General features: G+C 39.9%; 1 protein-coding gene and 1 non-coding gene across 2 annotated transcripts; both read right to left on the bottom strand.

The window, feature by feature from the left end:
- Positions 1–15922: 15922 nt before the first annotated feature.
- On the bottom strand, positions 15923–71594 carry STMN2 (stathmin 2). The gene is made up of 5 exons (XM_040261990.1): positions 71282–71594; positions 42403–42498; positions 37461–37633; positions 25991–26182; positions 15923–17281 (listed from the first exon to the last, which is right to left on the bottom strand). The coding sequence occupies exons 1-5, from the start codon at positions 71298–71300 to the stop codon at positions 17222–17224; spliced, it is 540 nt and encodes a 179-aa protein (XP_040117924.1). The 5' UTR covers positions 71301–71594; the 3' UTR covers positions 15923–17221.
- On the bottom strand, positions 56816–56887 carry TRNAY-GUA. Its single transcript has one exon. It is a non-coding gene; the product is annotated as a tRNA-Tyr (tRNA).
- Positions 71595–72089: the final 495 nt, after the last annotated feature.

Here is a 72089-nt window from a genome sequence, read left to right as displayed (position 1 = left end):
ACTCCATTGTCAAAATTAGCTGACCATATGTACATGGGGTTGTTTCTGGACTCTTTTTCTGTTCCACTGATTTGTTTTTATGCCAGTAGCATATTGTTTTGATTATTATAGCTTTGTGATATAACTTGAAATCAGGAAATTTGATGCCTCCAGCTTTGTTACTTTTTCTATGATTACTTTGTCTATTCAGGGTCTTTTGTGGTTCCATACAAATTTTAGGGGTATTTGTTCTGTTTCTGGGAAAATGTCATTGGAATATTGTCATTAGAATATTGAAAATGTCATTGGAACTGTATTGAATTGGTAGATTGCTTTAGATAGTAAGATGAGTGTGTTTTTTCCTCTTTAATTTTTTCTGGGGGAGAGCTTGAGTAGAATTCTTATTAATTCTGCTTTAGATGTTTGGTAGAATTTGCCAGTGAAGCCATCTGGTCCCAGGCTTTTCTTTGTTGGAAGGTTTTGATTACTGAGTCTATCCTTACTTGTTATTGATCTGCTCAGATTTTCTTTTTCTTCATGATTCAGACTTGGTAGATGGTATGTTTCTCAAAATTTATCCATTTTTTCTAGGTTGTCCAATTTGTTAGGATATAAATTATTCATAGTAGTCTCTTAGAATCTGTCATGTATATTGTGTATCAGTTGTAATGGTTTCTCTTTTGTTTATAATTTTATTTAGTTGAATCCTCCCCCCTTTTTTCTTGGTAAGTCTAGGTAAAGTTTTGTCAATTTTGTAAATTTCTTAGAAATACTTTTGCTTCATTTGATAAGTTTTGGTATGCTGTATTTCCACTGTCACCTATATAAAATTTTTTTTGCCTCTATGTCCTTAGGGCTTACACTCATTGCTTTCATTTGAATACACAGATGACTTGCTGCCTAAAGCTTATTAAAGCCTGGAAAGGGGAAAGAAATCAGCTGGTCTAGATGAAAGGGAAAGTGAAAGTGTTAGTCACTCAGTCATGTCCAACTCTTTGCAACTGTAGCCTGCCAGGCTCCTCTGTCCATGGAATTCTCCAGGCAAGAATACTGAATGGGTAGTCCTTCATTCTCCACAGGATCTTCCCAGCCCAGATATTGAGCCTGGGTCTTCCGCATTGCAGGCAGATTCTTTACCATCTGAGCCACTTGGGAAGCTCTTCCATACACTCTGAATTAAACACCATGATGCCTGGTTGCCTGGCACCTGTTACCTCTTGACTCTGGACTTAGTGCTCCCCTCAGCTGCACCTTTCTTTAAAATACATGCCTTCCTCTAGCTGGATCTCTGTACAGATCTGAGTCCAACTAGCCACTGTTTTTCAAAGGTTGCTCAAAATTTCTGATCCATTTATAACACTTCTATTTTCCATATTGCAATGGAATTATTTTATCTTAATTATCTTTTATGTCATTTCACAAATTTTGGGCAAAAACAATGAGAAATGAGTGCATCCAAGCCTCCATCTTTCTCTAACTGGAGACTTCTTAATTATGTTTTCTTAAAAAAAATTATTCCTTAAACCATTTATGCAGTTGCTCAAATTAGAGGAAGCCACCTTTTGCTTTTAGAATTTTAATTAAGAGATAATGTTTGAAATATGTCTATTGAAAATTATTGCCCTCGATTTACAACACGACAATCTGTTTCTACACATTATGAGCAGATCTGCTCAATGTCTGAAAAACCAGTTTGTCAATCCTTTGAGATTACTTTTGCTTCTGAGTTTTGTTTTGTCTTTTTACCCTCCAGAATTTAAGATGTCATTAGTCAGGCTTCTGCACTGAACTGTGAAAGGAAGAAATGAATCAAATCATTCCCTTTGTTTCATTCATTTTCTTTCATTTTTTTCTCACTCCACAAATGTTCTTTGGGCTTCTGCTATAAACCAGGCACTCTATTAAATGTTGGGAGAGAGTGTCATGGTATTTTCCAGAAACTAAAGAAAGTAAGGTTGTCACATAGATTATAGGGCTGTAATGATAAGAGATGAAAGCAGTGAGACCAAAGGTTTGTAAATTATATTAGGCCATTTAGAATAACTTAAAGGCAATGAGAAGCCACCAAAATATTTTAAGTGGAGAAGTGACCCAATCAGATATCAGTTTTATGAATTTCCACCTTGGCTATCACACGTAGAACAGATTAGAGGTGGGTAAGATTTTTTTCTTTGCAAAGACTGTCTTATTCTTACACTTTTTTCTTGCTCTTCTCCTGCATTTGCTCTGAGACCATTTTATAAAGGTCTTCCTAGGTGACTCCCTAATAAAGAATCCACCTGGCAGTGCCGGAGATGCAGGTTTGATCCCTGGGTAGGGAAGATCCCCTGGAAGAGGAAATGGCAACCTATTCTAGAAAACTCCATGGACAGAGGAGCCTGGCGAGCTACAATCCATAAGGTCATAAAGAGTTGGACATGACTGAGCGACTGAGCACCTGCACACAGCATTTTACAAAATTGAAACCCTAGAAAGAAGAATAAAAGCTAGCTTAACAAGAAGGTTGTATGTGATTTTGTAATAGACTTTCTATAACAGGCATTCTATAATTGCTCATGTTCTCAATGCAGGAGACACAGTTTCTCCCCCTGGGTTGGGAAGATTCCCTGAGGAAGAAAATGGCAGCTTGCTCCACTGTTCTTGCCTGGATGATCCCATGGACAGAGGAGCCTGGCAGGCTATAGTCCATGGAGATGACATTGACTAAAAAACAACAATACTAAACTTTCCACTCCTTTTGTGATAATATATAACTAGGATTGATTTATAGCTCTGGACTAGAAATTATTTTTTTCTTTTGTAACCATGAATTTCATATTGAATGCAGCAACATTAAAAGTTTCCCAGAGAGGTATTATTTAAAGGTTATTTAAAGGTAAAACTCCAGGGGAAATCTTTGAGGAGTTTTGTTGCTCCTCATTATTTTTAATAGTGTATAATTTAGTAAGTAACTGTTCACCTCACCAAAAAAGGTATATAGGCAAAATATTGTGGTGACATGAGTGCTTATTAATGAATAAACAAATAAGTTACAGACAGAAAATTGTTGACAACTGCTTAAATTTATAAGTGGTTCTTATTGTTGAGTTAAATGTTGTATTCCTTCAGCAGAATATCTATTTTGCTAACATGTTTGGGCTTTGTGGCCACAATAATCGTGAGTGGAAACATATTTATTTATACCCTGTTCTATACAATGGACTTGTTCAAAATTGGGAAAGGAGTACGTCAAGGCTGTATATTGTCATTCTGCTTATGTAACTTATATGCAGAGTACATCATGAGAAATGCTGGGCTGGATGAACACAAGCTGGAATCAAAATTGCCAGGAGAAATATTGATAACCTCAGATATGCAGATGACATCACCCTTTCTGTGGCAGAAATCGAAGAGAAACTAAAGAGGCTTTTTGATGAAGGTGAAAGAGGAGAGTGAAAAAGCTGGTTTGAAACTCAACATTCAAAAAACTAAGATCACGGCATCTGGTTTCATCATTTCATGGCAAATAGATGGGGAAACAGTAGAAACAGTGGCTGACTTTGTTTTTCTGGGCTCCAAAATCACTGCAGATGGTGATTGCAGCCATGAAATTAAAAGACGCTTACTCCTTGGAAGGGAAGTTATGACCAACCTAGATGACATGTTAAAAAGCAGAGACATTACTTTGTCAATGAAGGTCTGTCTAGTCAAGGCTATGGTTTTTCCAGTAGTCATGTATGGATGTGAGAGTTAGACTGTGAAGAAAGCTGAGCGCCGAAGAATTGATGCTTTTGAACTGTGATGTTGGAGAAGACTCTTGAGAGTCCTTTGGACTGCAAGGAGATCCAACCAGCCCATCCTAAAGGAGATCAGTCCTGGATGTTCATTGGAAGGACTGATGTTGAAGCTGAAACTCCAATACTTTGGCTACCTGATGCGACTCATTAGAAAAGACCTTGATGCTGGAAAAGATTGAGGGCAGGAGGAGAAGGGGACGACAGAGGATGAGATGGTTGGATGGCATCACTGACTCAATGGGGATGGGTTTGAGTGAACTGTGGGAGCTGGTGATGGACGGGGAGTCCTGGCGTGCTGCGGTTCATGGGGTTGCAAAGAATCAGACACAGCTGAGTGACTGAACTGAACTGATACTTTAATGAGGTTGGTACTATTATCATTCTCCAAATTTATCTGAATAAACAGAGAGAGAGAGAGGGGTTAAGCTCCTTGCTGTAGGTTGTAGGTTTTGAGACTGGTACAGAACACCAAGGGAGTAAGAGTGAGAGTAGATCGGTCCAGGGACTGATCCCTGAGGGGCTCCAACACCTAGAGGTTGGGTAGAAGCAGAGGATTCTGCAAAGGAGATGGAGAAGCAGCAACACTGAGATGAAAGGAAAGCCGAAATAACTTAGGGTAGTGAATGCCAAGTGAAGAAAGATGTCATGGAGGAGAGAGTTATCAGTTATGTCAAGTAATAGGTCAGATAAGATGAGGGTTGAGTATTTCTCATTTTGCATCTGGCACCTGGAAATCACTGATAACCTGACCAGAACAGTGTAGATATAGCAGAATGGTAGTGAAAGCCTTACTGGAAAGGGTTCATGAGAGAAGAGGAGACACAGGGTAGTGAGGGGACCCTTAGGAATTTGCTGCAAGAGGGAAATGTCAATAGCTAGCGGGAAAAATCAATAAAAACTGTTTTATAGTGGGAGAAATTATAGGCCATTTGAATGTTGAAACTGTAGAAAGAAAAACACGATGAACTGGAAGGGAGAGGAGAGAATACCTGGAGCGATCTCTCAGAGCTGGTGAGGAAGTGGGATCTAGGGCACAGATGGAAGGGCTGCCTTTGAAGAGCCCACCTGTAGTAACAGACAGGACGGCCGAGCGGAAGTGTGGAAGGTGGGCGAGGTGTTAATGGGAGTGTGTGGAAATGATTGCACAATTATTTCATCTGCTCAATGAAGGAGACTCATAAGCTAAGTGTGAGGACAGGTGAGAGGAGGTATTTGAATTTTCAGGTGGTTTGAGAGAGTATAAGAATAATAAACTATTGTGCTTAAAACAGATAGCTAGTAGAAACTTGGTGTATAGCACAGGTTGCTCATCTTGGTGCTCTGTGTTGACCTAGATGGGTGGGATGGTGGGGGAATGGGTAGGAGGGTGGTCCAAGAGGGAAGGGATATATATATATATATATATATATATGTGTGTGTGTGTGTGTGTGTGTGTGCATGCGAAGTAGTTTCAAGTCATATTTGGCTCTTCGTGACCCTATCAACTGCAGCCTGGAAGGTTCCTCTGTCCATGGAATTCCCCAAGCAAGAATAGTAGAGTGGGTTGCCATGTCCTTTTCCAGGGGATCTTCCCAACCCAGGGATTGAACCTGACTTTCCTGTGTCTCCTGTATTGGCGGGCAGATTCTTTCCCACTAGGGCCACCTGGAAAGCCCAGATATATGTATAGCTGATTCAGTTTGTTATAAGGCAGAAACTAACACAACATTGTAAAGCAATTATATTCCAATTAAAAAAAAAGAATAAAGCAGGAGAAATAAAGTGTGATTTCTGGGGAAAATTAAGGGCTCACTTGGGGTTCTTGTTCATGAAGTTAAAGAAAGACCAGTGAGAATAGCTGTGTGGTATCTACAGCTGTGTTCATCTGCGTTGGTCCAAGCATGGACTAGATAGAATTAATTTAGCTGGCACGCGAGTCTGGCCAACTGAGAACAACATTTTAAGGGAGGGAGTTGTAGGGAGGTATAAGGTAGAGATTGCAATAATTGTCCATGGAAAATAAGCTGGTAAGGAGGGAAGGGATGACTGAGGAAAGTAAGGAACATGGAAAGGTTCTATCAAGGAGCTGGAGTCTCAGAGTGAGTGAAAGATAGGAGTTCAGGTACCAAAGGGATTCGACTGGAAAGACAGGAGGTGGTGATCAAAGAGTAGGATGGTAGAATGGAGATAATGGGGGATTATGATTATTGATAATAACTGATAATATGATTATTGATGAGGTCTAGGAAATAACCAGTAGACTGAGTGATTGAAGAGCAAGATCAATAGAGGAGGGGAGGTCAAGGAACTCAGCAGAATGTGGGAACTTCATCTGGAAGGATATTACCAGTAACGCAGAAGTAGAGTTGAAGAGAGCAACAGTGATCCAGGAAATGAGGGAAACGCCACCTGGGGGTTAGTGGTGAACCCTAGCAATGAAGATAAGAGGTTGAATAGTCTGGTGACATGAGATGCAAGGGGGCTTCCCAGGTGGTGTTAGTGGTAAGGAACCCGCCTGCCAGTGCAGGAGACATAAGAGACCGGGGTTTGATCCCTGGGTAGAGGGCATGGAAACCTTCTCCAGTACTCTTGCCTGGAGAATCCAATGGACAAAGGAGTCTGGCCGGCTAGAGTCCGTGGGGTCGCACACGACTGAAGTGACTTAGCACGCGTGCACACGAGATGCAAGTGCGGGTGTTTTAGGGAGGAGCTAGAATGATCCGAAAGTGGAAAATAAGAGTGCAGTCCTTGAGAAGCCTACAGGGGAAGCGGAATCCTCAGGGGAGAGAGGGAAAGACATTGTTTCCACTGGGACTTTCCACTGGGAAAGACATTGTTTACATGGTTAATTTGAGGCTTAAAAGAGACAATGCTTATACAGTATTCAGCACAGAAATGCCAGGGTTTTTTTTTTTTCTTTTTCTTTTTGTTGCCAAACCCTGAGAACTGTGCCGGTGCTGGACTTTCCCATTTTGGAAGAGAGTTCAGTTCAGTTAGACTCCATTTCCTCAGGAACAAATGGTAGCTTCAGGCTTCAGAGCCCTGGAGGAGCTGCTCACTGAAGTGGCATGACTAGCAAACAGAATCAAGAGCCTGCGTGGTGTGATCTGTTGGGACCAGTGTTGGTTTCACTGGTGCCAGTTGCTCAAAGTGTTACCATTAAACTCCTATCAAGGAGTTGCCTCTGAGTGATTGTATTGTTTTTCCTCTATGTGCGTGCTAAGTCCCTTCAGTCGAGTCCGACTCTTTGCGACCCTATGGACTGTAGTCCACCAGGCTCCTCTGTCTATGGGGGTTCTCCAGGCAAGAATATTGGAGTGGGTTGCCATGCCCTCCTCCAGGGGAGCTTCCAGACCTGGGGATCAAACCCAAGTCTCTTATGTCTCCTGCACTGGCAGGCGGGTTCTTTACCACTAGCGCCACCTGGTGTTAAAAAGGTTTCCCTTTTCTGCAAAGGTTTATTTTTCTGATCATCTAAAATGGTCTTTTGTATACCTAAAGCTTAATTTCATGCTCAGATAATTTGAAATCAAAAAGAAACTGTCAGACCATGGAGGAAGGAAAGAAGATGGGAACTCATATTAAGTGCTGACATATGCCAAGCATTGTGGTAAGGATTTTCCTCGTTTGAATTCTTTGATTCATTTGTTCATTCTTTCATTAACTCACCAAAAGTGTGTGTGTGTGTGTGTGTGTATGTATGTGTATCGAATCCTTGCTAAATACTAGGGGTTCAGCAATAAAACAGACATTCTCCTCCTTGGAGGAGCTTAAGGTTAAATGAGAGAAACAGCTAAGCAAAGAGAAATTATAATATAATGGGTCATATGTTAATAATTAAAAAATATTTAGTAAGTACTAGGTACTCTGTAACCCACTCCAGTGTTCTTGCCTGGAGAATCCCAGGGACAGGGGAGCCTGGTGGGCTGCCATCTATGGGGTCGCACAGAGTTGGACACGACTGAAGCGACTTAGCAGCAGCAGCAGCAGCAGCAGCAGCAGCAGCAGCAGCAGCAGCAGCAGGTACTCTGTAAAGATCCTTTACATTTCATTGGTTCATTTAATCTTGTCTGCCGTCTTCTCAGACACTATGTTAATGATCTCATGATAAAGCTGTGTTACAAACCATTTCAAACCTCGGTGGCTCATGACCACAAATATTTACTTCTCTTGCATTCTTTTTTCTGCTTTAGACTATTGGTCAGCTGGACTTGGCTCCAGGCTTCTGACTGGATTCAGGTCTGCTCATGTGTCTCTGTGTTCTCCCTTTTATAGCAGTTCCTCCAGGACATATTAAAGTCCTCACTCATGGCAAATCCATGACATGACATGGTCAAGGTCTGATGCATGGTCAAGCCCAACACCAGTGGGTGGGGGATGTCCTCTGCCTCCTCAAGTAAGAGTTCCTGCAGTCACAAGGTGAGAGTGAAGAGTTGAGAACACTGATTCAATCAAGCGTAGGTGCTGACTATTGTGTCCTCTTCAGCTTAGCAGTGAGGACATTTAGAGTAAAGAAGGTAAGCAACTTGCCCAGGGTGAGAGAGCTAGGAACCTTAATCCCTGGATCCCATGCCTTTGACCACTACACTATTTTGCACAGGCTGCTTAGGAAGGACATAGGGGAGGTGGCTTACCAGCCTATAGGGGTATAAAGGGTTTAAGCAGGATCTGTAATAAAGGAAGGGCCTGGAGCTGATCCTGAGTAAGATTTGGCCAGACTGGGAATTTCTATCTGGTTTAGCAGCAAGGGGGGCATAGGTAGTGGTAAAAGCAGTTTCACTGGAGAGGTGAGAGCAGAAGGTAGGTGGGTGGGTTAAATGGTACATGGGAGGTGTGGAAAGAGAAACGGGCTCTGGAAGCTTGACTAAGGTGGGTAGGAAAAAATAAAAGAACAGTATGGGAATAAGATAGAAGATTAGCATTGGGGATTTTTTCTTCAGAGACCTGAAAGTTGGTAGAGAGGTCATGTTGCATTAAGGTTTGATCTCTAGAATATCCATCACATCCTTGCCCTTCTGTACAAGATGGTCCTGCTGGATGGTGGGAGGTGAGGAGAGAGGAGTTGAATGTGACTCAAAAAAAGAGGGAGAGGGAATGATTTCAATGATTGTGTGTGCGCTTTTGCATATAACGTGTAGTCTCCCTCAGTGTCTGTCTTGTAGCCTACAGAACTGAATTGATACATTTACTTAATTGGCATTAAATACAATAAATATGAGGTAACATGTATCGCAAGCAGGTTTGAAAAGACTTTCTTGATGTCCCCATTGCTTGAAATGGAATCCTACACAATATTCCAAGCTCATGGTAGGTTAGTAAAACTTACTCCATTCTTTCACATACAAAAGGGTCTGCTGAAGCCTCAGTCATGGAACTATGCGGGTTCATTTCAGTTCAGTTCCGTCGCTCAGTTGTGTTCGACTCCTTGTGACCCCATGGACTGCAGCATGCCAAGCCTCCCTGTCCATCACCAACTCCTGGAGTTTACTCAAACTCATGTCCATTGCATCGGTGATGCCATCCAACCATCTCATCTCCTGTTGTCCCCTTCTCCTCTTGCCTTCAATCTTGTCCAGCATCAGGGTCTTTTCAAATGAGTCAGTTCTTCACAATCAAGTGGCAAAGTATTGAAGTTTCACCTTCAGCATCAATCCTTCCAATGAATATTCAGGACTGATTTCCTTTAGGATTGACTGGTTGAATCTCCATGCAGTCCAAGGGACTCTCAAGAGTCTTCTCCAACACCACCTCAAAAGCATCAATTCTTTGGTGCTCAGCTTTCTTTATAGTCCAAGTCTCACATCCACACATGACTACTGGAAAAATCACAGCTTTGACTAAATGGACCTTTGTTGGCAAAGTAATGTCTCTGCTTTTTAATAAACTAGGTTGGTCAAGTTTGGTCTAGGTTGGTCATAACTTTTCTTCTAAGAAACAAGCGTCTTTTGATTTCATGGCTGCAGTCACCATCTGCAATGATTTTGGAGCCCCCACAAATAAAGTCTGCCACTGTTTCCACTGTTTCCCCATCTATTTGCCATGAAATGATGGGACCAGATGCCATGATCTTAGTTTTCTGAATATTGAGTTTTAAGCCAACTTTTTCACTCTCCTCTTTCACTTTCATCAAGAGGCTTTTTAGTTCCTCTTCACTTTCTGCCATAAGGGTAGTGTCATCTACATATCTGAGGTTACTGATATTTCTCCTGGCAATCTTGATTCCAGCTTATGCTTCTTACAGCCCAGCGTTTCTCATGATGTACTTTGCATATAAGTTAAATAAGCGGAGTGACAACATACAGCCTTGACGTACTCCTTTCCCGATTTGGGAAAGTACAACAACAACAAAGTCTGTTGTTCCATGTGGATTAGGAAAGTATAACTTTTAGAAGTAGTTGGTATAAGCATGCATGTGAAGCTTTTTGCATGCCAGAATTCATACAAGGATTTTTTTTATTGGAGTATAATTGCTTTACAATGTTGTGTATCATCCAAGGTTTTGAACTTTTACTTTGTTATCTTTTAAAACAATACAGGTGACTACAGCTCAAAATAAACCAATGAAGAAATTCAATTTGCCTTTCAGTATTTGAGATAAATAGTTTACTTGGTTAGGTCAGGTTTGCTTTCCAATATCACAGCTTTAATTCGTTTCTTTGACATTTAGGATTCAAATGAATTGAAAATATGTGAGCGACTTGAAAGTGGTTGAAACATTCAATTCTGGACCAGGGATGATGTGGCTGGCTAGGAGATGCATTATGTGATTGTGAAAAGAATTTAAATTCATTAATATTTATTAGTGAATAACCAGGAATCTCAAAGTTAAAGGGTCATAAAATAAAAAGAGCTCATCCTGTTCCTGATATGCGTCTGTCACAGATGGGAGCTGTGCTCTGTTTTATCTTCTTCCAGGTCACGGTAGGAGGGGGACACCAGGCATGGTGAATCGGGATTTGACTTTTAAGGTTTCTGCCTGGAAAAGGCACCAGGTGCTCCAGCACATATTACACTGAGCAGAGCACGTCACACAAACACACCTCACCAGAAGTGTCAGGGAAGTGGAATCAATCCCAGAAGGAAAGAAGCCAAACATATTCAGTGGACAGCACTAATGATGAACAAATGGAAGGTATCCTAGTTGTCATCAGGATTCTATTCTCTGATTCTGACTGTGGTCTGGACTGCAGGTGGCCATGGGCTCTGCTCACCCCTCCTGATTCTCTTTCCATCTTTCTGCACTCTGCTCAGCTCCAGTGGCTGACGTCTATGCAATGCATCTCCTAGGCTCCCTTGCCCTCTGGTTTCTCATTGGATTTGACTACTGCTAGAAGAGTTAGGGAAGAAAGATGCCAGCATATCTATTCTATGGATCCTTCCTTGCTGGGCTGCATTTGTTAGAGGCTGAATTCTTCTCTTCAAGGTCAAAGGCCCTAATCAGACAGGCTTCTTCTATAGCTACAACTGTCTGTAGTCCTCAGATGGAAATGGCTTCTCTCTGGTGGTACACCCAGCATCCTTCACCACCCTTTGCTTATTTCTTTTAATCTGTCCACATCCTCATAAAAAAAGAATCTTCACTAAATATATGTCATTTACCCTTTATAGTATGCTATCTGTTTCTTGCCAGGGGGTATGATCAGTAAAAGTGTAATGACTCTTGGATCTATAGTTTTGGTGGGCAGCAGGCTGGGCTAAGAGTTGCTCAGATTCCACGGAAGGGGTTTCCTCCAATGCCCCAAGGAGAATGAAGGAACAGGAAGATCTGCTTAGGTCACAGAGCAGAGCCATGGACTGGGAAGCTCCTCTCTGGGAGCAAGATAGAAGTAAAGTGTTCCCTATCCTCAAGGACAGAGGAGCCTCTCAATGCCTGGTCAATAACACACCAGAATTGCTATCATCAGTGAATGCTGTGTGTTCCCTATTGCTTCCCCTTTGAACAAGCTTGTTTGTTGTTGATTATCTGTCCCCATTTCACCATCATGTATTGACTGTGTTAGGGAAGAAAGCTGTCTTTTTAATTTATTAGTCTCTGGTCGAGAGGACTCATGTCCACATCTGTGCATCACAATGGACATTGAGCCTGATGTCATGGCCAAATGTGACTTAGGGATTTTACATCTTAGGGACAGAGTGAATGTGTCTACATCAGGGGAGGAGAGTGAACCTACTACTTGGTGACCAGTAGGGTGATAGTCGCTTCCCTGGTGGCTCAGACGAGAAAGCGTCTGCCTGCAATGAGGGAGACCCGGGTTCGATTCCTGGGTTGGGAAGATCCCCTGGAGAAGGAAATGGCAATCCACTCCAGCACTCTTGCCTGGAAAATCCCATGGATGGAGGAGCCTGATAGGCTACAGTCCATCGGGTCACAAAGAGTCGGACACGACTGAGCAACTTCACTTTCACTTTCAGGGTGATAGTCATTGGCGCTGGCTTTCCTTCTGAGCTTATGATGGAATGACACTTTCCTACTCATTTGGCATTAAATGTGGTTGTATCACTTACTTGGTAGAGCAAGTGGTAAAGAGTCTACCTGCCAATGCAGGAGACACAAGAGATGAGGGCTTGATCTCTGGGTTGGGAAGATCCTCAGAGAAGGCAATGGCAGCCCATTTCAGTATTTCTTGCCAGGAAAATTCAATGAACAGAGGAGCCTGGTGGGCTACAGTCCACGGGGTCACAGAGTCAAACATGACTGAGCACACAAATGCCACGCCATCACTTACTTTGATCAATAGCTTGTTCTACTTCTGGGTGCAAGCTTTAAGAGAACCAGTGTGTGAGTTGACATGTTTAGGTAACATTCCACATATGGGTCATCCCACAGGTCTTTGGCCCCAGAGTGAGGAATACAGCAGAGAAGCATCCACCATGACCCACGTTGAACTTGTACAGCTGGAGTAGGAAATAAATCTTTGTGGTTTTATTTCACTGAGATTCGAAGGATTTTTTTTTAATCACAGCTCAGTCTAGCCTCTGTAGACTGATGTTGTAGGGAAGATGATTCTAGACAGAGTACAGTCTATGCATGGAGGCCAGAAATTGCATGTCATTGGTATGCCAGGATGAATAATTTGGTGTCTTAGGAGAGTAATGCTCTTGAGAAAAGAAAGGAATGGTGAGAACACTTTAATGACACTCACAGAAGTGCAGATTTTGTCCTGCTGATAAAGGGGAGGAGGTAGTGGATTATGGGAGAGATTTGATCAGAGGGTAGAGGAGGCTATAGATTGGAGCAAAAGAGACTTATTAGTTGGTTGCTTTAAGAGTCTAATAGTATCCAGGTTAGGGTAGTGGTCATGGAAGTGGGAGAGCAAGGAAAGAGGGGCAACTTGGAGGTCAGTCGGTGCTACTTGGTGATCATTGGGAGGTGTGTGGTGGGGACAGTGAGAAATCCAAGATGATCTGAGATAATTTGGGGGAGCTTGGGGATGTTAGTTTTGCTTTAGGATCCATGTTTGCCTTAGTAGTTTTCAGCAAATTGCCTGATTAGAAACCAAGGACGATTGTTTCGTCTTATCCTGAGAATGCTCCTTTAATTGCTAAAGTCAAGGGTGTCACGTCTCCCCCTTCTTATTCTCTCCTTCAGTGGTAGTGGTGGCAGGGGTGGAGTATGGTGATCAGTACACGTTTACTTTGCCTTCCTCCTTTGAAGTGTTGTAAAGTCTGATGCCTGATCCAAGGAGGAGAATCACATTTATCAGTCCTCTACTGTTTCACACGTTATTGAGACTAGAAGAGATGCAAGGAGGGTGAACCTTCAAATCAATGGGATTATGTGAGTTTTCTTTAAAGAACATTTCAAAGTCATATGCACAATTTAAATGTAGTCTTAAGGAAATCAAGACTCCATGAAAAAAAAATCTGTTTAAGTGTAACCAGGCTAATAAACTGCATATTTCACAAAATGGCACCATCTCTACAAAGAGCGCCTAGTTCATCTCTTAAAGGGACAGGAGCATCTTCAGGTGTTTCAGTGTGTTAGTCGCTCAGTCATGTCCAACTCTTAGTGACTTCATGGACTGTAGCCTTCTAGGCTCTTCTGTCCATGGGGATTCTCCAGGCAAGATGGAGTGGGTTGCCATGCCCTCCTTCAGGGGATCTTCCCAACCCAGGGATTGAACTTGGGTGTCTTTCATTACAGGCATATTGTTTACTGTCTGAGCCATCAGGGAACCCTACAGAAACCATATGTTGTACGAGAGACACAAGACCATTGGTTCCCTGACCTCACTTGTCTCTTAACCCTACTCCAGCCCCTAGGTGCTTTCTTTCTCATTTTATTATTTTGCAAGTGTAGTTGTTCATTTTTTCTTCTTCTTGGATTCCTTTGTGTTCCACTCCCACTTTTTTGAATGGGATCGAATGTTTCACTTCATGGCCACCCCACTCCCCAGTGGAACATGCCCTGACCGAAATAGATGCTCTCGGTGTGGCTGCCACCAAGAAGCTCCACTACCTAGGTCCATTTCATTGTGAATCTTGGGCTTCTCAGGTGGGTGTGCAGACAGGCAGCACTAGTGTCCCCTGGGACCGTGAGAGAGTGCACATCCTCAGGCTTCTACACAGATTCCAGGAATCAGAAGCTCACCTGTATTTTTTTTTTTTTATGCTCCAGTTAGGACTCTGAAGCATAAATGAAGCTCAAATAAGGACCATTGGCCTAGGGAAGTACACAGAAATAACCTGTCTGCTCCGCCGTGGTGAGATTTGGGGATGGTCTGCTGATGAGCTACTTACTAGTAAGGAGATTGTGAGAAGCGGGTGCTGGGACCTGGAGCAAAATCACTTATCCCTCTCAGGGCCTTAGTTTCTTCATCTTTCAGACTAGGCAGCAGGCTGGTTGGCAGCTGCAATTTAGGCGCCACAGAGCAGCACCAGGAGTTTGTTGGTCATTTCTAATATTTCAGAAAGCATCAGAGAACTGCTGGGATTATGCTTTCCCTCAATATGTTTTGAGGACTGAGCACTTCTGGGCTAAAACAAGCTATGAGACTATGAGCTCCTCACAGTGATTTGTTTTCATAGCCCCAGAGCTTAATCACAGGCTCTGGCCCAGTGGAAGCCCTTCAAGTAATGTTTTCCAAACTGAAATAAAAATCACTGTGAGAACTCGTAGATACAGAGAACAAATGAGTGGTTGCTGGAGGGGAGGAAGTTGGGAGTGTGTGAAATAGGTAAACAAGATTAAGAGGTACAAACCTCCAGTTATAAAATAAATAAACCACAAGGATGTAACAAATAGCACAAAGAAAACAATCAATAATACTGTAATAACCTTGTATGGGGACAGATGGTTACTAGACTTTCTGTGGTGATCATTTTATAATGCATGCAAATGCCAAGTCTTTATGTAGTACACCTGAAACTAACATACTATTGTAGATCAATCTGGATTTTAATGAAAAAAGGTAAATAAATAAGGAAAAAGTATCACTGTGAAAATACAGCTTATTTTCTGCTCATCAGAAGCTCTGATTGATTTCCCAAAGGAAGATCATGGAATTCATGTTTTCAAGGATGTGTTTCAATGGTTGCAATATTACATTCCCACAAATAAAGGATATTCAAGATAGGGGCCAGGTGGCCTCCAACTTAAGCTTGGCTTGTTAGCACACCTATGGATGACAGCCCAGTTTGCTTATTCGTAAGTCTGTGTGGTTTCACTTCTTTATGATTTTCTGCTAAGACTGGACGTGGTTCCTTTGGTCCTGCAGGATCCATCTGGGTCACTGACAGGCCCCCTGCTGTGTCCATGTGTGCAGCATGTTTATTGGCAGTGCAAAACTCAGCAGTATGGCAGGGAAACTGCATTCTAACAGGCTGCGGAAGGTGTCCAGTGGCCGTGTGGGAGAACGTGAGGCTGTGCCAGGAACCTTCCAAGCGCTTTGAGAGGGGGTCTCTTCTGTAGACTTACTGGTCTGAAACTGTGGTGTCTCCTTCAATCTTGACTGGTTTCAAGGGAAACAGATTGAAGACTTCTCCTGCTGTGTTGGGCTGTCAGAGGGAGAGAGAAAAATGATGCTTCCTGCTGCTCTAGAAGGGAAGTGAATCAGCAGGGGCCCTGGTTTCCTTCAAACTCTAATTTTTGTCTGTTTCTGAGACTGTCTAATCCAACAGCCACACTAGTAAAATCTGAACTCCAGGGTCAGACACACAGAAGGGCAAGAGAACAGACCAAACCTGTATTAGTTCACAGAACTCCAATTCTTTATTAATCACAGCTTGCTCACAATGACATACAGGAAAATAGCACTAATGAAGAGTAAGTATGCAGGCAGCAACCTTCAGGAGTTGGGAGTTGGGGGAGAAACGACTTCAAAACTGCGATAGGTACTCATGGTGGGTATTTGGTGATTCTCTTAGTTGGCACAAACGCCCTGCCTAGCCCCCTCGACTGCATCAGCCCTCACAGATGGAGTAATTTTTAAAAAAATTTTTAATAGGCAGGATTGCCTCACACTGGGGAAGAAAGACCAGCTTAAGTGAAAATCCGCAGTGTTTTTTGATTGTGTTTGCATGTGTGTTTGAATGCAACGACCAGCTCACAGTTTCCAAGTGGAAAAATATTCAGTAGCATCATGTACTTGTACTATAGGTAAGAGCTTAAAAGGAACATCATCAATCATGGCATCCACAAATAGGCGACCTGACACATTAATTCATTCCATCAAAAGAACTTAAACTAGAGAATTAAGCCCACTTCGTGAAAAGCGATTTCACGGCTGCTTGAACCATTTGGGTTGGGATCTGTGTTCAGCACTTTAAAAGGTTCAGCTTTTTGCTTCTACCCAGATTGATCTCAGATCTGTCTTTTTCATCCATCCCTTTCTAAAGCCAAAGCACATTTGTAGCACATAATCCAGTAGAAGCAGAAGTAATTGCTACGAGTGGTGGTGTTACTTAGCCTGGGTTTGTAGTTTCTAGGCAGTTAGTAGATTATGAGCAAACAAATGTGGTGGTTTGTGTGGAGTTATAATACCAGTGATCTAAGTATGGCCTCAGTCAAGTCCAAAGATTACCAAGCTGTCTAGGTCATTAGGCAATGGTGGGTTTCTAGCACCAAAGACTGTCTACTGACCTCGTTTTTCTGTTGGAATGTAAAGGGCAGGGAATGGAGTCAGACGTGGGGAGCTTCTAAAAGAACAGACCTAGCAAATTCATTTGAGTGGAAAGACACAACATCGAAAGCCTGTTACAGGGCGTGTACGATTATGAAATAACTTGCATAATGCAATACTTGTATTTTTTAACAAAAATGTAAGTATTTACAAAATAAGATCCAAGGTATTTTTTAAACATCAAGCAAAACATTCTGCAAAGAGACCGCATTGATTTTTTTTTTATTTTTGATTCTGTTTTTTGTTTTTTATAATGAGTTCTTTTTTAAACCATGTCATACATTTCCCATACTGATATCGCATGATCCATTATAATATAGGCAGGGGGATTTACTAATGGTGGGGCGTGCCATACCCTCCGTCGCTTCAGCCAGACAGTTCGACCTGCAGCTCCTTGTTCCTGCGCACCTCCGCCGCATGCCTCTCCTGAAAAACACCAGATTGAGAATAGACATCACGGGCCTCGCTGGGTCCACAGAGAAGCAGGAGAGCCCGCCTACTAATTTACATTCTACGCGCTTGACAGAAAGTAGCTCCTCCGCCCCCACCTCCATCTCCTTCCCATTTAGTGTCTACCTTTAGGAGACAACGTTCTCATGTCCCAAGAGAGTAAAACATGGCAACCAATAAGCGTCATGTCACAGAAGACCATGGAAGACTAATAGTGTCTATAAAAAAAACTATCCCTGTATTTGATTAAAATAGTGACCAAAAGATCACATAAGACAATTTTCTTTTTCATTTTTTTTCTTTTTTGATTGAGAGAATTTTGACTCTCAGGACTACTGTCTAAATCTAGAGAACAGTAATAAAATACCATACAGTCTCGTCTGTCTTAAAAAATTTGCCACTGTATTTGATTAAAATGACGACAAAACCATCATATGGTTAACAGAATTCTGACAATTAGGACTACTGTATAAATCATCAGAATAGCAATAAAATAGCACACTGTTTTCTCTATGATTTTTGATGGTCTTTTTCCTTTTCTCTAACACTTTAAGGGATTTATAATTGCCAATGAACACTTTGGGAGGATGAGTTGTAGGAAGAAGACCCTATGTATGCTTCCCAAATTCTTAACTCCTTAATCAAAGTCCTTCAAAACTTGAGCCGTCCAAATGACCTCTCCAATCTTACCCTTTACCCTTTTCCTACACCTACTTGATTTCTTGATTTAATGGAATTGTAATGAGATATTCAATTGGTGAGATTCCTAGTCTTTCATCTCCATCAGTCAGGAGAAGACTCTTTAAATCCCTGTAGTGGTTGTCTCTTTCTTCATGAAGATTTTCATGAGACTGAAAACTGTCTCACTTTCCACTTGTAGATGTGCATAAGTCTCTTTCACGGGGCAGCCATTTTATTCTAACCTGTACTTTGGGCATTGCTGCTCTTGTTTCATCTGCTCTCTTTGACAGGTGCTTATTTAGAAGTTCCCTGTGGGCCAGGGCTGTATTTTTTCACCTTTGTTCCATCTGCAGGGCCCAGAAGAGCATTTTGCATATAGTATATAATCAATGAATGTTTGTTTACATGAGAAACTGAGGTACTAAATTTGACTTGGGAAGTAATCTTTCGGAGGAGGGAGTTGATAGACAATGCGGAATGCTATTTTTAGTACATTGTTCTTCTGAGCATATGGTTTTGCCTATTATTGTTTATTTTCTAAGTTATGTCTGACTCCTTTGGGACCCTGTGGAATGTAGCCCACCAGGCTCCTCTGTCCATGAGATTTTCCAGGCAAGAATACTGGAGTGGGCTGCCATTTCCTTCTCCAGGGAATCTTCTTGAAACAGGGATTGAACCCACATCTCCTGCATTGGCAGGGGGATTCTTTACCACTGAGCCACTGGGGAAGCCCCTTGTTCATTATAGGGGCTAAGTAAGTGTTGGTAAGTATAACTAATATTCTAAATAGAAAAATAAATGTTGATAATAATAATTAGTATTTTTCAATTTTAATTTATCCCCTTGCTTATTATAGGAGCTAAACATTTATTAAATAAAAATTGAAATGATAATTATTATTATTTATTTTCTACTTAGAATATTTTTATATTGCTATTTCCCTCCTGTAGCTCCAGAAATTTCTTGTAGCTCCACAAATTCCTTTAGTTTAGAGGCAATGACCTTGACCAGCCATAAAGTAAATCTTATCATTAAGCTCTATTGATCTCAAGAAATCTTTGCTTATAGGCTCTTTATAATACTAAGCATTACTAGTCACTTAACATGTACCAGTTCTGCATAAGTACAGATTTTACCTGTATTAATTCCCTTGATCATCACAACAATCCTGTGATGGAGACTCTATTATGGTTCCCATTTTACAGATGAAGAAATTGAAGCACAAAAAGACTAAGTCATTTGCCCAAGATCACATAACCAACAAGTAGCAGAGCTGAGACTTAAACTCAGAGAGCCTGGCTTTGCAGCCAAATCCATCCCTCAACCACTGCTATGGAGTCTTAGTGTGAGCGAGCAGAGAAAAGTTTACGGTTGTGTGGAAAAAAATGTGTCTTTACAGATGTAGGTTCTTGGAGAAATAGGCATATATATAGCCATACACTTTCTTAAAAAATACAGAATTACACAAAGCAGCAAGTTGATTCTAGAGAAAGAGTTTAAAAGCAATTTTATGTAATTGGTTTAAATGAGCTTTTTGTCTGCATTCAAAAGCCATGAAGAGAAGGGGAAAAAAAGCATGTATAGAGAAATCATGTCCTGTTTGGAAATGTCACGGGGGAATTAGCATGGATGCAGCTGACTCTTCCTTCTTTTTGTTCTGCTCTGATGAGGAAAACGATGCTGTAAAATCTTTTTCTCATGCAGGAAGAAACTAATTAGTAAGAGCTCAGTTCTGACAAAAATTGAGAAAAAGCCCAGACCATCACTATGCTAGGGAAAAAACCAGCCTCAAGTCTAAAGATTCATATAAATCCAAATTTACAGTATAACAGGAAAGATTATAATTAGTATTATTAGGCTACTTTGGGGCACACTTCTTACTCAACTTAAAAAATTAGTTGTAAAGAAATAGATTTTGCCATAGGAGAGAACAAATATAATCTGTGAACTGAAGAAAAAAGAAAAACAGGAAATTTAAATGCTGTGCTCCTAGGAAAAATATTGTTTATTTTCAGGTATTTTAGTAAATCTGTTATTTGAAAATTTTATATTAAAATCATCAAATATATACTTAAAATTATAATGCAATTCCATATAAAAATGTGGGAGAATCAAATGGAGATATTGAGTGGGCTTGTCATTTTCGGCATAGTCTGTTTTTCCAATCAGCAAAATGTCTTTGTTTTGTAATTGTCTGCAAGACCTTCTATCCCCAAGGGGACTGGAATGCAAAAGTAGGAAGTCAAGAGATACCTGGAGTAACAGGCAAGTTTGGTCTTGGAGTATAAAATGAAGTAGGGCAAAGGCCAACAGAGTTTTGCCAAGAGAATGCACTGGTCATAGCAAACACCCTCTTCCAACAGCACAAGAGAGAACTCTACACATGAACATCACCAGATGTTCAATACTGAAATCAGACTGATTATATTCTTTGTAGCCAAAGATGGAGAAGCTCTATACTGTCAGCAAAAACAAGACCAGGAGCTGACTGTGGCTCAGATCATGAACTCCTTGTGCCAAATTCAATCCAGTCTGCTTACTGTGCAGAGTTGGCACAAGCTACAGTTTTAACATAGTGTAAACATTCGGAGTCAGAGAGACTTGTTCAGACTCCGATGTCCTTAGCTTTGTGATCTTGACCAAATGGCTTGATTTCTCTAAGTACTGGGCTCCTTAGATGTGAAATGGGGATGATTACAGTATTTCCTTCTGGAATTAAATTCCATAGTATGTGCCAAATACCTGGCTTACAATGAGAAATCAATGACGGTTAGTTTTAATCCTCTTTTTCCTTTTATGATTCATTTATCAGACATATTCCGTAGGAAATAGTTACAGATGTCACTCATGAGTCAGAATGACAAAAAACGCCCCCAAAACCCAAATATCAGATGAGAAGGATGAAAGGTTACAATAAATGGAAATTGATAATGGTTGAAATCTCTACCTAAACAGTTATATGTTATCAAAATTATCTCTGAGATAAAGAATCACAGAATCTTACTCTCTTAAAAAACTTTTTATATTTTTAAATTAAGTCACATTAGTAATACCATTATCACTAAAATAGTAACTATAATGCTTTCACTTGACCTTTCATCCATTGTTAGAGGTGAAAGTATCAATTACATTGAAACAGTGTCTCATTTCTATACTTTGTGGTTGAATAAGGTATAGGAGTTGTCAAGGAAGTCTGTTTTCTTTTCTTTTTTTTCTTTCACTCCTGAACACCTAAAACTCCTTCAGTATTTGTTACAAAGTTTCAGGCTGGGAGGTCTTGGCATTGGCTAGTGAATGACAGTAAAATTTTGAAACCATGAAGATGTCTTACAAATTGGATTAAGAGAAGAATTCAACAAGATTCAGTAGAAATCCTCTTAAATGACCTGTTAGGTTAGTTAGTAGTCCCCATTCCCTCCATGATCCTTATCCTATCTCCTAAGTCTAAAGATTCATATAAACCCAAATTTACAGTGTAACAGGAAAGATTATAATTAGTATTATTAGGCTACTTTGGAGCACACTTCTTACTCAACTTAAAAAATTAGTTGTAAAGAAATAGATTTTGCCATAGGAGAGAACAAATAGAATCTGTGAACTGAAGAAAAAAGAAAACCAGGAAATTTAAATGCTGTGCTCCTAAATCCTATCTCCTAAATCTAGCTATCATCTACGTTGTGTTGTTTAGTTGCTAAGTCATGCCCAACTCTTTTGCAACCTCATGAACTGTAGCCTGCCAGCCTCCTCTGTCCATGGGATTTCCCAGGCAAGAATACTGGAGTGGATTGCTATTTCCTTTCCAGGGGGTCTTCCAGACCCATGGATTGAACCCACATCTCCTGCATTGCAGGCAGATTCTTTACCTCTGAGCCATCGGGGAAGTCTTAATGAATATATGTATTGGTAAAATGATTAGATCTGCCTTAACTGATTTTTCATGATTAACTATTCACTCCAGTTCCTGGTTGGGTTTGATAACAAAGCTGCTACTACTCATGGTGCCTAATGTGTCAAACGGGGAGCTTTCTGAGGGATATAGTCTAGTGCATGAGGGGAAGAAAGTGTTGGGTGAGAGAGAAAGAGTCTCTTATCCTTTCTGCATGGTGTTCTTCCTCCCCCTCTTTTTTTAGAAATAGAAATTCAAAGAATAAGAACATTTTCAATATCACCTCAGTGTTTATCATAATCCCCAGGTTACATTATTGCGTCCTGGGCATGACTGTTTATATCAATTTGAGCGACAAAAACGTATCAGCCTACTGTAGGTCTTTGCGGCACAGGTATCTTTTTGTCCACACCCTCGTCACTTGATTCTTTTCTGTATAAGTGGGAGCGTTAAGATGTAGTTAAGGAAAGAGAAATGGAAATTTTAGAAAGAGAATAACATTCAAAACTGTACTGAGCACGAAGCTAATATGTGTCATAATATGTGTTTGGTAAATGTAGCATCATTACAACTACATTTATTATCATTAATAATTCTTTTTTTTCATTAATAATTCTTAAGCTAATGATTAATAATCATGAGGGTAAGTTCTCATACAGGAGCTAGTAGAAATTGTGGGAGGCAAGAGGAATCCTCGGAAAAGAACAGAGAGAGAAGAAGGACCATGAGCTAAATTATGTATGTATGTATTCACTGATGTGTATGTATGTATTCAAAAAAATTTGTGGAGTTCTTCCTCTGTGTCAAGCAACATTCTAGGTGCTGTGTGTTCAGTGGTGAACCATATAGACACAATATTTCCCTACATATTATTTACATGTTGGTGCTTTTATATTTTTATAGTTGCTCATTTATTTAATAAACAAATAGTAATATATGTAAAAAAGAGTGTAACATTATTCTTTGGAGGAAGAAAGAATACTTTCATGGAACAAAGATGAAAATATTTCAAGATAACTTATGACAACAAAATAAAACATTTAAGAAGCCTTTAACTCAGAGTTTCTTAATTCGGGCTAAATACAAGTGTCTACTTTGTTGTTGTTTCTTGTTCAGATGCCAAATCATGTCTGACTCTTTGCAGCATGCCAGGCTTCCCTGTCTTTCACTATCTCCTGGAGTTTGCTCATGTCCATTGAGTTGCTCATGTCCAACCAGTGTCTCCTGGTAAGCTTTGAAAATAATGCTGATCTCTGGTTCTGCCCCAGATGGTTATATCAGAAGCTCTCTTTTAAAAGAGCTTGTCAGGAGGTTCTAAAGTGCAACTGGAATTGCTTTTGTTTTAGGCTTTCAGCTAAAGGCTTTGAGGGGCTTCCCTAGTGGTAAAGAATCCTCCTGCCAATGCAGGAGATGCAAGAGATGTGAGTTGGATCCCTGGCTCAGGAAGATCACCTGGAGAAGGAAATGGAAACCCACTCCAGCATTCTTGCCTGGAAAATTCCATGGACAGAGGAGCCTGGCGGGCTACAGTCCATGGAGTTGCAAAGAGTCGGACACGACTGAGCAACTGAACATGAGCATAAAGGCTTTGAGCTAACATGGCTGGGACTCCGAGAGGTTTGTGGGAATTCATGAGCGAATGACACGGAGGACACCACTGTAGCCACCATTGAGGGATGGGCTCTGTTCAAATAGTTCACTTTGCTAAGGAGGAAGGGGGCTGAGAGCTGGGTGGTAGGCTGCTGCTGTTAAGTCACTTCAGTCGTGTCCGACTCTGTGCGACCCCATAGACAGCAGCCCACTAGGCTCCTCAGTCCCTGGGATTCTCCAAGCAAGAATACTAGAGTGGTGGGTGGTAGGCAGATTGTTGCAAAACCTCATGTGGAATTTTATCACATCTCTTGGCTAATTGGTAGGGCCAGGGAAGACTGGGCAATTAAAATGTATAAAAGCTACTTAGTGTGGTCACCTCATGACAACTTACTAAGAGGTACCATTTCAGTAATGATCATCTTTTGATGTGGGAGATTCCAGAAGAGCTTATGTTATATTGGCAGTTTCATACACTTTCTGTATTATTATTGACCCCCCCTTTTTTTTTTAAGTTCTAACTTCACTGTAGTAATTTCATTCAAACAAAAGGCTAGATATTGGCCATAATAAAAAAATTTACTTTTTCTTATTTTAGGAAAAAGGAAAGTAGTTTTAGTATAAACAAACACATATACCATATGCAAACAAAAAACAGTGTATTTAAAATACATCAAATGGAAGTAAAGTTGGTATTCTCTAAGGAGTATCTCCACTTTACTGAAAAGATAACAGATCTTGGTTGTCACTGGTCAGAGGTTCTATTAGATTTGAAAAGTGTCACTAGCTGTGGAATAAGGGAAAATGTGGTCTTACATATGATGTGAGCTGCATAATTCAGCACAAGATAGAATGCCGTCAGCTGAGATTTATATCAGAATAGACTACAAACCACTAGTTCTCAGACCTGGCTGCGTACTGGAATCATCTGAAGAGTTAAAAAAAATATGGTTGCCTGAGTCCCACCCATGGAGATTCTGCAGCTTGATGTGAAGAATATTAAGAATTCCATCGGCTGAATATTTATAGGACAAACTATATGTTTTCATGCATATACATATGAATGTATGTTTGTCTGTATGGAGGAGCCTGATTTTGGATGAGAGTGGTAAGACAGAAAAAGGAGCTGGTGGAAGGGGGTGGGTGGGTGAAGATAAATATGCAGAGAAAAATTAATTGCCCATTAAAAACCAACACTTCTGGAAATGCTAGTTAAATATGCAAATTTTATGACCTCTTTTACAATTGAAATCAAGAAGGATGTGCTGTGTGTTCGAGTGTGTGTAATTTAAAAAAACAGTAATGCTCTTGGATTACCGTGGAGTGATATAATCTTGCACTTGAGATTAGAGGTCTAATTGCCAATCCTGGATAAGGTCAGCATGCCCCATTCCTAGCAATGCCATTTTATTTTACTTTTTTAGGGCCTAGGATGAGAGATGAAGGTTGATTCACAATTATCCTAAATAAAAGATATCATAATTCTGAGAGAACAATTTCCAGAGGATCTCCAGTACTGCTCATCCTGACTGATGGGAATGGCCATTGTATATTCAGACTGATGAGAAGAAAAATACCAGGGTGCCAGATCTGGAGGTAATGAACTTCCTCTACTAGTTTTCCATGTTTTTTTTTTTTTAAAGTTGCTCAGTTGTGTCTGACTCTTTGTGACACCATGGACTATATATTTCATGGAATTCTCCAGGCCAGAATACTGGAGTGGGTAGCCTTTCCCTTCTCTAAGGGATCTTCCCAACCCAGGGATTGAATCCAGGTCTCCACATTGCAAGCAGATTCTTTACCAACTGAGCCACAAGGAAAGCCCAGTTTTCCATGTAGATTTTCCTGCAAGGGCTTTCCACTGTTCATAAATATTCTGTCCTCTTTTGACAAATATATTTTTCCAAACCTATGGAAACATGTCCAAATATATTTCAACAATAAGTAACATATTTAATATTATATATTAATTAAACATTAGACCAAATATTAAATATATTATTTTATATTGTTGTTTTATAATAATAATATTATTTTTAAAATGTTCATTATATTATTGATGAAGTGAAGTCGCTCAGTCGTATCCGACTCTTTGCGACCCCATAGACTGCAGCCTGCCAGGCTCCTCTGTCCATGGGATTTTCCAGGCAATAGTACTGGAGTGGATTGCATTTCCTTCTCCAATATTATTGATATGTATTATTATTTATATAAAATAGTTAACATTTCCAATTTAATATTTTTCCAGTAGGTGAGCTTCTAAGATTTTTACTGAAGCCTCACAGACATTTGAAAAGCAGGAATCTGCCTCCCTCAGTCTATTCAGTACTGGAAAACCTGAGAGAATTCCAGCTGTAAGTCACACTTATATTCCTCAACCACCTTGCAGAGCGAGAGGCACTGCCCATGGGGTTAGGTGGCTTCCGCACCTGCAGCAGAGTTTAAGTCTCTGATGCCGGGTATTTGAGAATTCACTCGCTGTGTGTTGCATCTGAATATGCATCTGCTCGGTTCTCTGTTACGATTACCTTTTCCTGCAGACGTTCAATAATAGCAGCTAGATTCGCCTCACGGTTTTCCTTGATTTGTTCCATCTTCAGGATCAGCTTCTCCTCTGCCATCTTGCTGAAGTTGTTGTTCTCCTCCAAAGCCTTCTGGAGGACCTCTCGCTCGTGTTCCCGCTTCTCTGCCAGCTGTTTCAGCACCTGAGCCTCCTGAGACTGGGGGAGAGAGACATAGCCATCTCAGAATCACCCAGACACAAACCTGGCTGAACAACGGTCCACTGATTCAAAAGAGCATTCTTTTCAAATGAATAGTGCTTCTAGCCTTGAGCATCATTGTGAATTCCCTTCTCATCTTCACAACTTTGAGTTTTCTATAGAATCAGTGAGTTTGGGAATAGTGGTGAGCTGAATTTTCAGCTGTGAGTCTTTTGGACAGACTTTTAAAGAAGCATTTAACCCTGCTGGAAGAGTTCTTCTTCTTGTTTTAATGAGTTGCTGCTAAGCGTTTATGCAACAGGGAATGCTATAATCAATCAGTGGATGACAACATCCATGGAAGCCTGTGGAAACTACCTGAGGATTGGGGCAAGTTCCCGTCTTTTCCCTGCCTCATTGTTTTGATCAGCTGTAGGCTCTGCCCTGCAAGGAGCCTTTCAACTTTCCCCGGTAAAATTGTCAAATTCACTTTCTTGTTTTATTCCATGCCTGCCTCCACCCTTTCTTCCCTTGCACCAAACTGTCTTTGGAGACCTGTGAATACTGCAAACTTTATGGCCATGTGGCCACAGACAACAGAAAGTCCTTTTATGGGCCCATCTTGAACACGCCAAAGCCACGTGGGTCACCTTTGAAACCCTGAGATTGCTCAGGGATTACAGAAGAATCATCAGAGCCCTGTGTACCCCATTCCCGCACAGCCCCCACATTCTGTGCACTGTAATTCTCCCGCAGCATCAGGAAGCTGAATGGTTCTGTATGTTAATAATCACAGAGGTGCTTGGTAAATACGCAGAGGCCTAGTAGCGATTCTAACTCTACGGTTCCTTGGTGAGACCCAAGAATCTGTACTTTTGATAAGCATCCCCTGTGACTGTAATGCAGGCAGTTCAGACTACTTTCTGAAAAACACACTGGTGTGGGCTTTGGTGTCAGGCCTGGGTTTCAGTCCTGCGTTGGTTACCCTGGATACCTTAACATCTTTCCACATTCATCTTTTCCTCCACAATCAAGCAGCTAAGAGAAGCCTTACCCAAGACTGAACTATTCAGGTTTAAGACTAAATTATCACACATCCATCATTCTGGGATAATTCCTTGGGATCAGTTGGTCCTCTGAAGTGAACCTTCATAGGAGTAATTGTAAATGTGAATATCTAAACAATAGTAGATCAAAAAATATTCCATGGGCTAAGTATTGATTACCATTAAAAACATTAATAGACATTTCAGTTGATGGGAGTGGTTGTGGGACCTTACTGGAGAGCTCTTGATGTATTACAGATATGAAGTCTGAGAGGGGAAGAAACTTCTCTTCAGATAAAATTCTACAGGAATAGTAAAATCATATAACCTTAAGAGTCTTTGCAGATGTGTTTATTTTTACATTTACCAGGAATATGTCTAGTGACTCACTGGACATTAAACAGACAGTTTTGGAGACTAGCCCCACTTTTTGTTTTAACCCCATAGTAGTTTCACTTGACATCTTCAGTAGACCCAATTTCATTCTTGCTTTGTTACAGCTTATAAAAATCTAACATGAAAAATGATAAAAATATTAATAGAAATTCAAGATCTAATGGAATCCTTCTGGAAGAAACAAAAAATATTTTCTAGTTTATTCATCCTCCTGACTCTAGGTGGGACTATTGGTAAAACATCCTGCATTGATTTTGCTTATCTCTTGCTACCAGGATTACGGAATTGTGACACAGGGCAAGGGAAACTGGCTAAATGTGTGTGTGTGTTTCAAGTTTCTCTCTGAGAAAAGTCTTCATGGGATTATTATTTTATTAATTTTATACTATTTTATTTATTATATTATTATATTATATATTATTTTATTATATTATTATTTTTTGCATATTGGTAAAGATAGTACCTATTTCATAGGACTCTTTGCCAGCATCAAATGAAATAATGTTTGCAAAGTATTCAGCACAGTGTCTCATATTGAGTAAGTGAGTGCTGAGCAAATGGCAGCCATTATTATTGAATAAAACTCAAAACACACTTGTAACTGGAGCTGATGGCAACTGAACTTCCTGCTACAACTAAACTCAAATGTAGAATCTTGGTTATCTCACATGTTCAGGGTATTAGTTCAAATTTGTTTAGTTATCACCAGTTAGTGGAGTCAGGTATCCTCATGGTTCCAGTCAGCGCTTCCCTAACTCCTTTGTCTGCAGTACACTAAATGGGGCTGTGTTGATAGGAATTGTCACAGTTAAGGAAGCACCACAAAAAAGTAAGAGGAAATGACTTGGATTTTTCATTTCAGAAAGTTCATTCAATCTATATGACCTCCAGTCCAGAAAACCTTGTAGTCTGGGTTATCACAAAACTCGGATGCAATGTATTCAAGAATTAGAGATAAGTTTAGGGCCTTACATTTCTCTTGTATTGGGCAGAAAAACATGTGGCAGCCTCAGGAAATCAAAGAAAACCAAATCAATCAAAGTAAAGCAAAACAAAGCTTAACTCTTCAAAATCCACTACAGCAGTGCTTTTAGATTGTATTCCTCTGACAACAAAGTCCATCAGCTAAGGCTGCTGAAGGCAGTAGATACGTGAACCTTCTGCTCAGTGGGTTAGTAAGTCCCTTTCCCCTCCACCTCCTCCCATAGATCAGAGCTTCCAGCGCTGCCCAGAGAGGATCTACCTGGACTTTTTTGTGTCCATTTCTCATGGAGAGAGTTACCATGGACAGTTATCAAGAGGCAATTGTGTAATTTCTGGTTTTAATAGTTTTCAAGAGGCAATTGCATTGTTTTTAAATTTCAGATGCTTAAATTTGGAACTTTGTGAAGTTGCATTGTAGGCTGAGGTTTACAATTGCACTTTTAATTTTATTTTATGAAAGAGTAGAAAGCAGCCAGGAGACAGCAGGGGAATAGGATGGAGAAGAGAAGGCTTTGGCATTAAAAGGGTAATAGAGCAACACATTCCTTTTCAACTCTCTTGCCAGAATGGGACACATTTGGTCTGTGCGAACACACTTTCCCACGGGGCCCATGAACGGTAATGGAGGGAGGCTTATTGCCCTGAGCGGAGTGTGGCATTTGGCTTAGTTTGAAATGCCTCAATAAACAGCATTAGTACTTTTGCAGTCTTGGGGCTAAATGAGATTACCCAGCCTAGATGTCAAGTGCATTTCTCTAGTTCAATTAATGGGGTGAAACAGAAACAAAGGTAGAATAGAGCATTCTCATGTGAGGCCGCTGCTAAATGAAGTAGGCCTGCCAAGCTGGGCCAGGCGGCCCTTCAGGCCTGCTCACTTGTTATAGCCATCACTGCCTCCACTGAGGTGTTCGTAGGACCTCATAATTATATATGTTTCAAATATAGGACGAGATGATTCTGGAGAGAATTCCTCACTGAGGAAATGTCTTCCTCCCCATTTTGATCCTTCCTCATAAATACTCAACTCTTAAATTCTTCCATGGAGCTAACAGACCTGAGGGCCGCAAGCTGTTTCTAAGATTTCTGGAACTGCATTGCTGCAGAAAGTCATAATTCTTCCTTCTTACAAAGCCCGGCATTCGGAATAACTTCCCTAACTTTACTCCTGGGGATAAATTGCTTCTCTTATGAATATAGCTTAATCTCTCAGTCACAGCCTTGCTGGTTCTGATTCTAATATTTCTATCAAGGAGCAAATAAGCATTTGGTTCAGAGAACTGCCCTAAAACATGACATCAATGAGTGTGAGGATCGAGTACCCAAAAGTGGAAGCACTTTCCTTAATTTTAGTAGAAGTGAAGAGTTTGCTACACGGTTGAGTGTGTGTGTGTGTGTGTGTGTGTGTGTGCTCAGTTGCTTCAGTCATGTCTGACTCTTTGCAACCCTGTGGACTAGAGCCTACCAGGCTCCTCTGTCCATGGGGATTCACTAGGCAAGAATACTGGAATGGGTTGCCATTCCCTCCTCCATGGGGAATGGCAGCCCATCTTCCCAACCCAGGGATCGAACCCACATCTCATGTCTCCTGCATTGGCAGGTGGGCTCTTTACCACTGGTGCCCCTGGGAAGCCCTGGTTGAGTGGGTATTCTTGTTTTATTTCTCACTTGAGCACATTAGCAGAAAGGAATCTTGATTGCCTGATGGGGAAGCTGGAGAAGCGGGATTTGTTGAAAGTTGTTAAAAATAAATTGCTTGAGGGAAAAAGATCTGACCCTGGAGAAACATTTCTGAATAGCACGTACCTAATGTTGAAGGTCACAAAAATTTTGAAATAGAAAATGAGGGCATGATAATGATCAGCTGGTATAACGCAAATGTCAAGGCAAAGGATTTATAGAACTAAGACATCTAGCATGATGTTTCGGGAGATGAAGGGATGGATGGTCTCCATATTGCTATTGTAATAGTGGAGGCTCGTTAATGATGAACAGCTTATTCAAGGCATAAACTTCCTCACACTGAACTCGATACCACTGGAATAATTACAAGAGAGGTATGGGAAGGGAAAAATAATGAGATAGTGAGCAGAGTTATTGTACATTTAGGAACACTTTAACTATATAATTTTCCAAAGAGGTTCATTACCATTTCTTATATTACTGAGTATAAGCATTTAATTACTATATAAATGAAACGGAAGATAAATTTGAGTTAAGTGGTGTAATAAAACTCATTTTACTTTGTGTACACAGAGGAGATTTAAGACTATAGAGAGTGCTAGTGTCTCTCTACATGCTCTGAAGTAAACATATTTCTAACTCGTTATGTTCCTGTCCCCTTGCATCATTTGGCTATATTACTATTCCTTGCCTTCTAGAACCATTTATCAGATATTAGATCTCCTAGTTCTTAAGTGCTTTTGTGGTAGTATGTTAGAGGATGTGTCTCTAATTATTTGCTTTCCTATTAACAATGAAAAAACAGTATTAACCCAGCTAAAGTCACAGATAAAGCCTCGTTAAATATGATGATTGAATAGAATTATGTAAAACAAGAGGGTTTACTATTCACTTTGTGTAGAAGAATCAGATGTATAAGACGAAATTTAAAATGATTAAAATCCAAAGACCTTTAGAATGAGCCCTTTGCCAGACTCTGTAAGGCACTCACTGTGGTTAACTCCCAGGAAAAGAATCACAGAGGTGGGGAGGGGAGGGGCACTCTACACGGAGGGGATAACATGCATGAAAAGTCTATAGGGCACGTGTTATGCTCTCTAAGGAGCAGAATGCTTCCTGAATGTTGAATTGTGAATAAGCTAACACTTTGAGTCACAATCCATTGTGAGTCACAATCCATTGTTATACAAAGCACCCCTCTTTTTCTGACTTTGACTTGAATTGCTGTCTGCAATATGAGATACCCACAGACAGAAGAGGCAAGATTAGGTGACAAATGACCCGCTTTGAGGCCATATTATTAAGCATAAGCAACACGACTTTCTTTCAGAGGTTCAGTCACTTTGGAGTTGATAGTGCCGATATGGTCAGTGTGCCAGTTATAGTTTACTGGAGTGGTTGAGTAGCATTCTTTGTAAGTTAATCTATGTTGTCATGGGATTTTATCAATGCCATCCAATTCCTTAAATTTTCATCATTTTTTCATAATATCAATCTTTTTCAAGCTACTTTTAGTTAGGCTGAACTATTTATAATCTTCCCTATCAAACTGTTCTTATAGTTTGATAACTGGTATTTTATAATGTTTAAAAATAGTCACAAAATGTATGTAACATTTCAATATCTGTGTTAATGAGAAAATTTATAAAATCATGAGTTTACTAGATTATCATCTTTGTGAGGCTGGGAATGAGATATGTTTTTACACAAAAGTAGCTCACACTTTCACAGTGCTTGTGATATGCCTTTATGTGGAGTAACTCTTCTAAATCACACAGTAACTCCAGGATGTAGATCCTATTGTTAGTCTCATTTTACAGATGGACAAAATAAAACAGAGATTAGTGACTTGCCCAAGGTCACACAACCATTAGGTGGTGAAACCAGGCTTTGATCAAAGGCATTCTCTTAACCATGTGTTCTTAACCATGATGTTTTAAAAGATATTCTTAAACACTATGCTTGGCTTACAATAATCATATAATTTATTGTCTAAACTGAGATCCTGATACTCAGCTGAGACAATACTGATATCTACTCAGCAGGAATAAGCTGGAGTTGTCCTGGGCCAATTGGGACATAGGGTTGACTTAGCTCTGCTGCCTCTCACTAAATAAATGTTTGCTGTGTAAATAAATAAATGGATGGACGGATAGATGACTGAAGCGTCATATCATTTCATCCATGTGGGTAGACTGCTGGATGGACTATTTAACTTCAAATAATGAGCTTTATGTTGACTTCATGAGGTAATGTGGTTTGATGGAGATGAATACTGATTCTCAGAGATAATCAAAGAAGGAAGGAAAAATCAGGAAAAGGGCTTCTTCCTTTTATAATGATCTTCTATCAGCTACCAATGGAGCATTAATTCTGGTTCAGAGGAAGCTGATGGGAGGAGCGTTTAATGTAGTGGCCAGATGGGCAGTGCTGCCATAGCAACAGCCGGAGTGAGGAGTTGGGGAAACCACCAAAGCATTGAACACAAAGTGAATTTAAGCCCACAGGGAGATGTCCCTGAGGCAGCCCTCCAGCTCTAAATCCAGCAGTCTCCAGCAGCACAGCCTAGGTCATCGCTTCCCAGATGTGATCCCTTGTCTCAGGTCCCAGGAGCAAATCTTTCAAGAGTACCAATGGACGGGGAGTAGCAACGAGTACCAATGTTAATAGGTCAGTTGTGTCCAGCTCTTTGTGACCCCATGGACTATAACTTGCCAGGGTCATTTGTCCATGGGATTTTCCAGGCAAGATTATTGGAGTGGGTAGGGGACCTTGGTGGCTCAGACAGTAAAGAATCTGCCTGCAGTGCAGGAGACCCACCAAGGAAGCCCAGTGGAGGGAGAGAGGTCTCATAGCCTTTTTGTTTTAAAGGCCATATCCAAAATCATATTTCACCTTTGTGTCTATATTTACTTTGAGGTAGAATTATGCCAGTGTAGTGAGTTAATGCTTATTTTATGACATTCAGTAGTATTAATTGGTAGTTATAGATTGAAGGCAGGAGGAGAAGGGGACAACAGAGGATGAGATGGTTGGATGACATCACTGACTCAATGGACATGAATTTGAGCAAGCTCCGGGAACTGATGATAGACAGGGAAGCCTGGCATGCTGCAGTTCATGGGGTCGCAAAGAGTCAAACATGACCGAGTGACTGAACTGAACTGATAGATTGCTTTGATCATAACCATGACAAAAGGAATTGTTTAATACCTATTTAAATGTCCTGTTTGGCCGGCGGAATCTTTACAAACTTTTAGCTTGTAGGAAAGGAAATGAACTAGGGCAAAACAAATGTTGCTGGTCACTAGCTAGGTTGGACATCTGTGTATTTTTGAAAGTTTTCAGTGACTCCTCCTTTCTCAGATAAAATGGAGTTTGAGCACCTAATTTGGCATTCAAGGCCCTCCACAATCTCACCTCACTACTCTCCAACTCCTTACCCAAGTCCACTAGCTCAAACTGCTAGGTTTACCCACTGCCCTGAAAACAGACTTTCTGCACTCTCACCTCTGGGAGCCCTTCTTTACATCGAGAATGCTTTCATGTCTTCTCTATTTATCTAAAACTATTTTTCTAGTCACTCAGGTTTTTAAAGTAGGCATTTCTCTGTAAAGATGCTGTGATTCACAAGGAATGAACTGGTTTTTATCTTTCTAATGACCTCCTTTTTCATTTGAAGTCAGTCTTTAAAAATGCTGCCTTCTGACCTCAATTCCTACCATCTCCCCCTGCTCCTTCTGCTCTGCCATTCTGTCCTCTGTGTTATTTCCAGAACAGTCCTAGCAGATTGCTACCTCAAGACCTTTGCACTTACTATTCTCTTTACTTCAGATTCTACCCCAGAGAAGAGTCATGTGGCTTATTCCTTACCTTCCTGCCTTTTTTCAAATGTTCTCCCTCACTCCCTTCATGCTTCCTTTCAAATGTTCTTACATTCAAGAGGCCTTTTCTGACCATGTCATATGAAGAGCACTTTTCACCACAGAACTATCATTTCCCTCTGTCCTCCTTTACTTAGTACCATCTTATTGGGTTGGGCGTGTGACCCAGGACAGGTCACTGAGACTCAGTTCTATAACTTTTGTTAGAACTATTAGGAAAGAGAAGCTCTCTTTCTGCTGGAGTTGCTGATCTGTGAGAAAAATAATTTGTGACGGACTGAAGCAAAAATTCCTTGATACTGAAACCAATTAGTTGCAGAAAGAAAAGAAAAATGTAAAAAGAAATATCGATCTTCTGGATCAAGCTGGTTTTTAATCCCATACTCTCTTCTGCTTTGAGTTGGTGTTTCGGTTGTTTGCCCTCGGTTACTGAGATATATGCACTTGCTAAAGGCTCTTTGAAGAGAATCAGAAGTTCTTCAAATGAGTGCTAATTAAGTCAGCACAACCCAATAGAAAAAAAAACACTTAATGATTTCTTAAGTTGGCACTTTCTGTTAATTAGTTACATTTTCTTCTAATTTCCACTACCAGGATGTAATCTATATAATAATTTTTTGCCTTGCAAATTTTAATAAGAGCAGAAATGTGAAGGAATGCTGATTTTTAAAGGGCTCCAAAGAACATTTTTCCTGGGTGTCACAATGTTGAAAGATTACATTTGTAGATGTCTTTTAGTCACTCAGCCAATTTCTAGTTCAATTCAATTGTTTAAATGTAAAAGTGTTGATAATTTATTGTCATCAGGGTACATGAATTTTACCATAATCAGTAATTAGTTAACTCAGGGAACTTTATGAGAATATCCAGTTAATTTTGGTCATCTCTGTGTTCTTTTTCTTTTAATATTTTCCTTCTAATTAAATATGCCAGCAACACCTTAAACCATGATGTTGAATTTTCATCTCTAATTTTCAATTTCAGCTCAGTGAGTGACTTTGAATTCTAATCAAGTCATTGCATCCGTATATTTCAACCTATGTCCTATAACTATACCTGTTACCTATAAGATGCCAATGCTTTGGAGAACTTTAAATTACCTTGACTGTAACATGTTCTCTACTACTGTAGTTAGTTATTAATATCTGGTGGAGACAGACTCAAAGGACTGTAATTACATTAATACAGTTTTACTATGAGAACAAAGTTATAAATGACAGCAAAAAGTCATAAATTTTTCTAAAACAACTTCCTGTATATATATTTTGGGTTAGTCACTTAGTTTCCTGCTTTTGAAATCCAACTGTGTAACAACAGCAATTGGCCAAATACAATAAATAATAATGTAAAGAAATACTCATTGGATGTTAAGAGAACTTCACGAGTAAAAACTGAAATTGTGATCAGGATTGACACAATATAGGAAGACTTTCTAACTATAAAGGTTAAGACAAAAAATAGTTTTGGGTTCAGAAAATTTAATCTAGGATTTACAATCTTTAACTCTTGTTATTTGATGATATATGGCAACCCATTCCAGTACTCCTGACTGGAGAACTCCATGGACAGAAGAGCCTGGAGGGCTACAGTCCATAGAGTCTCAAAGGGTCGGATACAACTGAGCGACTTAGCATACACGCACAGGTAAGTGTGTGCATTTGTGTGATTGTGTAGGTATATATAAGCACATAAACACACACACACATTTGGGTTTGCTCTGCACTCCCTGTTAGAGAATTCAGGTTTTAGGAAAAGCGCTATCTTCATTTTCTTTGTAGGTATACAACACAGAAGTGTTTAATTTATTGGCGGACTTTTTACAAGCATCTAAATGAAATTTAAAATTATTATAAATGCCATTCCCAGTCACATCATAAGAGCACGCATGCAGCATATTTTTAGTGACATGGTTCTAAAAATGTCCCATGATAAAGTCAGTGAAAAGTACAACATAGTAATTTCATTTGAATTAATCAAGAGCATCTTGATGGGATGGACTTCCATAATCTCAAAACTGGTACACCCATATTCAAGCATAATTTCTGTCTGAATGTCTTCCATTTTTAATACCCTTGGCTTTTTTTTTATTCAGCTGATTGTGGAAAATTAAAGATTTAGTTCTGTAAGAAAAAGCTCTTGGATACAAATAAAGACCAATGGAAAAGAGAAAAAATGCCATCAAGGCTTAGATATGAGTACAGGAAGATACTCATAGATTCCAGAGAGCGTTCTAATCTTGGATTAACTAACTTCAAGGACAGGGACTGAAGCCTAGGGGACAGGGGCAAGCCCCGGGGGTGAACAGCATTTCTGGGCAGGAAACATCTCAGCGGGGTTATCTGGTGCTTTTTGGTTCTGAGGAAAACCGTCCACGACGCAGACTCTGAGAAGGAGGACTCAACACTTTGGCCCCTCGCCCCATGCAACCCCTGGAGGCACCTTATCTAAGGCTGTACTTTCCTGACAGTGAGGATAGGCTAAGGCAGGGAGACTTTTATCAAAAGGGACCCAAGATAGGGAAAGGGCACTACAGCATTGAAATTCAGTGTCTGAGACCTTTGCTTTTAACTACTCTCAAAGCAGCAGATTTTACTTGAACTAGTGGCAACCCACTCCAGTGTTCTTGCCTAGAGAATCCCAGGGACGGGGGAACCTGCTGGGCTGCCGTCTATGGGGTCACACAGAGTCGGACACGATTGAAGTGACTTAGCAGCAGCAGCAGCAGCAGTCTGGATCTATGTCTAGAAGACCTACATGTGTTGGAATGCTGCAGGTTCAGGCATCACTGTCTTTTGGAACTTCTGCTAAGTGTGTGTGTGTGTATGTGTGTGTGTGTAAGACGAGGGTGCAGGGAAGGGAAAGAGGAGTAGAGAGAGAAGGTTAAGAAGGGAGAGCAGAATTTAAAAACCTATGGATATTGAAGCTCCAACTAAAATCTTAATTTATCCACTTAAAAAGTAACTGTAATAGATAACAGAACTATATGTAAATTTGTTCTGTATTTTCCAGTGTTAAATAAGTGTTAGTCCACTCAGTCATGTCCAATACTTTGTGATCCAGCAGCCTATAAACCTCCAGGCTCTTCTGTCCATGAGATTTCCCAGGCAAGAATACTGGAGTGGGCAACCATGCCCTTCTCCAGGGGATCTTCTTGACCCAGGGATTGAACCTGGGTCTCCTGCATTGCAGGCAGATTCTTAACTGCCTAAGCCACCAGGGAAGCCCTCTATTTCCCAAGTCTCCTATAAATGTGTTATTATACTTTCATAATTTAAAAAACAAACAAAAAACCTATGGGAAAGTTACCTTTCTTCTTTCCTCTGCAGCCTCCAGTTTTTTCTGGATCTCCTCCAGGGACAGGTCTTTCTTCTTGGGAGAAGCTAAAGTTCGTGGAGCTTCTGAGATTGGAGATGGTGGTTTTAAGATCAGCTCAAAAGCCTGGCCAGAGGCACGCTTGTTGATTTGCTTCACTTCCATATCTGAGAGATGAATATTTGAGAAGGTTAAGCATACAGAACACAGGCATGCATTTACTTAAATAATTTGCACTCTGGCAGCTAAAAGTGGCCTTGTTATTCTGATGAAGACGAATAAAATGCTACATGTGATCATTTGCTCTACCTTGTTTTGAACATATAAGACCTCTTTCTTTAGTATATTTATATATTTTAACTGATTAAATACTTACAGTGTTAGGAAATTCAACACTGTCCATAGGGAGTTAAAGCATGGTAGGCATGCCCAGAAAAAAGTTAGCCTGACTCAGTTTTAAACTAAACTTTACTTTTCTTTTGAATAAACATGAGCCTCATATGAAAATCAAGTAGCTCAGATTAAGGTTTATTTATTTTTTTGGAAATCACCTTAGTTGGAAACATTTGGAAACATAGTTGGAAACTCATTAATGAGGAAAATAGCAAAGTTCTCCAGTTCTCACACCTAATCCTATGGTTGGGAATCACAGGAAGGAGCTGGGTTAAAACCAATAGAGCTCCCTGAATGGTTGGAAATACTGGGTTGGCCAAAAAGTTTGTTTGCGGTTTTCTGTACAATGTTACTGAAAATCCCAAACAAACATTTTGGCCAACACAATATTCAACCCATTCAAGGCTAATGTGCAGCGTTTCCTACTGGTTCCTGTTTTGCCCTTCAGCGTGGCTGTTGATCTGAGTCATCAAGCAGCATAACGTCAGCCCTGGGGAGGACACTGCCATGGGAACCCCTGTCTTCAAGGTGCTTACAGTCTAATGAAGACAGTAAGGCAGAGTCCCATGGTAATGCCTTTGCTTGAACTTTGCTGCTACTTGAAATGCCTTCATCATTCCCCCACTGTAGACAGGAGCCGGGGGGAAGAGGCATTGTGGTGGTTATCTAATTTATACACTCTGTACTTTTGAACAATATTTACATTCAATAACTGCATAATTGCATAATAATTCAATGGGAAAAAACCTGAAAATAAATGCATAATATGATTCAAAATATAAAAATATAATTTATAAAATAAAATAGAGTGACAGCTACCATCTGCTAGGACATTAGTGCAATTACACATCTTACAGCTTAGTGAAATGTACTGATGTTAAAAAGCTCATTAGACAACTCTCTATCTCTTTTTTAGATGAGTGTTTCTGATTTTCATCCCCAGACTGCATCCCTCTCATTTCAGCCCCCTGTTTCTTGTTCTGTCCTCTGGACCCACCCAAATTTAGGCTAGTCTCTGTTGTGCATCACCATCTTTCAAGTATTTGAAGATAGTTATGATCTTCCATTTCAATTTTTTCCCCAGGTTAAAACATCCTCAGTGCCCCCAAATGACACTGTTTTTAGATCCTTACTGCTACATCACTCCCTAACTTCACAGGGCTTGCTAATTTATTAATGTCTCTTGAAAATTGTGGCAACCAAGCTGGCCAGGTTTCCAGTGAAGTTCTAATTAGAGCAGAGCAAAGAAGAAATATCTCTTCTCTTGATGTGACTATTAGCTTCCATTAAATTCTTTCAGCAATCCGATTAGTGTATTTTGAGGTTGTGGTCTAGAGTGACCCCAGGTGAACAGGAACTGAACTTATTTACATCCTATGAATGTTAACAGATCATATGTGTATGCTCAGTTGCTAATCATGTCTCTTTGTGACCCCATGGGCTGTAGCCCACCAGGCTCCTCTGTCCAGGGGATTCTCCAAGCAAGAGTACTGGAGTGGGCTGCCATTTCCTTCTCCAGGGGATCTTCCCGACCCAGGGATTGAACCTGCATTTCCTGCGTTTTTTGCATTGGCAGGCATGTCTTTACCACAAGCACCACCTGGGAAGTGCGCGCATACAGACAAAGTCAGTTCAATAAGTATATTAAAAATGATGTGGGTTTTTTCACAATTATAAACATACTCAAAATCTCTGTGCAGGCATCCAAATTTGTACTTATACCTTAAGTACAATTCTATTAAAAAATGTGTAAACTTACGGAAAATGATTTCAAGAGAACATCGGCAAACAAAAATCACTTGTCTGATAAAGTGATGGGATTTGAAATGGATAGAGTTAGAGACTCCAAAATCAGAACTGCCTGAATTTGCATCCATATAGCGATCCCTGGGTCAGGAAGATCCTCTGGAGAAGGGAATGGCAGTCCACTGCAGTACTCTTGCCTAGAGAGTCCCATGGACAGAGGAGCCTGGCAGGCTACACTCCATGGGATCGCAAAGAGTCAGACATGACTGAGCGACTAACATTTTCATTTTCACTTTCAGCCAAGATGAAACCCAGGAATCCTCTTCAACACGGCCAATTTATATTGATCTATCAGAACTCAACTAGTCATTCTTACTAGGTGTGTGATACTGGGAAGATGAATTCACGTCTTTACGTTCTCTTTTCCTCATATAAAAGATGCAGATGAAAAGCACCTTTCTCACAAGACCATGGTGAAATTAAAAGATAAAGGATACTTGTCCAAATCAGTCAAATTACATACATTAAATATGTGTAGCCTTTCATATGTTACTTCAATACAGCGGGTAAAAAAATTTAATTGTGAACATGTTTCAAAAAGATTTATAAAGGATACTAAATGTAAAGCACAGGCTTTACAAATTTAAACAATTCTTCTTATTATTAATTCTTATTATAATGTTGGTCTACAGTAAATGCTTGTTATAATGTTGTCTACAATAAATATTATCCAGTACAGAAACGCAAGGCAAGGTTAAAGACTTTGGGAATTTGAAATTCTCTATCAATTCTTTAAGGAAATAGTGCAGGAGCTATGGTGAACTGTCTTTCTGACTTCTAAGACTCAGCTTATATACAACTTCTGATTTTTATTTCCCCCTCTCCAGCCCCTAAGAAGGCAGACACCATCACTGTCTTCTGTGTCCTACCAGTAAATGTGTATAACCTCTTGTCTTAACTGCACTGTGCTCCACTCACTGGCTATCTGTGTGCTGTAGTTCTCCTCTCCAAGGCCATGAGTGCCTGGGAGAGGCCTTAGCCGTACTTGTCATTGGCGCCTTCCTGAGCCACAGTCATCACTGAAGCGCCAGCGACAACACATGGTGACACATTAGTGCCTCAGAAGAGCAGTCCAGTGTATTTGCTCACTGCATGGACTTATACAAAGGAAGCATGGGCCTACCTGCTAATGAGAATTTTGGTTGGAAATTGAAACTTTTTTGCATGAAAGGCATTCCCTTGTGAAACAGTTAATTCATATTCATGATGCTTATGCGATGATAGAATCAGTTTGGAAGAAAAATTCCTTTGAGTCCTGGAATATTTTAAAGGCATAGAAGCAGTTAACTGTCATAGATCCCTTTGCCTTACCTGTAATGTATTTCCTTACACACACGGAAAAGAAAAAATTGTCATGAGCCAAACAGGTAGCCAAACATCCCTCATTTTTACTACACATGTAACTGCACCAAACATTTTGATAAATGGACAGAATTAAGTGAAGTTGGGCTTCCCGGGTGGTGTTGGTGGTAAATAATTTGTCTGCTAATGCAGGAGATGCAAGAGATGTGGGTTTGGTCCCTGGGTCAGGAAGATCCTCTGGAGAAGGAAATGGCAGCCCACTCCAGTACTCTTGCCTGGGAAATCCCATGGACAGAGGAGGCTGACGGGCTATGGTCCATGGGGTTGCAAAGGGTGGGACAGGACTGCACTGAATACATATACATCACGTCAAGTGCAGATGGTATTGCTGGTAATGACAGCTACCATTCTGAATGCTTACAAGAGGACAGGCTCTGTGCTAAACATGAAACCATTTAAATGCCACAGACTCGCATTAAACCATTTAAAACACTCCACAAAAACACTGGTAGGAAGATACTAGAGTTAAATAAGGCTCAAAGAATCTGAGTTACCTGCCCAAGGTCAGGCAGATAGTGGCAGAACCAGGATGGTCATCAGACTTAGCAGAATGAACCAGGATAAATCAAACCAAAAGGTTTTTACTGCAAAACAAGGTTCATAGCTATGCCAATCATTCAGGCTTTTCATTTAAAACCCTCTTTATCTGGACTTCAGTCATAAGTCAGTTTTATTATTGGAACGTATTAGGTTGTTGAGATGCATACAGAAAATATGGGGATTTTATAAAGACCACTGGTACTAAATTGTTTCTGTTGTGTCCGACTCTTTGCAATGCCATGGACTATAGACTACAAGGCTCCTCTGTCCACAGGATTTCCATGGACAGAGGAGCAATAATACTCCAGGCAATAATACTGGAGTGAGTTGCCATGTCCTTCTCCAGGGGAATCTTCCCAACCCAGGAATCAAACCCACGTCTTTTATGTCTCCCGCGTTGGCGCTAGCGCCACCTGAGAAACCCTCGTAAAGACTACATTAAAGCATAAACTGTTGGTGGCTGATTTTCTTTCCTGAGTTTTCTAACTATAAGGCATTTTCTTGCAAACAGTGATCTTCTCTAATTATAGCTTAGTGTATTGTTATTTGCAAAGAGAAGCTTCGAACATATTGTGGATATTGATATGCTGGATAAGATGGCTAATAACAGCTCAGCCATTTTTCTTAAGAGACATTAATGTGCTGTTATTAGCATCAAACTCATATTGTTTTCAGCAAATAGCAATCAATAAGACCCATTAGCTAGATCCGGCAAGTCAATAGTAAGATCTACAAAATATTGATTTCATTATATGAGGAGCTGTGAGAGAGAAACAACCACATCCAAGCTTTTTAAGCTGGTCCAGCCAGCAGGGGCATTTTGTAGGCAACTCACCATCGTAAGTGTAGATGTTGATGTTGCGAGGTTCCGGGTAGAAGCAAGAGCAGATCAGGGACAGCATGGACAGTTCCTTCATTTTTTCCTTGTAGGCTGAAACAAACAGCTCAAGATTAGTATCTCTCATTTCCTGAATTTCCTCTGAATGCTTCATTTCACCTGAATAATTGTTATTATTACATATTGTTATTATTATATTCTACTCCTGTAGAATCAATGTTGGTAGGGACTCTCACAAATTCGATGGAAACAGAACTCTGAGGTGCATATTTCTTATTACAGAGGACATAAAAGGCAAATTACTGCAGGTTAGATAAGAAGTGAGGGGAAGGGAGCTAAAGAAAGAAAGGAAGGTAGAAGGAATTGAGATCCAGCGAGGTAGGAGGAAGAGACCGGAAAGATATGGAGGAAACGGAAACAGACAAAATGGACAGAGATAGGTTCATTCTATACATGTGTGCGCAGGTCTGTTGTATATAAGTCAGTTTCAGGAGATGTGCTTTGTTAAATCTGAATGGCCACATATTCCTTTGGGAAGAGGCAGAGAACTCATCAGGACAATTATTAAGCAAATACATCCTCCAGGGAAAGTGTTGCTGCCTTCTCTTCATCCCCAAGTGCACTTTCATTTATCTCCCTCTTCACAAAACAACAGACCTGGACCGGAGATCTGATAAGGGTCTCCCTTCTTCTCTGCACACTCAGTTCGAATGCCAAGCAGCTGCAGGGATTTGGACCTCCTTCCTCCTTCACCCCTCCCAACCCCCATTTCATTTTTCCCTTTTCCCCTCAAGAAGCCTCCTGCCTAGGTGACCGTGGGGGCCTCTTATCACTGTTGGCCATCACTGAGACAACAGACGGTGATAAGGAGGTGGGATTCTCTAACCTTTGTTGATTCTTAATTCTCAAGAATAATAAATTAAGGAAAATGAAAGAAGAATCATAGAGAGACTTTGTTCACTAACTTATGAGAACATATTAACAGATGGTGATGTCCTAACATATTGAACCTCACAGGGAGCTAGTGCCTCTTGGCAGGGTCTTCTGATGGTTATACAACCCATGGGAGAAAAGTACCTTGGGAAGGTGAGAACTCACAGAAGATTCTTTGGGCATTATTGCCAGGTGCATCTGTGGTTAGCCAGTAGAAAATAGATTCAATATCTGGATGCTTTAGAGATACACAAATTTAGGTTGGGAAGGTTCTAAGAGATCATTTAGTCAACTGTCCACCCACCTTACCATCAATTTTGCAAATGAAATGGACCACAGAGGCTGATATCATATATGACTAGTGACAAAGTTGGGGTCTTGAGAAAATGTAGTAAATCAAAGTCTTAAGATTGCCAAGAGGTTTCTAGCTCTACTTTCAAGATGAGGTTCAGTGTGTCGAGAGGGCTAGACACACTAGTAAAATAGTCCAGGCAAGAATACTGGAGTGGGTAGCCATTCCCTTCTCCAGGGGATCTCTCCAAACCAGGGATCAAACCTGGATCTCCTGCACTGTAGGCAGATTCTTTACCATCTGAGCCACCAGGGAAGCCCTGTGAACCACATACAAAGGTCAAATATTGCCATATTGCATATGGTGCAACCTAACACATCCTGAGCCTCTGTCTAAAAGAATCTCCTTCCCTATTTGGTTTATTTCCTCAAAATAAGTAACACAATTTGCCTTGTACCAAAACAGTTCTGCTAATACCTATTCTCTGAGATGTTATTGAATGCCTTTGAAATTTTAGAAGGCTAAAACCATATGTCTTTGTTTTATGTGTCTATTTAGTTAATAAAAGTATGTCCCTTATAAAGGTTCAAGCCAATCTTCACATGGATGTTCAGTGTGAATCACAGTATCATATAAGAACATTCTGTGGTTTAATGTGTATAATTCCATGAACTGATTAAAACCAAACAGCAAGGCTTTGCAGCTTGTAAGGATTTTAGTAAGAGGATGCCATATGGTAACTGAAATACTTCACAGAATGAAACACATATTAGAAGCACATGTTAAAAATATCAACCTTATTAGGGAAGGACAATCCAAAAGCAAAATAAAAGATATTTTGTTTCATAGGAAAGGGAACCCTCCTACACTGTTGGTGGGGATGTAAACTAGTGCAGCCAGTATAGAAAACAGTATGGAGCTTCCTTAAGAAAACTAGAAAATGAACTACCATATGATCCAGCAATCCCTCTCCTGGGCATATATTCAGAAAAGATGAAAACTCTAAATGGGATAGATACATGCACCCCAATGTTCATAGCAACACTATTCATAATAGCCAAGGCATAGAAACAACCCAAGTTCCCATCAACTATATATATGTATTATATATTATTCCCATAATATATTATATATATAATAAAAGAGAATGATATATTACCATTCGCAGCAACATAGATAGACCTAGAGAATATCAAACTAAGTAAAGTCAGCCAGACAAAGACAAATATTACATGATATCACTTTTATGTGGAACCTAAAAAATAATACAAATGCATCTATATCCAAAACAGAAACAGACTCATAGACGGAAAACACACTTACAATTACCAAAGTGAAAGGGAATTGGGGCCAGGGATAAATTATAAGTATGGAATTAACAGGTACAAACTACTACACATAAAACAGATAAGCAACAAGGCTTTACTGTACGGCACAGGGAACAATATTCAATATCTTGTAATAAGCTATAATGGACAGGAATCTGAAAAAAATATAATGGAATCACTTTGTTGTACACCTGAAACTAACACAATATTGTAAATCAACTATACTTCAATTTAAAAACAAAAGGCTTTCCTTCTTATAGTGGTAATAGATTAAAGGTGTAGAAGAAAAAGATTTTCTGCAAAAGAAAACACTCTTCACCATCAGTCCTTAGTTTCTTGGAAATGCGGTTCACTAATTTTCAGTAAGGTCACTCACTGCTCTAATTGTGCTTGATATGGGTGTACATGTTGTCAGGAACCAACACCTTTGGTGCCCATGTGTAATGTATAACTGTGACCCATAGAAACGCTGTTTTTCCTACTCTGAGGTGGTCTGGGGACAACCCCAGTTGTTATCTGTGGGTGATTTCTTTCTTGTGTGTGATTTCTTCAATAGCATCCTTCTTTTTCACTGGGGTGTAGTAGCTTTACAACCTTGTTAGTTTCTGCTGTAAATTTAAGTGAATCAGCTATATCTGTACAGATAACCCCTCCCTTTTGGGCCTCCCTCCCACCCCTATCTAGATCATCACAGAGCACCGAACTGAGCTCCCTGCTGTATATAGTAGGTTCCCACTAGCTACCTGCTTTACGCATGACAGTGCACTTTGATTATTTTTAAAAAATCAGGACCTGTGACTCTACCTGGTGTGATTGACTCTGTCTAGCAGTAGCTGTGGTGCAGATTTTCACTCCTATAGTTGCTCTGAATCCTAAAGTGAAAGTGAAGTTGCTCAGTCGTGTCCGACTCTTTGCGACCCGATGGACTGTAGCCTATCAGGCTCCTCCGTCCATGGGATTTTCCAGGCAAGAGTGCTGCAGTGGATTGCCATTTCCGTCTCCAGGGGATCTTCCCAACCCAGGAATCGAACCCGGGTCTCCGGCATTGCAGGCAGATGCTTTATCGTCTGAGCCAGCAGGGAAGCCCATCTGAATCCTAAGCAACCGCTTAAAGCCAGTTGAAACCACAGCCCGAGGAAATTCTGATTGTTGCCAGGCAGCAAAGTAAGTAAGTGTTAGTTGCTCAGTCGTGCCCGACTCTGCGACCCCATGGACTGCAGCCCACCAGGCTTCTCTGTCCATGAGATGTTCCAGGCAACGATAGTGGAGAGGGTTGCCAGCTCCTTCTCCAGAGGATCTTCCCAACCCAGGGATCGAACCTGGGTCTCCTGCACTGCAGGCAGATTCTTTACCGACTGAGCTACAAGGTAGCAAAAGCAGACTGTCAAGATAGGTCTCTTCCTCCCTTGCTGTATTACCCACACTTTCCCCTAGGTGGCACTGCCCTTTCTAATCCTCTCCTCTCATCCACATCCTTCCCAAGATCTGAATCTCCATTCAGATCCCCGCTCCTCACTGTTTCCCTCTCTCAGGGCTGCTATTCACATTGATCTCCTATTGTCCTTAGCAGGCTGTAATACCTAATCTTTATTATGTTGCTCTACTTGATTATATACTGCTTAGGCTCCTTCACTGGAAGGACTGATGCTGAAGCTGAAGCTCCAGTACTCTGGCCACCTGATGCAAAGAACCGACTCATTGGAAACGACCCTGATGCTGGGAAAGACTGGAGGCAGGAGGAGAATGGGGTGGTAGAGAATGAGATGGTTAGATAGCATCTCTGACTCAGTGGACGTAATCAGAGCCAACTCTGGGCTTTCCAGGTGGTGCTGGTGGTAAATAACCTGCTTGCCAATGCAGGAGACATAAAAGACACTGAGTTTGATCCCTGGGTCAGAGATATCCCCTCAAGGAAGAAATGGCAACCCACTCCAGTATCTTCGCCTGGAGAATCCTCTGGACAGAGGAACCTGGCAGGCTATAGTCCATGGGGTTGCAGAGTCGGAGATGACTTAGCAACTGAACAACAGCAAGACTCCTCCATTACTCGTTTTTGATGTGTACTTTTTGTTTACTAAACTAAGCTCTTTAAAGGCCAATGTTGCATCTTACTCATTTATAAACTAATTTACAGCATAATCCTGAATGGAACAGAAAGCAGTTGCTTTGTGAATCATTGTTGGCTATTTTGCTCATTGATTTTGAATGTCTCTCAATTAAAAAGTATTTATGGTCAATATCCATGGTCAACAGTTTCTGTGAGGCATTATGGAATTACAAACAGATATAGTATATGTGTCCTCATTCTTAAGGAGCTTTCAAGTCAGGGAAGTGAAGTATACAGATGTGAAATCAATAGTGTGAAAGTGAACATGTTAGTTGCTCAGTCATATCAGACTCTTTGTGACCCCATGGACTGTAGCCCACCAGGCTCCTCTGTCCATGGAATTCTCTAGGCAAGTATACTGGAGTGGGTTGCCATTCCCTTTTCCAGAGGATCTTCCCAACCCAGGGATCTAACCCTGCTCTACCAGGGAAGCTAAAAAGCGACAGAAATACATGCAAAATAAGGTAAGTGTCAAATAGAGGCACAGATAATTCATATTAGAAATTCAGAAGAACCTCCAAGTCCTGGGTTTGTGGATAGGGTGGTCAGGAATGACTTTATCATTAGAGTTGCTGGATTTAAAGCAAATAAAAATACCAACATCTAGTTAAGTTTTAATCTAAATATTGCATGGGACATACTGAAAGCCATTCTACACTTTTCTGATATTTAACTTTAACTGATTATCTTGTATTTTATTGGGTTCACCAAAAAGCTTATTTGGGTTTTTCCATAACAAGTTCCCAAATGAACTTTTTGACCAACCCAATATATGGCGGCCAGAGTCAAGTGGACTGTGATTGTAAGCCTGAGAAGAGAAGAAGGAAACAAAGAAGAGAGAAGGCAAATTTATTATTGTTGACATGGAAATGGTCTTCTAAAGAGACCATATGGAAAACTTTTATGGGTGGAACAGTGAGTTCACTTAAGGATGAATGACTCAGCTCATTCCAGGGAGCAGCATTCACTTCCTAATCTTTGTGAATGGCGTTCTCCGTGTTTCAGTACACAGCCTTCTCAAAGACTATACCACAAAGGGGTGTTAGAAGTTGTGCCCTGATAGTAAGTCTTCTTTGAGGTCAGTTGTATGCTAGGATGTGGGTAAGATGTTTTGAATTTTTGCTCATGTGAAAGGATTGTTGTGACTTAAAACATTATGTTTATATTAAAACAAACATGAATATATACTAAAACGTTAGTATTTTAAGAATTTTAAATGTGTAAATTTAAACGAAATTTGAACTTGAGAGTTTGATCCCACCCTTAGGAATATTTGTGTGAGAAAGTTGAGCAGCACAGAGTTGGCATTGGGTTGATTTTCTGTAAATTCTCGTTTGCCTGTGTCACTCTGGTTTAAGCCCATTAATGACATCCTCTTTCATGGTTGGAAAATTTGTCTGTTACAAGTGATCCTAGCAATAGGTAGCCGTTGAACATTTTGAAAGTGGGATTACCTGATAAAAGGCTCTTCTTAGATCTATTTGGCCATTTTATTCAGGAAAGACACCAGGAGACACACTGAATAAAGTCAAGAAATAACGGAATAAAGTTCAGTAGAGAATGCAGTGTGACTTTGGGAAATGGTAAAGCAGACGAAAAGGAAAGAGAAGATGCAAGGGATTTTATGAAAGGTGAATTGATAGAAATTTGGAGTCAAGGTAGAGGGAAGAGAGTGAGAGAGCCTCATGGCTGGGTAGCCAAGGGAAGCTTTCCAAAGTGTTGCTAAAACTGAGTTCAGTAAGATAAGTTGGCTTTGCAGAAAACAGACCATGGGTGGAATATACATAATTTGGATAAACTTTTTATTACCAATAAAACAAATCCCAAGCAAGTGCAAATGCTAATAGAAACATGTTATTAAGATTTCACTATTGAAATTTCACCCTTTGAATTGACAATCATTTCCTTCATTGGTTTTTGGAAGTCAGCATATATTAATCTTTTCACTACACTCAACACCAAACAGAGTGTGCATGCTTGTAAGGATGTGGGCGGAGGTAGGTAATTCCATATAATAGTTTTCATTGTTGGCTGCATTTGCTATTAACCATTAATGTTTTTAAGTAAGTGTATTTCTCTAGTAAATTCATTTAAAATTCAACCCACATGATGTATAATGATTTTATAGCAATATCCACTTAACCTAATGGTGTATGAACACATAGTTTTTCCATTTTTTCCAAGTGGCTACAATGAACTCTGAATAATAGCATTGTGTATGCTAAGTCGCTTCAGTCATGTCTGACTCTTTCTGACCCCATGGACTGTGGCCTGCCGACTCTTCTGTCCACAGGATTTCTCAGGCAAGAATACTGGAATGGGTTGCCATTTCCTTCTCCAGGGGATCTTCCTGACCCAGGGATCAAACCTGGGTCTCCTGCATTGCAGGGAGATTCTTTACTGTCTGAACCACCAGGGAAGCAGGTGGTAAAGAATCTGCCTGCAGTGCAGGAGACCTGGGTCCAGTCCCTGGGTTGGGAACATATAGCATATATATTATATATGTATAAAATAATTTTTCCCATTCTTCTAAATGTATATCAGACTCCAACCCTTTGCCTAAGCTTTCAAATACATATTAATTTTATACATATTGTCAACAAGAAAATAATGTATATTATTCATGGCAATATACCACATTGTTTTTGAAAGGTGCAAATAATTAAAAATGAGTTTTTAAGAAATGTTCAGTTTTGTATTTCACCTGGGTGGTGTGGGAGTGGCCATAAATATGACTTCTCATACTCACTTTGTTATTTGACTTGGACAAAAATATCATTTGCTTACTCATTCTGAGAAAAATTTTATTTGACTTCTCAGTTTTGGCTAATGCTGAATGTAAAATAAAGTGATATGTATTAGACTTCCTATTAATATATGAATGATAGTTATGGAATGCTCTGGAAATATCATTTATATACTATTTTGGGAGGAAATACTTCATAATCGCTGGATGGGCTGCTTGTCTGTATGAACACAGTCATTCAGGGCACTGACCACCTGACTGTGGAGTTGGGTTTCAGGGGCTCCTGATGAAGGATGCTCAGGGTCTGTTAGCACCTTCCTTTCTTCCTTTCCTTTCTCCTCTTTCCCTGTGATCATCTTAGTCCAGCAAAGTTTTTTTTTTTTTTTTTTGCAAGTCCTAAAATACACAACTTGGAGTCAATCTAAATTTCTTCTTTTGAAAGGTCTCTAGGCAGAAAGTAAAGGGCCAAGGTAGATGATATATATAATGTAGGATATAGTTCCCTAGCACTGGTTTCACCGCAAGTATATTTGCATTGGTTTCTAAGAGATTTCATTGACAACATTTGAAGTTTTCCAATTTGTTAGATATAAACAGTAAATTAAAAGCACCTCTTTCTTTGGGGGAAAAAAAGCCTTGCATTTTCAGGTAGGGCATCTTTAGAATCTGCAAATGGGGGTGACAGTTGTGGATATTCTTGGTAGTCCTCTGGGTGCTGGTGACACAGTTTCAATGACATAAGGGGAGAAACAGGGTCCTAGGCTAATCAGTTCTAAAAAGACTCAAGATTTATACCCACAATCATTAAACACCGAACCCACATTCTACCACCGATCTCCTAACTCTGTCTTTCTCTCTAGCCCTCCTATTTTCTAAGTCTTCAAATAGGTGAGAAACAGTTACCTATAAGCTCTTTTTTTGATGCTTTATTCATGTCATAAATTAAGCTCCTGCTGCTCACTTTAACTTGATTTTGACCATACTGTGTGTGTGTGTGGTGTTTGGTAGTCTGATTGTTTTGGGGTCCTAGAGCCTCAGGTCAGATTATTTTCTAAAAGTTAAAGCTATCAGCCCATTTAGAAATACTTTCAAGAGCTCCATGACTGATTTTCCTCTTGAAGGATGAAATGCATGAAAATGACTTTATTTAAAACATTTGCATACTATATTGGCTTCTATCTGGGCCCTAAAAAAACTTTGCTTGATGAATATGTAATTGAGAACTTAACATCTACATGAAAAAGAAATCTCAGATTTTTCATGATCTATTTTAACATCCCAGAAGATCTCTGATATGAGGTAATGTTCTAGATATTTCTGCCATGATGATGTAATGCTAATTGGCTTAGTATAAATATGGATTCAGCTGGTATTTATTCCATGCACATCTCCCCATAAGAATTATGATCTCCTAAGCTACAATAGCCACGGAGGTTTTGAAAGGTTAACATTTTGATCAGCCAAAGCAGCGTATTTTTTCTGTAGGAATAGATATCAAATCAAATCAAGGGACATTTAAGAAGGTCAACGCTGTACAACCCATCATTGGATTTTACAGAAGCATATGAGACTCTTAAATTTCAATTCCATTGATAATTGGTCAAGCAGTTGTAACAAGGAAAAGAAACTGGGTGACCTGAATCAGTCCTTGTGGTCAAAATTGTAATAAAAGCAGTAAATTGTATAAACTTGGAACTTCACCTTACTCTTACTTCCAAGTCAAAGGTCTGTTGAGTTTAATGAGAATTTAATGATGCAGGGTGCTGTTCTTTTATCTTTCCCCGTGATGAAAGAAATTCTTGTAGTCTTACATGGAGACCAAACTATACTGTGGTTTACACAGGAGTAATGGAAGCACTTTATTTTGTCTGCAAGTCAAGATTTTATTACCAAGCCTAATTCTAGGTATCAAAGGATATATTTTTCTTAAGTCTCCAGCAGTAGTCACAAGCCTAGGATGATAGCTAAATTGGTTGGGACTAAAATGAGAGAAAACCAGAGTGAAAGAACAGAGTCTGTTCATCTGGTTGAGTGAAGTTCTCATGGAGCAACAGCTTTTTTTCTCTTCTTCCCTGTGGTCTCCTGAACTGGAAAGTGTTAGTTGCTCAGCTGTGTCTGACTGTTTGCAACCCCATGGACTGTAACCCACCAGGCTCCACTGTCCATGGAATTCTCCAGGCAAGAATATTGGAGTAGGTTGCCATTCCCCTCCTCAGGGGATCTTCCTGACCCAGGGATCAAACCTGGGTCTCCTGCATTGCAGGCAGATTCTGTACCATCTGAGACACCAGGGAAGGGCCCTTCAGGGGCTGCCATGATGTTCTCTGAATTGTGTCTTCAAAATGGCTAAATGTGACACCCAACTGATTTAAATCTTGTCCTATTACTTTTTAACATTTGACTGAGAGTAGAAAAATACCCTGTACCCATTCTTAATTCAGCAAAACTCATACTTCCTATGCAGATTGACTATGGTATGAATTCTAGAATCGAAAATGTTGTGGTTGTCAATGAGGAGGATATTGGTTTCTTTATTCTTTTTGTTGTCTTTCTCTAGAAAATAAGTCCTGGGTTCCCCTTCCCATGGATTTTAGAATTAAGTCTGACTGTGATTCATGTTTCTGAACTGCAAAAGGAAGTATAAAACTGCATATATGGTGAATTTCCTATTATATTCTCAGTGCAAGCAAGAACTTTCAGAAATGAAAAATGCAAGACTTTTATGACAAATGAGAAACAGAAAAAAATTATAAGATTCACATAACTTTATCTCACTTAATGGGCCAGGTGACTTTTTCCTTGAATTGATCAGTGGTTTAGATGCTGAAGATACAATGAATTCAAAGGGAGTCCTCTCTGTCATTACGAGATGGGGTTGCTTATCTTCAGATAATGGAATATGCTAATTTATACAGAACATTAAGAAGAAAACAATCTGATTAAGCAGGGATTCAGCAATAATTTGTGGGGCAATTCCTATTAGTCGTGTGTGTGTGTGTGTGTGTGTGTGTGTGTGCGCTTCAGTCATGTCTGACTCTTTGTGACCCCGTGGACTATAGCCTGCTAATCTCCCCTTTCCATGGGATTCTCCAGGAAAGAATAGTGGAGTGAATTGCCATGAGCCACCTGGGAAGTCCCCTGTTAGTTATATCCTGATTTAATTCCTCTACCAATCTGAAAATTTGCTAGAAGTTGAAAGCATAGTTCTTGAAGTCTTCACACAAACCTCTACTCCCTTGGAATGGTGAAATATATCTATGCATTTGAAGAGTTCCATATTGTTGTTTTAGTTCTGAATGGGTCTTAAAAAATCCTTACTACTTTTAATAGTTACTAGCATCAACTGATAATAAAAGAAGCATTTAACTTACTGGTATTGTTAAATAATACTTAATAAGTTTCCATTGACTAGAATTCCTATCTGGGTAGTATACAAGCTGTATTTATAGCAGTCTCCCTAAAATTTTTCTTAGGAAATGAATGGTATATAAATGATTAATAGACAATATTTCAGGAAAAGGCCACAAAAGCCTCATATAGGAGCCGGTATTTTGCTTGTTTCTCAAAACCTAAGGAGAATGCTAGAGTCTTATTGTGTGTAACATTTACTCACTAGTGCTCTAAAAGTTGGATTTTCAAAGCATGTTGCTCAGAGTTCTCTTCTAGTCATCCATTCAAAAACTGTGTATTAAATGCCCAGGTAACTGGAGTAGGGAACAAAAACTGAGCAGTCAGGTAAATTTCTTCCCCGAATGAAAACAAATCTTGTGACCTTGTTAGTCACACTTAAGTAATATGTCCTGCAGTCATTTTGTGTCATAGACAATAGAACAAATATATATTTAAAGAAAAACAGACACATTATCAAAATTTAGAACTCCTACCAATATTAAAAAACACGAATTAAGTGATACTCTTCTTGAATATCTCTGGGAATGGATGAAAGTACCAGAGCATTTGAAATGAATGTGAAGTCTCTTAATGGTACAGCTTCCACTGGCTGATTACCTCCAGCATCCATTTTTGAGGCAGCTAAACAGTGTGGAAGGAATTTCGAGGTCAACCTAAACATGCCATGGAAACTGCTTTCTGTTTTGAAAATCAAATGCTACTTCCTTAGGCTTTACCATGTAAAGACTCATTTTCTGAAATAGGATTCTTCCCATCATATACTTGAACTTACGTAAGTATAATTTTCTGCAAAGGATGAAAAGCAATATAAAAAGCAAGTAAGTAAAATGTCAGAAGCTTTTGAATTCCCAATTTTGGGTCATGACTGTTACAAACAAGATTAAAATATAAAAGGCAACTTGGTCCAAGAGAAGTTTTCTAAGTTTTCTTTCTTTCACATCGTTTTGTTTTTTTCTGGAAATAAAAGCTTTTCTAAGAAATGGTCATTTTTAGTGGCACAAAAGTTTTATATGCTTGTACTAAGATAAATGTAGTTTTGTTAAGTTATTGTTTTTTTCATGACAAAATATCCTTTTGCCTTTTGTTGTAATAAAGCAAATGGCTACAGAAAGGCTAAAGATACTGAAATTTGGGTTTTGATTTATTTGAAATAAGCAATATATGTCACAAAAAGTCCAGAAATATTTAAAAAGTAACTGTATGTTCTCTTAAGGGTGAATTTCACAATACATTTAATACATTTAAGGTACAAATAAAAATAATTGAGTGATCAGGAGAGTTTGTTCGTACTTTGAGGAAATATATTATCATTGAGGAAATAATGTAACAAAACATTATTATGTTCTGGTTATGCATTGTTTTTCTGCTTCTACGAAGTCTGGTTGACTTGAATTGGTGAGCACTATTTCTCAAAAACTTACTTTAAGATCATCAACATAAATATTATTAGGACTGCATTTTGTTTAATGCAACTGGAATCACTAGCTAGCTATAGCATCTCAGAACTGGAAGAAAGAACAGAACTTTGAAGTCATCTCAGAACTTAAGATTTTTATGTTAAGACTTTGGACAAGCTATTTAATTTCTCTGGACTTTTTTTTTTTTTTCTTCTCATTGATAGTTGGTATTCCCAAGCTCTGGGATTTTATGATTCTACAAATTTAGCAATTTTGTCTTTAAATGAATTAGCTTTCTCATTATTTGCTGATTCATTCTTTTGTGTTTTCTTTGCTAAGGGTTTCCTTTATCTATCTTCTTTTAAACAAATTATTTTAAGCCATTACATTTTTAAAGAAAAGGAAAACTTTCTCTTCATATTTTTGCTTTGTAAATTTTCCTCTTACCAAAACTTTGTATTTCATAATAAATATTTACATGATAGACACAAAATGTTATATGTAATGTGATTCATAAAGCTACTCATGGTTTGAATTTCAAATTGTCTATTTGAGCAAACAACTTTACCCCATACTACATGGAAGATCTATTTTTGGCTTTAAATATGTATATATTTTCACAATTAGGCAGCCTAGGTGATGCATAAAATGTAAGGTTTTGGATGCCATCTTGAGTTCTTTTTGAGTTTATAATACTCATTCCTAAGATATGAGAAAGATTACATATCATTATTGGTTGAGTGAGATCAGAGTAACCTATGCATCTTATTTTCTTTACGTAGCAAGTAGCCCTCAACTTGGTCGTAAACATTCCTAATTAAAAACCTGAAGGCAAAATAGTATCAAGTGTTTGACCTATCTAGATAAATATGAATTGGAATTTGGCATAATAAATTGCTGATATTATTTTAAAAATCACAGCTTGGTAATACATAATTCTTATAGGAACAATATGGGTTTTCCTTTATGTTTTCCCTAGATTTGTTCAGCCTAAACACATTCATAAAAGAGTGCACTTTTGGTTTGGGATATTGTTCACAAGTTCAAAGAAGTGTCCAAGTAATAACGTATAGAGCAGGACAGAGGATCTGAATACTAGGTTAAGGTGAAAATTCAGAACTGTCTCTAATGGTTGTGACTTCCAAAACACAGAAGGGACTCAATGGTTTCCATTGCAAGGGGCTTTGAGTCTCTTCTCCTTTCAAAGCCACAGACCTATTCCAAGCTTAGCCCTTGTTCCTTTTCTGCTGTGTCTGCTGTTAATCATTTCTTCCCAACCATATTTAAGGTTCTGAGGGTGAGAGAAGGTGTCTCATTTAATGCGTGCATATAGAGTTGTGTGAGGTAGTTGCGCTCAGTTGCGTCCGACTCTTTGTGACTCTATGGACTGTAGCCTGCCAGGCTCCTCTGTCCATGGGACTTTCCAGGCAAGAATACTGGAGTGGGCTGCCATTTCCTTCTCCAGGGATGTGGCAGTTAGTGTTCTATAAATGCTAATCTCTTGGTGGCTGAGCAGGGAGGAGCTGTCACCAGCTGCAAATGACACCAGCGCCCTCCCTCCCCCCCACCATTCCCCTGTCCCCTCCCACCCCCCATCTCTCTGTGGCTCAGCTGGCTTCCCCACAGAGGATAGAAGAGTGGGGGGTTAAGAGCCCAGATGTTGGACCCAGACTGAGCTCACTGATTCTCTCCAGTAAATTTACTAACTTCCTTTTATGCTACAGACAGGAATTTCTGTGCTGTGCAGTGGCCTGCTTCTGTCACTTAGCGCTTATCCCACAGCTGGAACTATGGCGATAGTTTCAAATGGTGCTAGTTAGTAACACAACAATAACTGCTCAGTTCCCAGGCAAAATTTAAGCAACCTGCTCACCCTGTCTTTCATAAGGTCACCTTCACAGCTGGTAAGCACGTCCCTCTATGTAAGGAGAAAAAAAGAGGCAGGTAAATGTCTCCTCTGCATTCATTTATAGGTTCTGTTGCTTTTCTGGGCTTCCCTGGTGGCTCAGCTGGTAAAGAATCCGCCTGCAATGCAGGAGACCCTGGTTCGATCCCCAGGTTGGAAGATCCCCTGGAGAAGAGAATGGCAACCCACTCCAGTATTCTGGCCTGGAGAACTGACTGCCAGGCTCCGCTCCATGGGATCTGCCAGGCAAGAATACTGGAGTGGGTTGCCATTTCCTTCTCCAGGGACTCTTCCCAACCCAGGGATTGAACCTGGGTCTCCTGCATTACAGGCAGACTCTTTACCAGCTGAGCCACCAAGGAAGCCCATGATACTGACAAAAGATGAATAAATATTACCTTGGCATAATAGAAAAAACATGAGTAAAAACTCAAGACTTACACTCTAGTTTAGGATCTATCCGATTTTAACAAATTTACTAAACCTTCTAAATATGAGTTAATTCAAAAAAATGGGGGTAGGATAAGATATCATTGTAGAGACTGAATTAAATGATGTTTTGCGAAACCGAAGTGCTAACTAGTATAAGATATTGTTATAAAGATCAATCTTTTCTAGCTTGTTGTTTTTTTGACTTTTGAAGTCCTGCAGAGTGTGGCTATAGTGAAATGTTGTGGCATTTTTCTTCTTGTAATTCTGAGACTTTGCTTCATCCTTATCTCATCAAATTACTGAACACAAATGGAGCCCCTGCTGTGTCCAAGGGAGGCTGTAGGCACTGTTGCCCAGGCAGGTTCCGGGGTCAGATTGATTTGGTTCAAATCCTAGCCCGAGCACCTACGAGCTGTGGGTGACTTGCCCTCCCTCCCTTGCCCACCTGTGAAATGGGGATGGTAATAATATTAAGATATCTGGCCCAGTGTCACTACACTCAGCACACTAAATACTTAGTGCACATTAGCCAACAGTATTATTACTGCCAGCCCTGAGGGGAGATGAGGTGCATGAAATGTGGTTCTGGCCTAAAAGAAATCCTTAGTATAGCTGCACATAAGACAAGTAATGTCTGTAGCAACACACAAAGTCAACAACCATTCTTGGCAAGGCAGCTGGAGCGAATGCAGGGAGCTTGAGACCTGAAACCTGCCTCCGCCCTGAACAGTGCGTGTGACTTCGACAAAGTTACAGAGCTTCCTGTGGCTTCTCCCTTCCTTCCTTGTCAAGCGGGGATAATGAAACCTGTTTGAGAGTTGACATAAAAATGAAATAGGAAAAAGGGCAGAGGGGTATGTGACATGTCCCTGGTTCATGCATAGTAGGGGACCAATAAATGACAGGGAATATGATGACCACAGAAAGTTGCTACAAGTCAGTATGTGGCTAATTGCCTAGTGCATTGCTAGATGGTAACCCTGTAGAGTTCACCGGAAGAAAGATCAAGGAGAGCTAGATTTGATTTGCAAAGCCTGCTTACTCTTTGTTTCTAGGAGACCAAACTTTTTTGCAGAAGCAGTTCTGAGAAATCTTATTTGACTTAGCTGACTGGTCCTCACTCCATGTATTCAGCGTTCACTTCTAAAATTTATCAAAAGTGATAAAATGTTGGCTATTTGTTGTCAGTAGCAGCAAAAGTGGGTAGGCATTTATTCTTTTCAGCTATGTAAGCAAGTCGTAAAATCCATTGCTCTCTCCCAATTTATATATTTTTCTGCAATTCTTTTACTGACAACGAAGCGTGTGTGTGCGTTAGTCACTCAGCCGTGTGCAACTCTTTGCAACCCCATGGATTGTAGCCTGCCAGGCTCATCTGTCCATAGAACTCTCCAGGCAAGAATAATGGAATATACTTCCTTCTTCAGGGGATCTACATGAACCAGGGATTGAATCCACGCCTTTTGAATTGCAGGCAGATTCTTTACCACCTGAGCCACCACGGAAACCCCAACACACACACAGCAGCAAAAGTGGGTATGCGTTTATTCTTTTCAGCTCTGCAAGCAGGTAATAAAATTCATTGTTCTCTCCCAAGTTACATTTTTCTGGGACTCTTCTCTTGCATGTGTTGGAATATAGCTTCCTGAAACTCAAAACCCCAATACAGACTGCTACTGTGTATGCTTAAAAAATTCATCTTAAGAAAAATTTCAGCAGGTGGAATTCAATTCTTTCAAAGCAGCTTAATTCAATATTTCTTCAATGTTAATGCTGAACTTATAAAAAATGTTCATCCAGATACTGCATTGCATTTTCTTTTATTTGTTCTACTACTAAGCTCTTTTAAAAACCAAGTGTTTTGTTAACGGAAGAGATGTAGGTCTTTTCTCCGTACTTCCGTGTTTTGGTTAGGCATTTGGAACCTTGTTTGACTTTTTAAGGTGAGAGAATATCTACATTTTCTTTACAGCTTAATTTTTCTACTCAGTGTAATATATTATGACCCTTTGAGTGTTTAAATTGTATTGATGCTTTCCTATAAAGCTCCTCCTTTGTCATTATTTCTTGTTTATGAGAGAGTAGAAAGATGATATTTTATCACCTGCATTTTATGGCCTATAAATGTGAACAATATGGAGCATTTTTATATGTAGATGGCAGTCATCAACAGTATCTAATTTGTCAAAGGACTACACTACACTTGTAAATGTAAATGTTTCTATTAATATGCCTACAATTATGTCATAAATATAATTCCAGGCTTATGTACCATATATTTATATGAATTGATGGATTGCAGGCAAAATAGTGATAATGCCCTTTGAGTCAGTAGTCAATTATGCTCCCTTAAGTCTCTGTAACATCAGATGTCAGATGAATGCTAATCTTACTTATTTATCGTAATTATTTAAATAATAATGTTCCACTAATATTTTACAGTGTTTTACCGATCAGTACTTGGAACGCTATTGATTGAAAAGGTATTATTTTTATGAATGACTTGGAGAACAATACTAAACTGTACATCTCTATCCATTTCCCCACCAGAGTTATCTAAGGAGTATTCTGTTTTTACTGCTTGGCTCTAGTTATTTTTGTTGTGCTTATTTACAAATGGGTGGAGAGTAGGAAGGCTAAATTGGTCCAGGTAAGAAATATCTGAAGTTATTCCTGAAAGAAAAGATCTAGCTGAAGGATGGGTGTTGAAAATGGAAGAGAGCAGGAGAGTTCCAGGTAGGGAGGAAATTGAAGAAATAGGAAAGAGAGATTATGAAATAGTCAAGTGATGTCAGATTTGGATAAAACTGATGGGCTGATAAGACTTTAAGAACAAGAGAGTCTGTGTGTGTGTCTGAGTGTGGCATGTGATATAATTTCCCCCAAAATTGATAGGTTAATAACCTTTTTAAGAACAAGAGACTGCTCTCCAAGAAAATTCAGTGAAGACTTTTACATTTTAATGCTTCTGGAATCAGTTTTTATTTCTACTGAATATGCTATTTTATGTTGATGAGCCTTACTAGGTAGGCAAGAGGGTTAGTTTTATTGATACTATATATATATTTGAGGGAGGATGAGATATGAAATACAACAGGGAAACATGAGATGAGAGATAAATTCAGAAGAAATGCATTGGATTGGCCAAAAAGTTTGCTCAGGTTTTCTCTGACATCTTATGGAAAAACCTGAATGAACTTTTTGGCCAACCCAATACTTTTGATTCTGGCATTTCCTGGAATGGATTTATCTTAGAGATATATGATATTGGCAGCTGTTTCTTAAATATTGTTATCAGTTCTCCCTCTACCACAAAGAATTACTGAGTAATGATCATTTCCTAAATTCCAAGTAATTCTAGTAGATTTGTTATTATATGTAAAATTTACAAAGTAAAAGAATTTAGTTGTTTAAATTAATATTTTTGTTTACTGTTTTCATCATCCATTGCAGGTGTCAGGGAAGGGGATTACTATTTGGATTGTGAAGTGAAAGTCGCTTAGCCGTGTCCGATTCTTTGCAACCACATGGACTGTAGCCTGCCAGGCTCCTCTGTCCATCGAATTCTCCAGGCAAGAGTACTGGAGTGGGTAGCTGTTCCCTTCTCTAGGGGATCGAACCCAGGTCTCTCGCATTGCAGGCAGATTCTTTACTGTTTGAGCCAACAGGGAAGCCTGTGATGGATTTGGATTATGAAATGCTTAATATTGAATTGTTTACTTAACCTCTCACCAACCATGTGATTTTCTAAAAATCAAAGTATAGTTGATTTCCAACATTGCAATAGTTTCGGGTGTACAGTATAGGGATTTAGTATTTTTTCATATTATACTCCATTACAGGTTATAAGATAATGGCTGTAATTCCTTGTGCTATACAGTATATCCTTACCTATTTTATACATAGTAGTTTGTATCTGTTCATCCCATACCCGATTTGTCTCTCCGCTCTCCCCTTTCTCCTTTGGTAACCATGAACTTGCCTTCTGTGTCTGTGAGTTTGTTTCTGGTTTGCATGTATGCAAAAATATCATTTGTACTTTTTTTAGATTCCACATATAAGTGATATCATACAGTATTTGCCTTTTTCTGACAACAACCGTGTAATTTAGGTGGTATTATTTTTCCCTGAGATATATTGTGAGATATGATTGAGAAAATGGCAGTATAGAGATGATAATTCACTCAAGGATTATCAGATAGTGAATAGATGGGGCAAGACTTAAACCTATGTCCATCTAACCCCCATATCCACTTCTGATCTGCCAGAGTAACTTAATAGCCTTTGGATGGATCTCTGTGCTTTCTAATTGACGGTCTTAGTGTATCATGTACTGTATTGTAACAATACTTCAGGGTAGTATAGCAAAATTGTTAAAATGGCAGACACTTCTATTTATAGTTATAAGCTATTATTACTGGTTATTATTATTTTTTTGTATGTTCAGGGTCCTGTTTTCTTCAAAAAACTAAATTCTCCAATGGTGAGGACCATGATTATTTATATTTTTACACACCTTGCATAGGTTTCAGAATGGAATGGGTACTTGAATCTATTTTAATTAATGCCATTAACCATTTATAACTTTAGACTGAAGGCAAACCCACTCAATGCCTGCCTTTCTTCACTTGTGCATATTTCGTTACTGGACAGGAGAAAAAGTGCTAAACTTTATTAGCTTACTTAATTATATATTATCATAACATATCTAAAAAGATGTGATGTGTATGGTTTATATCATAGATATCATGTCTAATCTAATTCTACCTAATCATATAATATTAAGATATACAATGTATATTAGATATCTACATCTTTTTATTGAAGTATAATTGACTTTAATATTATATTAATGTCAGGTGAACAACATATTGATTCAATATTTTTACACATTATAAAATGATTCCCACAATAAGTTTAGTTACCATCTGTCATCATGTATAACAAAGTTATTACAATATTATTGACTATATTATGTATGTTGTACATTATATCTTTGTGCCTTATTTTATAACTGAAAATTTGTACTTAATGTTTCTCACCTATTTCGCCCAATCCTGCACCCCCTCACCTATCTATGGATTTTTTATTTTGTTTTGCAGATTTCATATATCAGTAAAATCATATACAGGTCTAATAAAGACGTGTATTTTTATTAGACCTGTGTTCTAATAAAGAGATATGTATATAAAGGTCTAATAAAGACATATACATATCTTTATTACACATATAAATATGTATAATTAAAAATATATTATATATACCATACATATGTTATATATACTATTACATATATAATGCAATGTGTTCTGGCTCTAGCTCTAAAACTTATCATATGTAAACTTGCTTAAGTAAGTTTTCTGAGCATTTTTAAACAGAGTAACATGTATACTATGCTCATTTCATAGGGAGTATTTGAAAGTTAAAAAGGATGGAGCTTGTGAATATTTTCTGAGAACCACAAGGTCCCATAATGATAAGTCATGCTAGTTCTTCTTTTGAACATTTTCAATCTTCTATGTTTATCTGCTTCTTTTTTTAATTGTAAAAGGAAAAAGTAGGTCAGAAGTAGAATGAACCAATGACTTTTAAAGTAACAGGAGTCTTGGATCATGTAACCTGGACAACAAAAGACTAGAATCAGCTCGTGATATTTCATGTGTTTGAACAATTACTGTGAGAAGGGTGCTAACTGACACTGCTCAGATAAAGCTAAGACTTAAATAACAATAGACATTAGTGTGTTAGGAAAAAAAAGCAGCATGGAGTAGTAAAGACAAGTCTGAATGTTCTGAAGCAGGGTTCCAAGGCAGGCTGCATAGCCTCCCTCCAAATGATCGGTGCTCCTCCCCATTAGAGTCTAGAACTGTTAAGAAGTAACATCTTGATATGATATTCTCATCTCGTCTCGGTTGTGAAACAACATTTTATAGATTGAAATTTATCATGTGAGTTAGGCTTCTATTTACTAGAAAGCCCAAACTGAAAGACTGTTACTAGGCTTACTGTAATCAGTTTTGTGCAAAACTGGCTCCATTATGGTTGCTTTTAAAAGGGGAAAAAAAAAAAATGTTCCAAGATAGGGAGTAGAATGAAAATCTAAACTTTAAAATACTTTCTTGTGCAAGTAATTGTGGAACTAAGTCTAGATGAATTTCATCAATTTCTTTTTATACTGATATAGACATATAACCAAAAGATTGACAGATTCATATCACTGATGATTTATTGTTACACTAAGTACTTGTGCTAACGAATGATAAACAATCTGACATCTAAAGTACAATTATTCCAGAAGAATAACTGCTAAATAAGCATTCTTATAGCCACCACTTTATGATTTAAAAAATCAATCAGAAAGCATTACATTTAATGTACTATACAAGAACTATAATTATCTATGGTTGGTCACAAAAACAAATTTTTGGAATCTTATAATTTTTCAAAGTATTAAATGTTTTAATCTGGAGGTCAACAAAATTACAAATGAGAAAAACCTTAAAATTTTGGTTATGGTTTTATGTGTGTGTGGCTTCTTTTCTTAAGTACAATTCCTCGAGAAGCTATATTTCCAGATGACTAGCAAAATGATTGCTGAGATGCATTAATTAACCTTTACATTCACATAAAAGTGTTTTGCAAGAACAAATGAACACAAATTGTTATCTTTAATCACGACTAATAAAAATGGGCTATATAAACACAGATTTTACTACTGCAAATGTCTCCTTGACAAATGACAGGACCTGATTCCTTTATTATGACAGGACCTGATTCCTTTATTAAAAGATAATTTAAAATGTGTCACAGGTGATTCAGAACCTTCTCACAGATCAATCTTGCCTGCCTGTCTGCTTTTGAGATAATATGATGGAGAAATCTTCAAGTAATGTCTAATGGTTATACTCAAAGTGGATACCACTGCTGTCTCTTTTAGCTCTAGATTTATTTTATAAAACAAAATATTAAAATTATACATCTAGGGCCTATGGAGACAGCTGAGAGTCCATGTGAAATGTGTCAACCAGGATGATACTGATTAGATTAAGATTTTTTTTTTCCCAGAAAGAAAATCACTGTGTCCACATGAGAAGTCCCTGCTGTGCTCTCAGCTGAGGCTTCAGAAAGCCAGGTGGTGCCATACATTACAGCCCCCAAGGTCTCATAGCTCTCTTTCTCCAAAAGCCTGAATCATGGCAATTACTGTAATAAGCCCCAGGTTAGCTATTATAACGAGTCATTAATTTGAAGGTGTTTCATCTTCAAGGTGCTTCTGTGCTCAGAAAAGATGAGCCCATTGGGCCTGTTAAGATGGTGGTGTCACTGGTTCGAACCTCATTGAGAAAACCTGACATGTAAGGTTACCCATTAAAGATGAAGATTCTGGAGCCAGGACACCTGGGTTCAAATTCTGGGTCTGAGAAACTATGTGACCTTGGGAAAGTCCTTCCTCTTCTCTGGGACTCAGTTTCCTCATCTGTAATGGTACTGACTGTTGAGGAGGCCTGGATAATGAAATGTGGGAAGTGTTTAGTGCCTAGTATGTTATATATGCCAGGTAAGGATGAAATCAATAAAGTAATTTCTTATAGACACTCTGAAATTTACTTCTATGCCAGAAAAATGACTCTTGAAAACAACCAGCATCATAGGAAAACTATTGATTGAAGGACCAATCAGCAAGTTTTTTTGGCTCAGTTTTCAAGGAACACTAGTTTAGATTTCTTTGTTGTGTCCTGATGAGGACAAGACTGCTCAAGACTGCTAGGATTAAATGTTCAAAACATGTATTACTTTAATAATGCTGTCTTCTTCCTTTTGAAATGTACTAGGAGTTGCAAAAAGGGAAAGTTTCCTAGCTTTTGAGAGACCCTGAAATGGACAGGAGGAACAAAAGGATGGACAACCTTGAGGCTTACTCCAATTTCACAGAGAAAAACAGTGTATTGTACTATTTCTGGTCAGCTTTATTTTGGGACCGTATTTTTAATGCCCTATTTGGGAAATAGTAAATCTATAATTTGAGATATTTCATGCATAGTACCTTTTCTATGCATAATATTTCATGCATAGTATCAGGATAGCATTTCCAGACATGTAATTTTTGCACGGTCAGCAACCCAACCCACTGCATGGAAGGATTGATGTAGGATATCTTTGATGATATTCCTTGACAGCATATTTCTTTACCTCTAGGTCACCTTTTTAGAAAGTCAGTATTGAATAACAGAAGTCCCTTATTAGTTTACATAAGCAGATAACACACACATAATTTGTTTTCAAATACCCATCCATGCTCAATAGATTATTAATAATTTGCTAATATGGTATCCAGGAAGAAATGCTCTTAGATAATTTGGTAAGTGATAAATGCAGGATGTATTGAGAGAAAATCTTAGTGCTGCTAGATCCTCCTTGTTAATTTCTTTAGTGTGTGGAGTACTGGCAATGAATTAGTCCAATGTGGTAAATGGGGTTACAGACTTTTGCACAACATTCCACAAGTAAAAGGTTCTGAATTGAACTTTTTGTTCTGCATATTGTTTTGTGAATGACAGGAATGAGCATTATTGATTTGTCATCCTTCTCAACTGTACCACAAGTTACATTCTGTTCTTATACACACACAGGTACATACACACACACAAATTCTTATTTCCACATTCTCCTGAAGGTCTTCTGCTGAGTCCTGCAATATACGAATATATTTAAAAGTCCAATCAAAAGAGAATGGATGGCACAGAACACATAACTCCCAGAGGAATAAAATCCCTAGGTGTATGAGATTGGAGGTGAAATATTTTGTAAAGATTGCCATAGACTTGAAAATGTTAAGACATAATGTCAGAACTTACTGTGGAAGGTACATATATATCACAGTTTTATATTTCTTAAATCAATGTATTTGGTGGTTAGAATCAGCATCTTCTGGGAACTTGTTAGGAATGCAGAATATCTGGCTTCCACCAGACCGACTCTATTAAAATTTGCATTTTAATGAAAGGCAGGGGTAATTCACATGCACGTTAAATCTGGGAAGCATAGTAATATGAACTGATTAAATATTTTACGGTTGGATTTTAGTTACATGAAATATAAGAGAAAAAGAATTCCCTACCAATGCAAACATTAAAAAAATCCAATTTTGATAATCCTAAAAATTGGCTTTGCTTATCTGTTTCTTCTTCTTGCATTAAAATTAACATCAATTTTCTACTGAACTAATAAAACTACTACATGGGGATACTCAATAATTATTGAAAGCTGACAAAACATTAGATTTAAATATTCGAGCTGAAATCACACTGGATTTAATTTAAAAGAGATATCCTTTAATGGAAAAAAAGCTGAAAAAGAAGGAAACAGTAACAGCCAATTGGGGGGTGGGGGAGCCCTCTCAGTATCACATTGCATCTGTCTGCTTTAGCCACTAACTTGCAAGATCCCTGAGGGTGGAGAGTGACATTCAGATGCATCCACAACAATAAGCACATTTTAAATAAATGAATAAGTAAACAATGTTTTTGTTTTATTAATTTATTTAAACATTGAAACATTCTGTACCTATATAATCTTGATATTACTACTGACCACTGTCTACTATGTATCCACTCCCCAAATAATATAAATGACATTACAATAACAATGTAATGATACTAGAAAAGTAAAATCATCAGAGAATTAACCAGGACCTACACCTACTTCCTGAACTGAACACCTACTTTCAGATTGTTAAGATGGCTCATTTCATGTCTCCTTGAAAAAGTGCACAAACCTTTTTCATTCACTAGGTTAAGCATGACATTAACTTATCCAATAAGCAAGTGAATGCTTCAGGTAAAAAGTTATTATAATAAATAGCAAGTATTTGAAACAGGGCTTAAATAAGCAAATCTCCAATAAGCAAGTGAATGCTTCAGGTAAAATAAGTTATTATAATAAATAGCACGTATTTGAAACAGGGCTTAAATAAGCAAGTAAGATTTGCTTATTTAAGCAAATTTAAGATTTAAATAAGTAAATCTACTTTTTTGAGAACATGATTGCCCTCTAGTGGTGTGAAAAGTTAATGCAGGCACCAAGCTTTTCCAGTTCGAAGAACCAGCAAAGAGCCTTGGTTCTGGAAACATCTGGGTCGCTGGCTAATTCTGTATTTTTTTTCTTTTTTCGAAAATTTCTTGCGTTTTTCATATAAGGTCACAGATTGTGTGACAGCAGAATAATGTGTATTTGTCTAAGACCACAGGGGAAACTAGAGTGAATTGGAGTTAAATTTCAGCTGCCTGGGGTGACCACACCCAAAAAGGGTAGCCCTCGGCTCTGAGGCCAGCTTCCTCCAGCCTATGTGAGCAATGAGCTGGTGGGAGTGGGGCTGGGGTGGGGTAGGTGTATAGTTGGCTGGAATAAAAAACACAGTTATTGATAAATCAGGCATTTTCTTAAAAATGGTTTGAATTTATCAGTGACAAAACTCTTCAATTAATTATGCAATTGATTTATCTTACATTTCATTTTTAATTTTACAGATTTAGCTTAAAAATTCTGCTTGATAGCTACAACTAGATAATCACAGAATTGAGTAATTATTTTGATCCCAAATTACAGGGAGGAAAACTATTTCATTACATGAACTGGCTTTATGACACTGGGAGAGGACATTTCTTGAATCTGAGAAAAATGTAACCTCTTGCAGCATTTCACCACTGAGAACGAATTATTTGATGGGAGACATAATGTGTCAAATGCTTATTCCATGTTCTATCCATTAATAATTAAAAAATACAAAAGTAAGCAAACGCATTTTGAATGTAACAATACATCTCTGCTAAAAAATGTTAATGATTAAGGGCAGAGACAATTGCTCTGACAATAAAAATACTCCTTTTCTCCTTAGAATAATTTAGTACAAATCTGTAAGTCACATCACAAAAGCATGGTTAATTTTAATTAACTTTAAAAGTTGCAGATTTTAATATGACAAACCATCCAATCTTAATTATCACTGAAAATTTTATTTTCTTTCAAGTAAGACAACCACCAGCAAATGTATCAATTTATATCATTAAAACAGCTATTTGCCTTTGGCTGCACTGAGTCAGTAATGCTTACTGTAGGCTCAGCTTACTCGCCTGGTATGAACTATACATAAAAGATAAAATGATAGCTACTGCTGTTTTTCTTTCCATCTTATCCTGAAAATTTGACCAAATCCTCCTCTTTCCACTTCCAGTTATTTATGTATCCATTTAGAAGGTGTCTACTTCATTAGAGAGGATAACAGGGAGTATTATATGCATCTAGTACAATCATGCTGAATACAATAATTGTTTAATGAATCAGGAGAAAGCATCCGCCCTGGTGATTAATTGATTATGCGTTGGAACTGGAATGATTTCAAAATCCATTATTTTAATAACGCAGAGGTTGTACTTCTTTTCCTGATTTGCTTACTCATGGCAGAAAGGGCCCTCGCATTTGTCGTATTTGGGGTGGAATTTTTATTAATGGAACGATGGCTACCGTTTCACGACCCACGTTTCTGTGCAAAATTGAGTTTCGAAAATAAAAAAGAAACAATTAAAATTTTGTGCATAACGTACGTTGGTATGTTTATAGATATGGCCTATGGAATACAAGTGCTAAGATCATAATATTTCAATTATATATGCATATTGCAGCCACAAACAATTCTCTGCGGAGAATATTCCAGCAATCTTTGGCACACAAGCCCTGCCCTTAGCAAGCACCTTCACTTATGAACATACAAAATCCTTACAACAACCAAACATATACTTGTTTTATAAAGTATAATTAAAGAAGAAATGCATTCTTTTCTGGGAGAAGGGAGTTGGGAATTGGAGGAAGAAAAGCTAGCGCAGCAAGGGTTAATCCTCATTGAAATGCGATCATTCAAACCGTTTGAACAAATATGGCACCTGAGTCATCAAACAATAATAATTTGAAATAACAGCAGTAATACTGATGATGGTGATGAGTTTGCAGAAGCCCTCCTGCAGCAGAAACCTCTCGGTGGGGGTGCAGAGCGCAGAGCCAGATCGCCTCCACCCCCCATTCTCAGACCCTTTCCCGACTTGAGGGCGAACCACGACTGTGGGGAGCTGGGGTAGTTCAGGACACTGCGTAGAAACCGGTCTCCTGGGCTGCACCCGTGGGGGCGAGCGCCCAGCTCCGGGGAGGGGCGCGCAGGGCGCGGCGCGGGGCTCTGCAGGGCTGGCTGCGATCCACGCGCCTGCTTGCCAAGTGCGCCCCCATCCGGCCAGCCGCTGTCGGGTCTGCGCCCCAGCTGGGAAGGGTGGGGCTGAGCCCTCGCTCGAGGAGCGAGGGTCTCTCGCACCAAGACCACCCCAGGGGTCTCCACCTGAACAGGGCGTGAGTCGTGTGCTTCGGCTGGGGGAAGCAATCCCAGGCTTCCTGGACTGTGGGGGGGCAAGAGAAGCGCCTCTCGCACTCCTGGGAAGGGGTCACCACTTGCGGCCCCGCGGCCGGCTGGGGTGGGGCCGCGCCTTTGTGTGGCCGGGCGGGGCTCGGGCCGGCCTCTCTGCAGAGCCACTCCGTGGGCTGGGAGCGGCTCCGAGCCCGGACTCCGAGCAACGTCCGGGGTCTGCGCACATCGAGGGGCGTCCTGTCTGTTCTAGACCGCGGGGCTGGAAAAGAGGGCTCTAGGACTGCATATCGCTCTAGGGCCCTCTCCCCAAGCCCCTTCCCCTTTGCCAAGAATCTGAGCCGGAGGTCTCCCGGGCTCCGCCTGGGAGGGTGGGGCAGGGCGAAGTGGTCCAGAGCAAACCTCTTACGCCTCTTCTCCCTTCTCCGAATCCCGCTCCGGGGGAGGGGTGCTTCCAGCCGCCGCCTGAGCTCCAGCCCCTCCCTGCCTGTCCCCGGGGGCCATTGAGGGGCCCTGGAGGCGCAAGACCCAGGGGTTGGGGTTGGAGGCCTTGGATCCGGAACCTCGTTTGGTATCTGTCTCTTGATACCGGCTGAGCCTATGAAAATTGCGGATGTTTGGCACTGTTTGACCTACAAAACTGTTATATCACTTGGCTCAGTTAAAGACCTTGACCTCTTTTGTATCTGAATTATTATGTGTACGCATATCTAGCTTCCAAAAGCTTTTCCCCTCACCGATCAAATTAATGAAGGAAGAATTTATCGCGTTTAAGTCTAATCACCCTAGGTGATGTGGTTTTGAAAAGAAAAAATGTTTAACCCACTTTTCTCCTCTTCTCTCTATAAACAGAACAATGAGGCCAGGGGGGGGAAGGCGGGGGTAATGGCCAGGTCTCACTCGGAAGCCGAGGCTGGGAGTCTGGAGCGCGAGGCGCGGGGCGTGGCGTCGCTGTCTACCCAGGGCTGGGCTCCAGGCTTGGCGCCGCGTTCCGCACCCGTGCCCCCCTTTACGCGGGAGATGCTGCACCCGGTGGAGGGCGGGGCGGGGGCAGGGCGCCGGCGCGGCTCGCACAGGGTGGGGCAGTCCGCATTGTGTGCCCCGCGCTGCAGGTGCCTCCCCCCCGCTCCCCCCCCCTCCCCCGGGACGGCTCGTCTTCACACAAAGAAACCCCACCCCAGCGCCTGCGAAACCGCTGTCCCTCCCTAACCGCGCGCTTCCCCGCCCCTGCAGCTGCCCACCCGCGCCCTCTGTGCCCTCCCGACTTCCTTTCTCCATCCCCTCCCTCTCCCTAAAACAAAGGAGTGTAGGTCTCCCCGCAACCCCGCCCCGCGCCTTTACCTCCCCACACCGCGCCCCAGGACTAGCGGGTTTTGCCACCAGACAATACCATAAAATTTGCCCGGTTCTTCACCCGCTTCCCCTCGTCTCCACCCATCTTCCAAACAGCCTAGATGGGACCACTTTGACTTTACATTTTTCTTTTTCCTTTCTCCCATCCTCTTTCCTCTTCCCTATTTTCTTACTTTCTTAATCTTCAACTAGAGAAGAAATAAAGGACGTTACAAAGCACTTTCCAAAATGTCCCTTAACCCCATTTAAGGCATATAGTTAAGGTAGCCCCCTCCCCCCACGGCTAAGCCTTAATTTTAAATATGGAAAGAGAATAAATTCGCTCCCCATGGGACAGCAACTTACCTGCTTCCACCTTAAAAAAAAAAATCCTTAGCTTTAGATTTTCAAAGATCCCCTCTTTGCTCTCCCTCAAACCCCGGAGCTGCCTCTATCCTTCACAATTCCTATGTTACCAGTAATGTCTTTTCTTCTAGAAAATATCTCCGAATGCCTTCTAAGCTCTAAGAGAAAAGGTAAGAGGTGGGCTTCAGGTGGAGCCGAGAAAGAACGAGGCGCGATGCCTTACCCATTGCTGTTTTAGCCATTGTAGGGATGTGCAGATGCTGAGCGGTGGCGAAGGCGGAGGGTCCGGCTACAGCAGCGCAGAGAGCGAGAGAGAAGACTGAATAAGGCACTGAGTCTGCAGAGTGGGACCGTGCGAGAGAAAGAGCAAGAGGCAGGAGCCCATGAATAATTATCACTCAGAAGCTCAAGCAGATTGGCTCCCAAGGTCCCCTGACATGACTCCCGCAGAGTCAGAATCTCCAAGCATTAAATATTGATCGGCCAATGGTGCTGGAGTACAAAGTACCAGAATGCAGTTTGAAATGGAAATCAGTCCTTCCCAGGCAGCTCCCCCCGTTTTGGGGGCCTGATAGTACAGTCCAAGTAGAGTGGAGCCTTAGCCCAGAATCCTTCTAGGAGCTAAGAACTGGGCTGTACCTACCTAGGAGCCAGGAGGCTTGACTTGATTCACACTTGTTTCATTGCACAAATAGACATAGGAAAAAGGAAAGGGTTTCAGAGGCCTGAGAAGTCTTCACAACCTGCCGACTGTTGGAAACGTCTATTTAGACATTGTTTTTACTTGTTCGTGTTTTCTCTTTCACCTTTGGCCTTGTCTTTGGTAGATTCTAGTCTCTCAGGGTGACCCCGTGTCTGGCTGTGGTGACAACTAAAAGCAGAAAGGCACGATTGTCACTTGTCTCCTAGCACAGCTGAACGTAAATGTCTCTGGACTCCTGGGGATCTCTCAGCAGAGCAAGGTGTGGTGCTTTCTACTTTTGCCACACAAGGAATGGGTTGCTGGGTTGCTAGGGAATAGGGACAAGTAG

The sequence above is a fragment of the Oryx dammah genome, unplaced genomic scaffold (genome assembly GCF_014754425.2).
Source record: "Oryx dammah isolate SB20612 unplaced genomic scaffold, SCBI_Odam_1.1 HiC_scaffold_19, whole genome shotgun sequence".
NCBI classification, from domain to species: Eukaryota; Metazoa; Chordata; class Mammalia; order Artiodactyla; family Bovidae; genus Oryx; species Oryx dammah.
Note: the sequence above shows the minus strand (reverse complement) of the source record. Positions and strands in the feature narration are given on the sequence as shown.

What these genes read in the sequence shown, in the direction of transcription:
- STMN2 (XM_040261990.1), bottom strand. An exon ending in CAACATCTACACTTACGATG is followed by an intron (nt 37,634 to 42,402) that starts GTGAGTTGCCTA and finishes TTCATCTCTCAG; the next exon opens with ATATGGAAGTGAAGCAAATC. An exon ending in TTGAACGTCTGCAGGAAAAG is followed by an intron (nt 17,282 to 25,990) that starts GTAATCGTAACA and finishes GGTGTTTTTCAG; the next exon opens with GAGAGGCATGCGGCGGAGGT.